The sequence below is a fragment of the Dipodomys merriami genome, unplaced genomic scaffold (genome assembly GCF_024711535.1).
Source record: "Dipodomys merriami isolate MVZ:Mamm:240054 unplaced genomic scaffold, mDipMer1.0.p SCAF_458, whole genome shotgun sequence".
Lineage (NCBI taxonomy): Eukaryota > Metazoa > Chordata > Mammalia > Rodentia > Heteromyidae > Dipodomys > Dipodomys merriami.
The window spans coordinates 534,858-595,805 of NW_027206022.1; the positions used below are offsets into that span (position 1 = coordinate 534,858).

Below are 60,948 nucleotides of genomic sequence, written 5' to 3' on the forward strand. Positions count from 1 at the left end.
CTAATAATTTCTGGTTTGTCCAATTCTTTGCGGTGAATAGTATATCTGTTGAACTAGATTGTATCTGCAGACTTTTGACTTGCAACTACAGACTTTGGATGATGCTTGCCTTAAGATAATGTTCTAGCATAAAACTGGTGTTACCTTCATCCCTAATGGGCAGAGCAAGCCAGAAAAACACAAGAAAAATGGCAAGTCCAGGTATCTCAACTCCCACTAAGGATAATCAGCTGACAGAACAGATAATGAATAATCCAGAGGGGAGTTCCCAAATAGCTCTACAAACACTGCTTGTAAACATTGTAAATGAAAAGATTGAAAACCTGCAATGGACTCTGTGAGCATGATATGGAGAGATAGGAGGCAAACCAAAGGTTAATACAGGAATATCATGAGCGTGAGGAAGCTACTCAAAAATTGATACAGGAATTGCGTGAGCTCCTTGAGAAAACTCAAGGAGAAATAAAGGAATCTATGAGCAGGCTGAGATCAGTCAAGGAGAAAGTGAGGAATGGCTGAGCAGGCTGAGAACACTCAAGGAAAACTACAGGAATTGTATGAACATGAGGAAACTAAGCAAAGAATAATACAGGAATTGAAAGACAAGGATGAGTATACACAAAGATCACTAAAGGCATTCATGGAATCCATTAACAGAGACCTGAAAGAAGTCAGGGACACCACAAAGGGAATGCTGAATGGAACCCAACAGAAGGAATAGTAGCCTATGGAAACCATAGCCAATCACCTAAGTGATTTGCAAATAAACACTGAATACCAAATTAAGGAAGTCAAGTGGTTCATACAAGATCTAAAACAAAGTTCCAACAAAGAATTTAAAGCCATCAAAGCTGACCAATTAGAAGGAAAAGAAGTAAACGAACAAAGTAGAAAAATCTTGACAGTACGTTAGACCATTCAGAAGATCAAATCTTAGGGATTGAAGACAACCTAGATATTACAGAGAAAGAACATACAACCATCCAAGACAAATCCAAGAAATAAGATAGATCGATTCAACACTTGGAAGACACCATCAGAAGGCCCAATCTGAGGATATTAGGTGTAGAGGAGCACGTAGAGACAATAGTTCATGGTCTAGAAAATTTGTTTAACAGGATCCTAGCAGAGAGCTTCCCAAACATAGGCCTATTCAGATACAAGAATCAAACGGCCCCCATAAACAGGCAGGAGTTGCAATCCTAATACCAGGTAAAATAGACATCAAAGTAAAATTTGTGAAAAGAGATAAAGAAGGTCGCTACATACTAATTAAGGGATCTCTCCTTCAGGAGGATATTACAATTCTAAATACCTATTCACCAACCAACGGAGCACCCAAATATATCCAAGAAATACTACTTTCCCTCAAATCCCACATAGATGCAAAGACATTAATAGTTGGGGACTTTAACACACCACTTTCCCCACTGGATAGATCAACTTGGCAAAAACTCAACAGAGAAACCGCAGATTCTAACAAATGCATAGATCAACTAGATTTAACAGACATTTAACAGACCAAATATTTCATGCAGAAGCATCAGAATACACATTTTTCTCAGCAGCACATGGATCATTTTCCAAAATAGACCACATTTTAGGCCACAAAGCAAACTTGTCCAAATTCAGAAACACTGAACTAATACCTTGCATTTTCTCAGACCAGAAGGGAATAAAATCAGAACTCCACACCCAAAGCAACCAAAGAAAGTCCTGTAACACATGGAGCCTGAACAAAACACTGCTGAATCATGAGTGGGTCATGGAAGAGATTAGAAAGGACATTCAAATGTTCATGATATTCAACCAAAATGAACACAAATTACCAGCTCCTCTGGGACACAGCAAAGGCAGTACTCAGGGGCAAGTTTAGAGATCTGAGTTCCTACATCAACAAATTGCAGAGATCTGAAATCAACAATATAATGAGACATCTGAGCCTCCTTGAAAAAGAGCAGCAAGATGAACCCCAATCCAGTAGACAGAAAGAACTAATTAAAATTAAATCAGAATTACATGAATTACAATCCAAACAAACTATAGAAAGAATCAACAAAACAAAGAGTTGGTTCTTCGAAAAAATTTAACAAAATTGACAGACCCTTAGCAAATCTTCTTAGAAAAAGAAGAGAACACACCCAAATAAATAAACTCAGAGATGAGAATGGAAACATCACCACAGAAACAACCAAGATTCAGAACATTACAAAGGAATACTTCATAAACATTTAAGATAATTTTGAGAACTTGGCAGAAATGGACTTTTTCCTAGCAAAGATTGACTTGCAGAAACTAAACCAAGATGAGTTAAACCATCTAAACAGGCCCATAACAAGCATTAAAATAGAAACATCTAAGAAGAGCCCAGGACCAGATGGATTTACAGCAGAATTCTACAAGGCCTTCTAAGCAGAGCTCACACCAATACTCCTCCAACTCTTCAATGAAATTGAAAGAGAAAGTTCACTACCGAACTCATCCTATGAAGCCATCATAACCCTCATCTCAAAACCAGGCAGGGACGCATCAAAGAAAGAGAACTTATAGACCCAGTTCTTTGATGAACATTGATTCAAAACTTCTGAACAAAATTTTGGCCAATCGACTTCAACAATTCATCCAAAAATTCATACAACACGATGAAACAGGATTCCTTTCAGGGTTGCAAAGCTGGTTCAATATATGCAAATCAACTAATATAATTCATCACATCAACAGGAGCAAGAATAAGAACCACATGGTTATCTCAATAGATGCAGCAAAAGCATTTGACAAGATCCAACACCCCTTTATGAACCTTTATGAAGGTTGTGTAAAAATTAGGAATCCAGGGAACATTCCTCAATACAATGAAGGGTGTATATGACAAACCTACAGCCAGCATTATACTTAATGGTGAAAAACTAAAGCCATTTCCTCAACTCAGGAACTAGACAAGGATGTCCACTATCTGCACTTCTCTTCAATCTTGTATTAGAATACCTAGCTACAGCAATAAGACAAGATCCAACCATAAAGGGGATCCAAATAGGGAAAGAAGAAGTAAAACTCTCCCTCTTTGCAGATGACATGATCTTATATTTAACGAATCACACAGACTGCACTCCCAAATTACTCAAGTTGATTCAAAAGTTAGGTGAAGTAGCAGGGTATAAAATTAATTCTCAAAAACCAATGGTTGTTTTGTATGTCAACAATGAGAAAAGTATGGCTGAGTTTAGGAAAGCAACTCCATTAGTAATAGCCTTCCAAAAATAAAATACCTAGGAATTAACTTAACCAAAGAGGTGAAGGACCTTTAATGCTCCTGGATTGGAAAGATCAACATGGTGAAGATGGCAATACTTCCCAAGTTGATCTACAAATTCAATGCGATACCAATCAATATTCCAACCTCATTCTTCAAGGAAATAGAAGAGGCAATCCGAAAATTCAGGTGCAACAATAAAAGACCCCGAATAGCAAAAACGATATTCAACGGAAAGAACACAGCTGGAGGAATAACAATACCAAATTTCAAACTCTTCTACAAAGCTATAGTAATCACAACAGCTTGTTACTGGCACAAGAATAGACTTCAGGGCCAATGGAATAGATTGGAAATCCAGAAATGAACCTACAGAGCTATAGCTATCTAATCTTGGATAAGGGAGCAAAAAAAAAAAAAAAAAAAAAAAGAATGGAAGAAAGATAGCCTCTTCAGTAAATGGTGCTGGCAAAATTGGTAAACTACTTGTAGAAAACTAAAGCTAGCTCCTTATATATCACCCTACACCAGAAACAACTCCAAATGAATCAAAGACCTCAGTGACAAGGCAGACACTCTGGAATAGGAGAAACCCTAGGTCTTCTTGAAACAGGCCAAAATTTAAAAATAGAAATCCAGAAACAAAACAAATCATAGAAAGGTTGGATAAATGGGATTGCATGAAATTTCAGCACAGGGATAGGAAGAAGATCTTCACTAGCCATACAATGGACAAGAGTCTCATATCTAAAATATACCTGGACCTAAAAAAATTAAATCCCCCAACAACAAATCTTCATAGAAACAACTGCCCAATAAGTAAGTGGGCTAAAGACTTAAAGACAAACTTCTCTGAAGAGGAAAGAAGGATGGCCAATAGACACATGAAGAAATGCTCAACTTCTCTAGCTAGAAAAGAAATCCAAATCAAAACAACATTGAGATACCACCTCACCCCAGTTAGAATGCCTAAAATCAAGAACTCTAATAACAACAGATGCTGGAGGGGATGGGGACAGAAGGGAACATTACTGCATTGGTGGTGGGATTGTAAATTTGTTCAACCACTTTGGAAAGCAGTATGGAGGTTCCTCAAAGAACTCCACATAGAGCTCCCCTATGACCCAGCAATCCCACTTTTGGGCATTTACCCAAATGTTCACAAACAAGACCACACTAAAACTACCCTCACGACTATGTTTCTTGCAACCTTATTTACCATAGCAAAGATATGGAACCAAACCCGATGCCCCTCAGTAGATTATGGATCAAGAAAATGTGGTAAACATGGGTGGGGAGAGGATGGAAAGGGATGGGAAGGGGAAACAAAGGAGGAGGCTATAATACTTGATAAGAAATGTACTCATTATTTTGCCCATGTAATTGTAAGCCTTCTGTACAGTATTTTCACACACACCAAAAAAGAATAACATAGGAAAGGTCTCTCACAAACTCTGTTTGGCTCTACATGTAATATTAATAGAGATTTTTAATTTTTTTTTTGATGTACTCATGGTAACCTTCCTTATGTGAACCCAAATAAAGATGTTTAGTTGAAGGAATTCGGGGCACAACTGGCAGTGAGCTTTAGGACCCCTACTTCCTCCCTATCTCTCTGTGCTTTTGTGTTTTTCTAATTTTCTTTAGCTCTGGACTCTTCATAGAAGTACCTCGGCTTACATTTAGCAACAAGTTTCCTTTATAATGGGTAAAAACATGTTAATTCTAAGAGTCATGTCAATAAAGGAAAAGTGATCAGTAAGAAAAAGTAGTTCTAGTAGGGCACTGGTGACTCACGCCTGGAATCCTAGCTACTGAGGAGGCTGAGATCTGAGGATCACGCTTCAAAGCCAGCTCGGACAGAGAAGTCCCTTAGATGCATAGCTCTAATAAACAACCCCAAAACTGGACGAGGCACTGTGACTCAAGTGGTAGAGTACTCGCCTTGAGCTGAAGAGGTGAGAGACAGTACCCAGGTCCAAGAATTCAAGCCCTACAATGGACAAAAAAACAAAGAAAACAGAAATACTAGCTCCCAGATACAGCATTTGAAGCAAAGAAAAAAGCAAGAGACAGATGGACGGTGGAGGGTCTGAGAGAAACAATGAGAAAGAGAGAGAGAAAAACAGATGAAATGAAAGAGAAGAGAGAAAGAAAGCTAGAGAGCAAGAAACAGAATGAATAGACAAAATACAGACAAAAATCTAGTCAGGAGTTCTTTGAGAAACATGGAGGGATTTCTAGAAAGGATATACACTATATAATGAAATATAACCTAAGTTTCAAGTAGAAAAAGCCTATGAAGCAGTCGAAGAACTAGTAATTTAAGTACACATATGTTACTCAGTACACTTCAATAGGTGAAGGTATATGTGACTACAGTTTTCAGAAAGTATAGTAAAAATTTCATTAGGACAGGTTAATGTTATTCATAGGGATGTGATCTCTGACCAGTTGCTTCCATGAGCAGTCACCTCCTCAGTGTCAGTTAATCCCTTAACAAGTTTGACTACTTCTAACAACATCAGAACAACTAGAAACAAACTGAAGTAATCTACTCATTTTAGCCAGAATGTCAGATTAATAATGTGCAAAACCTACAAGCCATCTTTATCTGATTTAGGAGCATGTTCCTCAAGTTGAATCTGTTTTTCTGTTTTTCAATCTTGTCCACTATTAGGTTCAAAAAATGGAATGTAAAACAGAGAAATCAAAAGCAACTTACCACAGATCCTTTCATTCTTTCTTGCTGTTGACAATGGACAGAAGATTCTGGAAGCATGGCTGGGAGAAAAGGCAAATGAGGTAGTCAGGAAAGAACCTGTGTGATTTTGCCCCAGATTTTCCTGCTTAAAACATTACCCATGGGCCAGAAAAGCATAAAGCCTTCTTATGGGAGAACAAATATGGTTAATGTCTGAAGTAGTGCATTAATCAAACACTCCACTAAAGATGAAGCCATAGTTGATTAATTGGTAGATAGATAGTATAAAAGCAATTCATTTCTAGGTTAATATACATTCAAAATTCCTAAAAACTAATATCCCACAAAAATAATTGAAAAATAAAAATATACCACATTTCATTAAAACTAGTGTTTACTGAAATACACTTAGGGATTCATGAACTACTTTTTCTTTTAATGCAAAAGAATAATAGCACTCCACTGGGCATTTGTACTCCACCTCATTCATTTCCAGATTCTCACACCAGGGAAATCATGTATAGTATAGCTCAGCATTTTTCACAAAGGTTATACAGGATACACATATGCAATTCATGTTTCTAGTGCTATAATGTTTCAATAATGGTTGTGAAATGACACATTTCCTTGTATCCAAATACTCAGAGCACCCTTATGCAAGGACTTTCAATTTCCCATTTAAGCTACTTTGGCCAAATGGACATCACTAAAGATCTTATGTCAGTAATGTTCACTTTCCTGAACAGTCATATGAAGAACCTTGGCCATAATGCTGAAGGTACAGAGACTAATAAGATGAACATAAAATACTGGGTCTTAGGAGAGACACAATGCCAATCAACCATCCTCAAGGGAGGAATTAGAAGATTAAAGTCTTATCTATGATTTAAACAATATTAACACAAAATAGCAAGTTGAGGGCTCCCCAAAATGTAGATCCATAAAACTTAAATAGCTATTTGATTTGGCTGGTACTTGTTGGTTGGATTCTTACACAGGAAATGCTGTTATCCACAGATCATTTGTTTCTTTGCACAATTATGTAGAATTGCATTTAAATTATATTATTAGATTATCTATTAACTTAATTTTCTATATTATTAAATGATTTATCAAGTGTTTGGGAATGCATGTTTAGGCAGTCTCTCTCATTTTAAGTAATGTAAAATAGCCTCATTAGTATATGGAGAAATTGCTGTTTCTTAGAAACGAATATAATGGATAGTATCCCTAATATTTTAAAGTTGCAGAAGCCATAGGACGTGAAGAGGATGAAAATAGGATCAATCTGTTTCTATATGATATTTTACAGGACTGTTTATGATTCACTGAGTTCAAATGCCAAAAAGAATTTTACATGTAAAATAATACTTCTTTGAGCAGATTGTGACAAAATGGGTAACACTAGCTAAAACTTCAGGACAGGTTACATCTATGCATCATATATCCTTGAGCAATATACATTACCTCCAACTTTTTTCTATATTTTTTTCATCAGAGTCCAAAGTATCTAGATCAACACTTCCTGAACGGCCAGGAAAAACTTAATATGTTACAAGTAGGGTCAGGAAATCCACTGATGAGACATCTGGATTAAGTCTGAGGGATCCCATACTAGAAATGAGAGTGGGAAGAGGTTGAATCAATCAGTGGGAATAGGATTAGGGATCTAGTACATAGAGAGACACTTTCAGATGTGACATTTATCCCTCCAGCCCAAACCACAGTCTCATGCCCCCTCTGATTACTAGGCTTCGGCTTAATCCTCAGGCCAGATGCGTCCCCTCCTGAAAGAGGGTCTAAACCTTCCAACAGAACCAAGTGATTTGAGAAGAGTTGGCGGAAAGAGTATCACATGAATCTTGTGCTCTGGGAAGGAGATTCCACAAGCTGGATTCCAAACACGTGTGAACTCCAGCCCAGAGTGCTAAGAAGGCTGCCAAGCAGGGGCAGAGCAGAGACACCTCTAGCAGAAACAACACAGAAGCCCAAAAGGCAACTGCCATGGAAGGAGACTCAACCCTGGCACACACACTTCACAAGGTCACGACAACCGTTTACGTGCTCAGCTTACAGCTAGGCAAAGTGAATCAGGTGGCGTGGGTGCCGGCAGCATCTCTCAGTCGTGGCGTTCACACGCACAGCTCCCGGCTCTCCTAGTCTGGGGAGCCACCCAGCTTGCTCTTGGGGTTCCGGGAGCCAGTGTCTGGCTTCTGGAGGCTCGCTGGTCAATAGTAGCACAAGCACCCGAACACCAAACAAATCATCAAGCCCAGACAGGAGGCACACGTGGGGCTGACTCCGGTCCTGCACCCAGCTTGCCGTTCATACCTGAAATCGGATCCGCAGCCTGAGATTCCTTCAAGTTGCAGCTCCCAAGGTCCCCGAAGAGCGGCTGGGCGCCTGCCTAGGGGCTTGGACCACGGGAAAGCAACACCGAACTTCCCAGAACTTCTAGCAGAGGGGGAAAAGGAAACAACCCAGAATTACCAGACGGAAAAATCAACAGTGGGCGGGGAGACGCATGCGCATAAAGAACTTCCCGCCCCCTTCCCCAAACCATCACTTTCCAAGGTCTGTGCCTCAACTAAAACTACAATTCCTACAATGCACGGCGCACGGCGCCCTCTTGACCAGGTTGGGCTTGGCCCTGGGATTCTGACCAGTACCACACCTCAGGTCCCAGAATTGCATGGAGGTCTGCAGATCTTGCTCTCCTGGCAGTGGGAGCAAAGGCGAGTTTCTTCCTGAAAATTATTGTGTGGCTCCTGAAATATTCAACGACTAACCCGAAGATGGAAATGTGTTAGGAGCATTGCATAAGTTGGCTTTTTAATTCTTAGTTCTAATCATGCAATTGAGGTGATGAGACTGGTTTGTTATTTTCAGTTTTGTTCAGCTCTTATGTTCTCCTGAATATAAGTTACATCTCCGTTTTGCCTTCAGTTTTTGAATATCTCTCCTCTCACTTTAAAACGGTATTCGCAGCCCCTAACATTTTCCACTGCTGTAATGTAGACGTTGAAATAAAATAGGTAGATAGGCAGCATAATCCTTTTCTCAATTTAGATTTCTCAAAATCAATTTCCCTGAAACTCCCAAATTCCACCTATGAAAGCTTAAGGAGTTTTTGGTTGTTTGTTTCTGAATTTTGTCTTTCCGCTTAGACATTTTTATTTTCTTTTCCTTTTTTTGCTGTTGGTCCTGTGGCTTGAACTCAGACCTTGGGCACCATCTGTGAGTTTTTTCTTTGCTCCATTTGCCAGTTCTGTAATAATTTCTTCAGCTAATTTGTGACACGTTCCCTCACAGGGCTTTCTGAGACCATGGATCATCACCTCCCGTGCTCTTCAAAGAGATGGTGGTTTGGGGGATCAGGAAGAGTGTGGGTTTGGGTAGAGGAGTGAAGTTTAGGGTAGGTCTGTGTTGATGTGAAGTTTTATCATTTCCCCCATCCAGTCTGTTTTTGTGTTTCAATCTTTGTTTTGAATTCCTATCTCTTCTGTGATCCTAAATGTTCCTTCCTCTCGGTACCTCAAGGCTGCATACCTAGGAAACCTCAGACTGGTCTTCCCAGACCTTATCCATTAGACTGTGGAATACATCTGTTGTCTCCTTCCCTCATATGTGAGATCCTATTCGTGTCTCTTAAAGGTTTACTGTGATATTTGCTGTACCTGTTCATTGGTTCCGGCAAGGTTTAGGGAGGGAAACTTTTGTGCCTACTATTCAGTCCTCCAGTGTGTGGGTTCTCCAGGACTCTTCAGTGGACCTCAGTTATTCCTCATGAAAGTGCAGATCATAGAACATAGATGGGTATATAGACTTCAACGAAGCGCACATATAAAAATATAAAGAAAAACCCAATAAATATATTCTGTAAAAGTCAATAGGTTCAGAGGCAAGGAGATAAGGATCAAGTAAAAACTGGAGTGATTCCAAGACTAGCTTTGTCATGTACTTTTCATTGTTCAAGATTACATTTCTCATCAATTTCTCTTTTATTCTCTTTCTTTTTTTCCTTTATTTTCCTTTACCATTCCTAGGACTTCAACTCAGGGCCTAGGCACTGTCTGTGAGCTGCTTTAGTTCAAGACTAGCACTTTACTATTTTAAGTCATAGCAGTGCTTTCTGCTTTTTCTGTGGATGTGGTACTGAGGAATTGAACCCAGGGCTTCATGCATGCTAAGCAAGCACCCTAACTCTAGCCACAGTCCCAACCCATATATGTATTTTTCATTTCTTTAAAGCAGTATAAATAGTCTTGACTTCCTACATTAAATTAAAATTGTTCATTGCTCACATATATGTCCAATTATTTTTATACAAAAATTATATCCTGTTAGTGCATTGTACTCCACTAGTGACACTAATAACTTTCAGTGTATCCTTGTGATTTTCTAATTAAAAATAATGTCAGCTTTGGGAGTCAGTGGCTGCTACCTGTCATCCTAGCTACTCAGCAGTCTGACTTCAGAGCCTTGGTCTTGGAAGCCAGCCTGGGCATGGAATTATATGGGAGACTTATTGCCAGTTAACCATCAGAAAGCCAGAAGTAGAGCTGCAGCTCTAGTGGTAGAGCTCTAGCATTGAGTGAAAAGGCACAGGGACAGCACACAGTCCCTGAGTTAAAGCCCCAGGATGGCACAAATAGAAAGTGAATGTTACCTGCACATAAAGATAATAACACCCCTCTATGTGAAGTCTTTTGAAGAACCTCCATACTGCTTTCCATAGTGGTTGAACAAGTTTACATTCCCACCAACAATGAAGTAAGGTTCCTTTCTGTCCACATCCCCTCCAGCATCTGTTGTTGTTAGAGTTCTTGATTTTTGCCATTCTAACTGGAGTGAGGTGATATCTCAATGTTGTTTTGATTTGCATTTCTTTTATGGCTAGGGATGTTGAACATTTCTTCATGTGTCTATTGGCCATCCTTCTTTCTTCTTCAGAGAAGTTTCTCTTTAAGTCTTTCGCCCACTTATTTATTGGGCAGTTGTTTCTTTGAGGATTTGTTGTTGGGGGGTTTAATTTTTTGAGTTCCAAGTATATTTTAGATATAAGACCCTTGTCCGTTGTATGGCTAGTAAAGATCTTCTCCCAATCCGTGGGCTTTCTATTGATCTTGCTAGCTATGTCATTTGCCCTGCAGAAGCTCTGCAACTTTATGCAATCCCATTTGTCCAACCTTTCTTTGATTTGTTGTGTTTCCGGGTCTCTATTCAGAAAATTTCGGCCTGAGCCAAGGAGACCTAGGGTTTCTCCTATTCTATCCTGTAATGTTTTCAGAGTTTCTGCTTTGAGTTCAAGGTCTTTGATCCATTTGGAGTTGATTCTGGTGCAGGGTGATATATAAGGATCTAGCTTAAGTTTTCTACATGTAGTTCACCAATTTTGCCAGCACCATTTACTGAAGAGGTTGTCTTTCTTCCATTCTATTGTTTTAGCTCCCTTATCGAAGATTAGATGGCTATAGGTCTGTAGGTTCATTTCTGGGTTTTCAATTCTATTCCATTGGTCCTGAGGTCTGTTCTTATGCCAATACCAAGCTGTTTTGATTACTATGGCTTTATAGTAGAGTTTGAAATTTGGTATTGATATTCCTCCAGCAGTGTTTTTTCCATTGAGGAGCGTTTTTGCTATTTGGGGTCTTTTATTGTTCCATATGAATTTTTGGATTGCCTCTTCTATTTCCTTGAAGAATGAGGTTGGAATTTTGATAGGTATTGCATTGAATTTGTAGATAGCCTTGGGAAGTATTGCCATTTTCACAATGTTAATCTTTCCAATCCAGGAGCATGGGAGTTTTTGCCATTTTTTAAGTTCTGTGTTGACTTCCTTTTTTAAGATTTTAAAGTTTTCATCATAGAGGTCCTTCACTTCTTTAGTTAAGTTAATTCCTAGGTATTTTATTTTTGGTGGGGCTATTACAAATGGAGTTGCTTTCCTAATTTCAGCCACACTTTTCTCATTGTTGGCATACAGAAAAGCCATTGATTTTTGGGGGTTAATTTTATAACCTGCTACTTTGCCAAAGTTTTGAATCAGCTTGAGTAATTTGGGAGTGAAGTCTATGGGATTCTTTAAATACAAGATCATGTCATCTGCAAAGAGGGAGAATTTTATTTCTTCTTTCCCTATTTGGATCCCCTTTATGTCTGCATCTTGTCTTATTGCTGTAGCTAGGCATTCTAATACTAGATTGAAGAGAAGTGGAGAGAATGGGTATTCTTGTCTTTTTCCTGAGTTAAGAGGAAATGGCTTTAGTTTTTCACCATTGAGTATGATGCTGGCTGTAAGTTTGTCATATACAGCCTTTATTGTATTGAGGAATGTCCCATGGATTCCTAATTTTTCCAAAACCTTCATCATAAAGGGGTGTTGGATGTTGTCAAATGCTTTTTCTGCATCTATTGAGATAACCATGTGGTTCTTATTCTTGCTCCTTTTGATGTACTGAATAATATTAATTGATTTGCGTATATTGAACCAGTTTTGCATCCCGGAAATGAATCCTGTTTGATCATGGTGTATGATTTTTTTGGATGATTTTTTTCTTGATGTCGATTGGCCAAAATTTTGTTGAGAAGTTTTGCAACAATATTCATCAAAGAAATCAGTCTATTGTTCTCTTTCTTTGAAGAGTCCCTGCCTGGTTTTGGGATGAGGGTTATGATGGCTTCATAGAATGTGTTGGGTAGTGAGCTTTCTCTTTCAATTTCATTGAAGAGTTGGAGGAGTATTGGTGTGAGCTCTGCTTTGAAGGCCTTGTAAAATTTGTGGAATGATATTTTTGTGTGTGCTTGGCTTACAGTGCTTGGACGCTGTCCTTGAGCTTTTTTTTTTTGGTCAAGACTAGTGCTCTACTCATTAAGTCATAGCTGAACATTCACCTTTTTTGATTGTTTTGTATCCTTTCATAATCAACTGGAGATATGAGACTTTTAGGCTTTTCTAATAGGGATAATTTGGAACTATTATCCTCAGATCCTAGCCTCCGGAGTAGTTAGGATGACCGGCATGAGTCACCAGCAACTGGCTGACTGAACATTTGTAAAAAATATCTTGGATATGTTATTTTACACACACACACACACACACACACACACACACACACACACACACACACACACACACACACACACAAACAGACACAGGTACATATGATAGTGTCCTGAAGGATTGCAGTTACATGAGCAAGGTAATGAGTCCATTTCTTAATGAGCATTTGTTACCCCCTCATTTGTTTTTCTCCTACCATCCCTTTACTCCTCATCTCCCCAAGGCTTCCTGCCCACCAAAATTGTAAAGTTCCTTTTCAACATAGTTCCTTGTACATGAGATTGTTACAATGTGTCATCCTGTATTCCTATTTCAGCATTTTGTTACTTCCCTTCCCCTCCTCAATTAGAAAAAGCTATATACAAGATGCAAGACACCGGAATCCAAGAGAGTGACAACAAGGTTTATGCTATGGCAGAAGAATATACAAAGAAACAAAAAATATCATATAATACATTAGAAGCCCATCAAAAACAACAGCAAGAAAAATAAAATTTCTTCTTTCCCTTCTTGGGCTTCATTTCGCTTAGCATCAGCTTATATGTCCATGTCCTAGACATGGACTAGTTATTGCAGATAAGGGAAACTATTTTTTCCCTTACATTTAATTAGTGTATATTTGTTGAACAGAGGAGGTTCATTGTGTATTTCCATTATGTATGTGAATGGACACTCATTCTATTCCTTTAACAACCAGTGGGGTGGGAAGGCCACACCCCCTGGTGATGCCATTGCCCAAGGTTCTGGGCCACTGAAAGGGGCAGGGTGTCCATCATGGTTGTGAGTGGGTGGTTTGGGGGAGGAGGGTGAGTGGCAGATGAAAGTGTTGGAGGCCGGAAGGGGACAGTGCCTATATATAGCCTGCATATTCCCATGAGGAGGGGTGGAGATTGAGATGGCATAGAAAACTACAGTAAGAGGAGCCTATTGCAGCAGATCAGGGCCTGATCAGGCAGCAGATCTGAGGCTCCAGGCCTCTGGAGAGGCCAGTGGCAAGGGATAAGACCTGCAAAGAGGCCTGAGTTGAGTGGAGAGGCCTGCAGAGTAGGAAGAAGGAAGCAAAAGGAAAAGGCTTCCCCTTTGGAGCTTGGCAGCTTTGGAGCATTGGAGCTTTGGAGATTTTCAGACTGACTAATAGGAGGTTTGCAGTCCAACTAGTAAAGGTAGGACCTGCCCATTGGAGGCTTGGAGGTTGAGGCTGCTCTTGGTTCTGGGTACCCAGCCATGCACAAGATAGTCGCAGGCCTCCTTTCTGGTGTAAGTAGTGTAAATAACGTTCCTTTGTCACCTTTAACTGTGCTTGGATAGATTGTCATGACATTCCCTTCATCATCCCCTTTCTGAAAACAATATGAACACATTCCATTGTTACATTTGCACAAACATATATAAGGATTGTTTCATCATTCGGGCCTCTTTATCCTATCTTCCCTGCTCCTACTGCTACTCCTATCCTCATCAGAAACTATTATGTTAGTGTTACTTGTTTATTGTTTTTAATTTTTACTATAATGGTGATGTACAAACGCATCACAGTTCAATAGTCATGCATTGAGAACATTACTTTTTGAACTGTGTAATTTTTTGTTTTTTATGTTTTTGTTAGTTGCGCAAATTTGTTTCACCTAGGGACAGAGCCCACCCCAACAAAGTTGTTAATAAAGAAGCAACATGATTGAGAATATTCCTACACTGACCAGTCAGGGCCGCAGCACAGTCTTGCGAGCTGAAACTGGGACCTGGAGCAGCCAGATTCTTTGTTTTTAAAGGCAAAATCCATGAGGTCGAACCTGGTCACTTGCAGGTGACCAATGGGATTGTAACACACGAAGGATTGTACAGTCCTACCAGACCACAAACAGGTGGCCAACAGCCGGAGTTTACCATAAGCATGTGCAAAACACAGGGTTACCTGAAGCACCTGGTGTCAGTAGTTGGAGCCAGATTACAATGTATCTGTCTCAAGGGTGAGACTTTAAGTCAACAATCAATGGTCGGTTAGGTTGTTAAAGGGAGGGGTACCAGATGCATTTTTTTAATTCTGGGAACTAGGTCCATCAAGGCTAAAATCCCTAAAACAAAGGCAAAGCTCAAAATGGAATCATACCAGCTGGGGCCTCATCTCAGGGTTCACTTCAATATTACAATTTTGGTTTAAGAATGTGATTGTACAATATGCATATGCATATCCCTTAGGACCCCATTCCATTCCTTTATAGAAGACAAAAAACATAATATTTACCTGTATTAACCTAATTTATATTTAATAACATGTCGCTATATAGTTACATTCTTTTAGCAGTAAATGCCGTATTATCTCGTTTGTAGCTGAATAAGGGCCCAATGAATATGCATATTACATTTTCTTTTTATTTATTCTGAAGGCGTTTATGTTGCTGTTTATCCAGCGATAACTAGGAATACAAATCTGGTAGGCAGAAAGAGGGCTACACCATGTGGGCATACACAAAGCTTATTGAAATAGCACATGCTTGTATACAGTATACAGGCAGGAAAGTAAATCTTCACACAAGGGCAAGAAAGTCAATCTTAAACAGTTTAAGCAGAATACAGATGATGAGAATTTACTTTAAGTCAGTTAGCAGAAAGAATTAATCCTTGACAACAAAGGTGAGGTAACTCTAGTTATCAAAGATTACTGAGAGTAAGCAAGGCACAGATGAGCAACGTTAGACACACAAAGGGAGTCTAGAGGCCTTGTTCTATGGGATGAATAGGAGGGGCAAGAATGGCACTTCCGGCACACCTTCACTTCAGACTTGTTGCTTGGCGTGGGACTTTTGCCCTGACTTGGAAGGGGCGTTCCCTTTTTCTGTGCCCAAGGGAATGCATGCGGGCATATTGCATCCTCATGGCACCCAGGACCTCAGATGGGGTCACAAACGTTCATGCTTTCAAGAGTTGTTAATACAATATCTCTTGATCAATGTCACTCAGGTCGACATACTCATTCATCCCTCCCCTACTTATCCTTTGGCTTTTCTTAATTTTGTAAGGTATACATTGGATTTCAGACTGCATTTTCCTCTTCTTTTATTGTCTTTCTCTTTAACCCAACCGCATGCTTTTCAAGTACCCACTTCCTGGTACAAATTTTGCAAATCTGATTCCCACCACCTTTTGTACCTACTCTACTTAATTTTTGTCAGTTAGTCCTTCTGCCTACTAAGAGGAGAAGTATCATAATACCCTAATACAAAGATGGAAGTTGAGTTGTAGTTCTTTGCATTATAGTGATTGATACAAGCTGAGATATCTTATTTTTTTTTTTTTTTTTGGGTCCGGTCATGGGGCCTGAACTCTGGGCCTGGGCGCTGTCCCTCAGCTCTTCAGCTCAAGGCTAGCGCTCTACCACTTGAGCCACAGCGCCACTTCCAGCTTTTTTCTTTTTGCTTATGTAGTGCTGAGGAATCGAACCCAGTGCCTCAGGCATGCAAGGCAAGCACTCTAACACTGAGCCACCTTCCCAGCCCTAAGCTGAGATATCTTAATCCTTAATTATGTAATTTTTAAAACTGTGGTACAGAGGTCAGGCACATATTCCTGAATTCAAGAAATAAGAACCCACTCATTTAATCATGGAAAAAACAGACCCCTGTTACTTGGGATTTCATGAAATATTCCAGAGTTTCAATCATTTCCACATTCTTTAACATCTTCACAGACTACCCTGTCTTTCGCTGACCGTGTAGATTACAGTTTACTGAGGCAAGTTGACTGTTTTTGCAATTCACTAACACTGAGACTCAGGCATAGTTAAATAACCCTTTGGACCTCTCATATCCCTTCTATACAATGGCAGAAATAAATCCCTGCCTCTGTAATGTGGAGATTGATAGTTCTGACATGATAGCATTGTTAGCAGAAGGGAAGGATATCATATAGAAACTGCCTAGATCTTGGTATATGTAAGCCACATTTTCTATGTCTATTCATCAACGGTAGTTCTTCCAGACTGCTTCCAGATAGGCTCTTGGGTAAAGGAGTACAATTAAGATGGGTGTAAATATGACCCTGTTCTCTCCTGACAAATTCCTTCAGCGTTCCAGAAGGGTGGTGGAGGAGAAGCTGGGGGCTAATCAAGCTCTCCTATAGAATGCAGTTTCAATGTTCCAGCGAACAGTCCTAAGTCTTTTTTTGTACCTTGAAGAAAATTTTTTTCTAAATCATTTTTTAATTTTTCATTTTCAACTTTAGAAAAATTGTTTTCTATTAACTTTTTTTCTTCCCCTTATAATTTTTATTTTAGGGGTACATGTGTGTGAGCTTTTATCTTTTTCGTTTTTTTCAGTTTTTTTGTTTAGCTCTAGTGAACTTTTGATCTTTTTTTGTCTTTCTCATTCATTTCACCTTTTCTTTTCTTTTGTTCTTCTTTGCGTGACTTAATTGCTGTTCTGCTCGTCCTCAAATACACCCAGAGTCCATTATTAGATCTTATTCCCCATTGTGTACACACTTAATCCAGAAATTTATTACTCAATTCAAACCTTCTTAGACTTAAATTCCTGAATAGCAATACTACCTCTTTATACCTATATAACATTTTAAGCATTTTAATTTTTAAGTTTTTCACGTCTCCTTTATATCATTCCCCTTCTCTCATTCTATCCACATTCTTCTCTGAATATTTCGTTTTCAAATTTGCATAACTTTTAAGTGTTGCAATTTTTAATTTCTAATGTTTGCTTTTCTATTTTTTCTTGTCTTTTTTTTCTTTCCCTTTCTTTTTATCTCTGTCTACTTTCATTCTATTCAACCTATTTCCTGCTTTGAGATTAGGAGTTAGTTAACTCTCCCTCTGCCTTTCCACATCCCTCAATTCCTATTTTATCCACATCTCTCCTTAAACGTAATAATTTCTGATTTGCCAAATTCTTTTTTCGGGTTTGTAGCCCACTAATACATAATTGTTTAATGTTGAATAGATATATCTGATGAACTAGATTGTATCTGCAGACTATTGACTGTGCAACTACAGTCTTTGGTTGATGCTTGCCTTAAGATAGTGTTCTAGCATAAAACTTGTTACTTTCATCCCTAATGGGCAGAGCAAGCTGGAAAAACAAAGAATAATGGCAAGTCAAGGTACCTCAACTCCCACTCATGATAATCAGGGGACAGATCAGATAATGAATAATCCAGAGGAGAGTTCCCAAATAGCTCTACAAACACCACTGGTAAACATGGAAATGAAAAGATTGAAAACTTGCAAAGGACTCTCTATGATCATGATAGGAAGAGAGAGGAGGCAAACCAAAGTTTCATATAGGAAAAAATTTGATACAGCATTTGCGTGAGCAGCTTCAGAACACTCAAAGAGAAAGAAAGAAATTTGGTGAGAAAGCTGATCAGTCAAAGAGAAAGTCAGTAATGGAGTGAGCAGACTGAGAACACTCAAAGAGAGCTACAGGAATTGCATGAACATGAGGAAGCTAATCAAAGAGAAATAGAGGAATTGAGAGAGCAGGATGAGAATACACAAAGATCACTAAAGGCATTCATGGAATCCATTAACAGAGAGCTGAAAGAAGTCAGGGACACCACAAAGGGAATGCTGAATGTAACCCAACAGTAGGATTGGGAGTCCAAGGAAACCATAACCAATCAACTAAGTGATTTCAGAATAAACACTGAACACCAAATTAAGGAAGTAAAGAAGTTCATACAACATTTAAAACAAAGCTCCAACAAAGAATTTGAAGCCATCAAAGCTGACCAATTAGAAGGAAAATAAATAAAAAAGAAAGTAGAAAGTCTTGACAGTAGGTTACACCATGCAGAAGATCGAATCTCGGGGATTGAAAACAGCCTAGATATTATAGAGAAAGAACATACAACCATCCAAGACAAATCCAAGAAATATGATAGATCTATTCAACACTTGGAATACACCATCAGAAGGCCTAATCTGAGGAAAATGTGTGTAGAAGAGCACTTAGAAACAGAAGTTAATGGTCTAGGAAAATTGTTTCACAGGATCCTAGGAGAGGACTTCTCAAACACGCAAAAAGATGGGCCTATTCAGTTATAAGAAGCTTTTAGAAGTTAAAATAGGCCAGATCAGAATAGAACATCCCACCATCACATTATATTTCTCACAGAATCAATTCAGACCAAGGAAAAGATCCTTAAAGCTATCAAGGAGAAAAGATCAATCACCTATAAAGGGATACAAATTAGAATCACCTCAGATTTCTCAGCAGAGACAATTAAGCAAGAAGAACCTGGAATGATGTATGCCATGTCCTAAAGACAAACAACTATCAGCCAAGAATACAGTACCCATCTAAGCTCTCCTTCATCACCGAAGGTCAAATTAAAACCTTCCATACGAAAGAAAAATTGAAACAATATATCTTCACCAAATGAGCCCTACAAAAGATTCTTAAAGATTTCCTACACATAGAAAACCAGCAAGAACACAATAAAGGCCAAGAAACCGCACCCAAACTGAGAATCCAAGAACCATAGGAAGAACCCAGTTGCTGCAGCCTGCAAGAAGGTGGATTAAATGGCAGGAACTCCCAAATACCTTTCAGTCCTCTCTCTCTACATAAACGGACTTAACTCTCCAATTAATGGACCTAGACTGTCTAGTTGGATTAAAAAGCAAGATCCTTCTATATGCTTCCTTCAGGAGTCATATCTTGCCCATAAAAACAAACACATTTTCGATGTGAAAGGCTGGAATAAAATCTATCAAACACATGGCCCCCATAAACAGGTGGAGTTGTAATCCTAATATGAGATAAAATAGACTTCAAATTAAAATTCGTGACATGAGATAAAGAAAGTCGCTATATACTAATTAAGGGATCTCTCCTTCCGGAGGATATTACAATTCCAAGTATATATTTGTCAAACAACGATGCACCCAAATTTATCCAAAAAACACTACTTTCCCTCAAATCCCACATAGATACAAAGGCATTATTTGTTGTGAACTTTAACACAACACTTTCCCCACTAGACAGATCAACTCAGCAACAACTCAACAGAAATCACAGATCTAAACAACTGCCTAGATCAACTAGATTTAACAGACATCTACCGAATATTTCACTCACCAGCATCAGAATACACGCTTTTCTCAGCAGCACATGGATCATTTTCCAAAATAGACCACATGTTAGGCCAGAAAGCAAACTTGTCCAAATTCAGAAACATTGAATTTATACCTTGCATTCTCTCAGACCACAAGGGAATAAAATTAGAACTCAACACCAAAAGCCACCAAAGAAAGTCCTGTAACACATGGAGGCTGAACAACACACTGCTGAATCACCAGCGGGTCATGGAAGATATTAGAAAGAAATTCAAATGTTCATAATATTCAACAAAAAGGAACAAACAAATTACCAGCTCCTCTAGGAAACAGTAAAGGCAGTTCTTAGATGCAAGTTTGTAGATCTGAGTTCCTACATCAACAAATTGGAGAGATCTGAAACCAGCAATTTAATGAGACATCTGATCCTACTTGAAAAAGAGCAGAAAGATAAACCCCGATGAAGGAGATATAAAGAAATAATTAAAATTAGATCCGAATTAAATGAATTAGAATCCAAAAAGAAGTATAGAACGAATCAACAAAACAAAGAGTTGGTTCTTTGAAAAAATTAACAAAATTGATAGACCCTTAGCAAATCTTCTCAGAAAAAGAAGAGAACACATCTAAATAAATAAACTCAGAGATGATAATAGGAACATCACCAAAGAATAAACCAAGATTCAGAACATTGTGAGGGAATACTCCTCGCAAATACCTACATGCTGAAACTAAACTAAGATGAGTTATACCATCTTAACAGGCCCATATCAAGCATTGAAAAAGAAATAGAAATAAGTGTCCTCTCATCTAACAAAAGGCCAGGACCAGATGGTTTTACAGCAGAATTCTACAAGGTCTTTAAAGGAGATCTTACAACAATACTCCTCCAACTCTTCAATGAAATTGAAAGAGAAAGTTCACTACCGAACTCATTCTATGAAGTCGTCATAACCCTCATCCCAAAACCAGGCAGGGACTCATCAAAGAAAGAGAACTATAGACCCTTTTCTTTGATGAACATTGATGGAATATATCTCAAAAAATTTTGGCCAATCGACTTCAAAAATTCATCCAAAATATCATACAACACTTGAAAAAGGAAAACAAAACACAGCTTAGAAAGTGGCAAACACTCCCATGTTCTCGGATTGGAAAGACCAAGATTGGGAAAATGGCAATACTTCCTAAGGCTATCTACAAATTCAACGTGATACCTATCAAAATTCCAGCCTCATTCTTCAAGGAAATAGGAGAGTGAATCCAGAAATTCATATGGAACAATAAAAGACTCTGAATTGCAAAAATGATCCTCAACAGAAAGAACAGTGATGGAGGAATTTGGTATTGACCAAATTTCAAACACTACAATAAAGCCATAGTAATCACAACAGCTTGTTACTAGCACAAGAACAGACCTCAGGACCAATGGAATAGAATTGAAAACCCAGAAATGAACTACAGACTTATGGCCATCTAATCTTCAATAAGGGAGTGAAAAAATTAGAACTGAAGAAAGACAGCCTCTTCAGTAAATAGTGCTGGCAAAATTGGTTAACTACTTGTAGAAAACTAATGCTAGATTCATATATATCACCCTGCAGCAGAATCAACTCCAAATGGATCAAAGACCTCGGCGTCAAAGCAGACACTGTGAAAACATTACAGGATGGAATAGGAGAAACCCTAGGTCTCCTTGGCACAGGCCCAAATTTTATTGAGACCCAGAAACAGAACAAATCAAAGAAAGATTAGACAAATGGGATTGCATAGAATTGCAGCATTTGTGCATGGCAAAGGACATAGCTAGCAAGATCAATAGAAAGCCTAAAGATTGTGAGAAGACCTTCACTAGCCAAACAATGCACAAGGGTCTCTTATGTAATATATACCTGGAACTCAAAAAATTAAATCCCCCAACAACAAATCTTCAAAGAAACAACTGCCCAATAAATAAGTTGGCTGAAGATTTAAAGAGAAACTTCTCTGAAGAGGAAAGAAGGATGGCCAATAGACACATGAAGAAATGCTGGGAAGGTGGCTCAGTGTTAGAATGCTTGCCTTGCAAGGCTGAGGCCCTGGGTTCAATTCCTCAGCACCACATAAGCAAAAAGAATGAACCCTTAGATATGTATTTTAATGTTTTTTTCTTTCATGCATGTTTTTCTAACGCATTTATAAGATTATCTCTTTGTTGCTTTGTATGTCCCTCCCCCACAGTATAACCCCTGCTTTCACTATATTTGATGTCAGTATAACTTGTGGAGGAGATGGGGAAAAACCAGTTGTTTAAGGATACAGGTGGACCTGTTGCAACAATGAGAAGTACAAGTTGTCATGTCCAAAACGAGCTTTACAACGTCGGTGCGGGGGGGGGGAAGGGGGGAAAGAGACGGATTGGGATTGGGGGGAGGGGGGAGGCTGGGAAGGGATGTGAAGGGTAAACAAAGGAGGAGGCTGTAATGCTTGGTAAGAAATGTACACATTATCCTGCCCATGTAATTGTAACCCCTCTGTATTGTATGTTCACAAATTAAATTAAATTAAATTTAAAAAAAACTAAAGTACTTTATGTTTATATGTATGCACGTATTTTTGTATATGAATATATAAACATATATACACACATGCATATATATACACAGTTGCACACTCATGTATATATTATATGGTATATATTAATATATTATATATTGCATGTATTTGTTGCTCTCAAGGAAGAAAATCCTTTCTTCCTTTATTTGGTTTTGAATTATAAGCCTACCGAAACACACCTAGCTTACTAACTTTATTTCAGATGAATACACTGCTGTGCTCAAATCAAATGAGTTTCTCATTATTAAGGATGGATAATCTTTAGAGGAACTAATAATGAACTAACTTCACAGCCTTATCATATTAACTTATTCTTCTCTTTCTAAGAGGATTCCTTAAAAGTGTGCATAATTACAAAATGAAGTTCAATTACCACAATGGTATTGATTTCTGTACATCAGTCAAACATGCAAAAGTTAGCATTTGATCCCATTGCCTAGGTGCTATTCCTGAGTTTCTTTGCTTAAGGCTAGTCCTCTAGCACTTGAGCCACATATCTATTACTTATGACCTTTATGGTGGTTAATTGGAGATAAGACTCTGCTGTTCATTTTGCCCAGGCAAGCCTCAAAGTTTGGTCTTCATATTTCAGAATTGCAGGTATGAGTGGCCTGAGCCCAGGATCTTTACATATTGTTATTTACATGCCTTCAGTTATTTCTGGTGCTGAATAAGGTTTGTTTGCTTTTTTTGCTGGTCCTGGGTCTTGAACTCAGGGCCGAGGTGCTGTCCCTGAACTTTTTTGCTCAAGACTAGTATCACTTGAGCCACATGTTCACTTCATGCCTTTGGGTGGTGAATTGGAAATAGTAATTTCAATGACTCCTGTAGCTGGGCTGGTTTTGAACTATGATCCTAAGATCTCAGCCTCCTCAGTAGACAGGAGTAGAAATGTAAACCACATGTGCCCAGCTGCTTCATAAGTGTTCTGAATCAGTGTTTCTGAATACTTTACACTGATCAACAGTTTTCATCAGGTGGGTTTCAGACACTTTTCAGGGTGAAAGGGAGAAAAAAGCTGTGAGGGGGAACTAAGAATATTGCTCAGGTGCTAATGTAGCAGAGAAACTATTCTTGGTGAGATGAATTGTGCTTTTATTTACAATCAATGAAATTCCTTCACTTTTAGTCTCCTTCTTTGTAAGAATCTTCACCTCTTGGGTTTTCAATTCCAAACAATTTGAATAAGCTTACTGCTATCACTTCTTTTTTTTAATTTAATTTTATTTTATTTGTGAACATACTGTACAGAGGAGTTACAATTACATGGGCAGGATAATGCATATATTTCTTACCAAGCATTGCAGCCTCCTCCTTTGTTTACCCTTCACATCCCTTCCCAGCCTCCCCCCTCCCCCCATCCCAATCCTATTCCTTCCCCCCCCCTGCACCAATGATTGTGGAAAAGGTCTGATAAATTGCAAGGTGCTTTGGAGGATTATGGGTGGATGCCAGTGAGTGGATGAATTTGTACATATCTATATCTATATCTATCTATATACATACATACATACATAGATACACACACATATCTCTCTCTCTGTCTATATATATATATATATATATATATATATATATATATATATATATATATATATACATCACTGATTTAATATTCCCAATAATTGGAATGTAATCTTATTCTAGCTGAAAATGAATTATATATGTGAAAGCTCAGTATCTTATATACATTAAGCATATATAGACATATATATGTATATGTTTGCATACATGTATATATGTGTATATATATATATCTTTCTCAGAAAGAACTTCAAGTATGTATTTTGTCAATTCTGTTGTGATAGAGTATATGAATATATGACAAATCCTACCACCCCGCCCCCCAGACTTGCCTTGAAACCCCTTGTGTGGCCAATGCTATTCTTACCAAAGTAATCCTGTTAACATAACCTTTACAGAGGAGGGGAAAAGGATAACAAACTGGGAGGTGGGTCTGCCATTAAAACAAAAAGGGGGAATCTGTGAGGCACATTACCAGCAAAGATGACCCTGAGAGGAAGTTGAGTGTGCAGAGCCCAATTTGTTTAAGTTCAGGGCATAAACAGCTCATGGAATCTTAGGTGCATGATAGGGTGTGCCCTTTACAGTGATTGGTTGGTTCCTTTTTCTTCCCTCCCACGAGGTCTTTTGCTTTACAAAGTGCTTGTTGCATGGTAATAAACGACTTCCTGCTTGACTTGATTCCCCACTGCTTCTGATTGCCTCCAAGGCTAACGGAGGCTGGGGAACAGGCGAGAGGTGCATGTACATTTCCTCAGACCCAGTCCATCTTTCATGGGACGGATGAATACTTGACAATTGTTAAGCATGAATCACTATTATGTGTACATATTGATAAGCCTACATTCTTTTCTTACAATATTTGTAGTAGCAAATTTGAAACCCTGGGCCTCACACATGTAGAGTACAGGCTCCAACCCAAGCCACCATACTCAGCTGTTTCGTAGTACACAGCTATTTTTGTCATATGTTGAATGATGTTTAGTGTGTGCTTGGCCTACAGCTTTAATTCAGGGCTTGAGAGCTGTCCCTGAGCTTTATTTTATTTTTTGCTCAATGCTAGTGCTCTATTCCTTAAGCCACAGCTCAAGATTTAGTTTTTTTGCTTGTCTTGCATCCTTTCATAATCAATTTTAGATATGAGTCTTCTAGTCTTTTCTAACAGGGATAATTTGGAACTATGATCCTCAGATCTCTGCCTCCTGAGTTGTTAGGATCACAGGCCTGAGTCACCAGCACCTAGCAGTCTGAACATTTTATAAAATACCTTGGATATGTTATTTTCCTTACACACACACACACACACACACACACACACACACACACACACACACACACACACACACACATTTTAATAGATAGTTTCCAGGGGCTGGGAATGTGGCTGAGTGGTAGAGCCCTTACCTTGCATGCATAAGGCCCTGAGTCCAATTCCTCAGCAGCACATAAGCAAAAAGAAAAAAGCCAGAAGTGGCACTGTGGCTCAAGGTGTAGAGCGCTAGCCTTGAGCTGAAGAGCTGAGGGACAGCCACCAGGGCAGCAGTTCAGGCCCCATGACCAGAACAACAACAAAAAAAGATAGTTTCCAGAGGGATTCCAGTTACATGAGCAAGGTAATGAGTCCATTTCCTATTAAGCATTTGTTTCCCCCTCCTTTGTTTTTCCCCTACCATCCCTTTCCTCCCCACCTTCCTGTCTTCCTGCCCCGCCCTCCAACTTTGTAAAGTACGTTTTCAACAGAGTGTCTTGGACACCTCATTGTTACAATAGTTCATCCTCTATCCTTATTTCAGCATTTTGGTGTTTCCCCTCAATTAGAAAAATATATATAAAATTTGCAAGACACTGGAATCAAGTACAGTGACAACAGGGGTTATACCATGGCAGAAGAACATACAAAGAAACAAAAAATATCATATAGTATATTATCAGCACATCAAAAAGAACAGCAAGAAAAATAAAATCTGTTGTGGCCCTATCTTGGGCTTCATTTCACATAGCATCAGCTTTTATGGTCATATATACATAGCTCTTAACCTCTTCTGCTTGTCCTAGACATAGACTAGTTAATGCAGATAAGGGAAACTGATTTCCCTTACATGTAATTAGTGTATATTAGTTGAACAAACGAGATTCATTGTGCTATTTCCATTATGTATGTTAATGCACCCTCATTCTCTTCCTTTAATAACCAGTGCGGTGGGAAGGCCCACTTCCGTGGTGATGTCATTACCCAAGGGTCTGGGCTGCAGGAAGGGGCAGGGTTTGGCTTGAGGGAGGAGCGTGAGTTGCAGCTGAAACTCCTGGAGAGGGGAGGAGGTGCAGCCTATGTACAGGCTGCAGGTTCCAAGTAGCGAGAGTGGAGATTGAGATGATGCAGAGAAAGACAGTCAGAGGGCCTGTGGAGAATCCTGAAGGCTCAGGAGAGGTCTCTGGAAAAGAAAGTGGCAAGGCATGAGGCCTGCAAAGAGGCCCATGTGGAGTGGAAAGGCCTGCAGAGAAGGAGGAAGGAAGCAAAAGGAAAAGCCTTCCCCTTTGGAGCTTGGGAAATTTGCAAACTGACTAATAGGTTTGCAATTCAACTAGTAACAGTCGGGGCTGCCCATTGGAGGCTTGGAGTTTGAGGCTGCTCTTGGTTCTGAGTAGCCAGCCAGCACAAGGCAGTCACAGGTCCCCTTTCTGGTGTAAGTAGTGTAAATAAAGTTCCTTTGTCACCTTTAAGGGTGTCTTGATGGATTGTCATAACATTCCCTTCCTCATTCCTTTTCTCAAAACAATAAGAAGACATTCCATTTTTATATTTGCACAAACATACCTAAGGTTTTTTTTTTTCCAATTATATGCCTTCCTTATCTTATCTTTCCTGCTCCTACTGGTACTCATATCCTCCACAGAATCTGTTTTATGCTCCTGTTACTTGTTTTTTCTTTTTAATTTTTACCATAAAGGTGATGTACAGAGGGGTCATAGTTCCATAGTTATGCATTGAGTGTATTTCTTTTTAAACGGTGCTATTATTAGTTTTTGTATTTTTGTCAGTTGTGCAACTTGGTTTCACCTAGGGATTTCAAAATACATATATTTACTTTAATCCGATGACCTTATTCCAGGGTCCTCTCTTTACTTGTCCATTTGTATTATTCAACTACTTTCAGTCAGTTCCTGTATTCAGTCGTCATAGTACATATCTTCTATATCAGTATTATTCAGTGTTTCTCAATCGTGTTCTCTCTAGTACTTCTCCTTGGAATCCCCAAATAGACCACATATTGTAGTAGGAAGACAACTACTCAGGCAGGCAAGCCCACCTAGCTGTCCAGAGTGACAGAGCCCACCGCAACAAAGTTGTTCACAAAGAAGCAACTTTATTGAGAAGGTTACTACACTGACCGGTCAGGGCCACAGCACAGGCTGGGGAGCTGATACTGCGACCTCTAGCAGCCTCCATTCTTTGGTTGTTAAAGGCAAACTCCATGAGGTCCAGCCTGGTGACGTGCAGGTGACCAATGGGTCACAAAGGATTGTACAGTCATAACAGACCACACACAGGTGGCCAATAGGCCGAGTTTACCGTACGCATGTGCAAAAGCAAAGATTTACCATAAGCACAGTGGTGTCACCAGTTGGAGTCAGATTATAATCTCTCTATTTTATGGGTCAGTCTTTAACAAAAGGGGGAGTTTGGTTGTTAAGGGGAGGGGGCCAGATGCATTTTGTTTCATTCTGGGAACTAGGCCCATCAAGTCTAAATGACCTAAAACAAAAGCAAAGGTCAAAATTGAATCATACCAGCTGTGGCTTATCTTAGGGTCCATTTCAATATCACAAATTTTGTTTAAGGATGTGATTATACACATATGTACACACAGGTATGCATATGTATATCTCTTAGGACCCCATTCCATTCCATTTTATAAGACAAAAAACATAACATTTGCCTCTATTAATCTAATTTAGTTCAAATAACAAGTCGCTATACAGTTCCATCCTTTTACCAGTGAATGCCCTATTACGCCGTTTGTAGCTGAATAAAGGTCCCTTGATTATGCATGCATCATTTTCTTTTTGTTTATCTTGAAGGAGTTGTAGGTTGCTGTTCACCCAACGAGACCTAGGAATACAAATCTGGTAGGCAGAAAGTGGACTACACCATGTGGACATACACAAAGTGGATTGAAATATCAAATGCTTATATACAGCATACAGGCAGGAAAGTAAATCTTCTGTCAGGGGGAAGAAAGTCAGTCTTAAAGAGTTTAAGGGGAATACAGATGATGAGAATTAACTTTAAGTCAGTTAGCAGGAAGAATTAATCCCTGACAACAAAGGTGAGGTAGTTGTAGTGATGAAAGATTACTGAGTAAGCAAGGCACAGGTCAGCTACCTGAGACACACAAAAGGAGTCTGGAGTCCTTGTTCTATGGGATGAATAGGACAGGACAAGAATGGCATGTCCTGACATGTGCCTGGGCGTGGGACTTTTGCCCTGAGGTGGAAAGGTGTTTCCCTTTTCATTGTCCAAGCAAATGCATGCCCTCATATTGCATCCTCATGGCACACAGGACCTTAGATGGGGTCACAGGCATCCATGCTTTCATGTACAAAGGACTTTCTCTTTATCCAAGCAATTATAAATATAATATGTCTTGATCAATGTCACTCAGTTCATCATTCTCACTCATCCTTCCCCTACCTATCCTTCCTCTACCTATCCTTCCTCTTTTCTTAATTTTGTAAGGTATACATTGGATTCCAGACTGTATTTTCCTCTTTTTCTCTTGTCTTTCCCCTTAACCCCACCTCAGGCTTTTCAAGTACCCACTTCCTGGTAAAAAATTTTGCAAATCTAATTCCCACCACCTTTTGAACCCCCTCTACTTATTTGTGTCTGTTATTCCTTCTGCCTACGAAAAGTAGAAGTGTCTTAATGCCCTAATACCAAGATGGAAGTTGAGTTGTAGTTCTTAGCATTACAATGACTGATGCAAGCTGAGATATCCTAATCCATAAAGGTGTAACTCTTTAAACTGTGGGACAGAGGTCAGGCACATATTCCTGAATTCAAGAAAGAAGAACCCATTCATTCAATCATGGAACAAACACACCACTGATTGCTTGGGATTTCATGAAATATTCTAGAGTTCTCAATCATTTCCACATTCTTTAACATCTTCACAGACTACCCTGTCTTTAGCTGACTGTGTAGATTACAGTTTACTGAGGCAAGTTGAATGTTATTGTAACTCACTAACACTGAGGCTCAGACATAGTTAAAAAACCCTTTGGACCTCTCATTTCCCTTAGATACAATGGCAGAAATAAATCCATGCCTCTGTAATGTGGAGATTGATAGTTCTGACAGGATAGCATTGTTAGCAGAAGGGAAGGATATCATATAGAAACTGCCTAGATCTTGGTATATGTAAGCCACATTTTCTTTGTCTAGGCATCAACTGTAGTGCTTCCAGACTGCTTCCAGTTTGGCTCTTGGGGATAAGGGTACAATTGAGATGAGTGTAAACATGACCCTGTTCTCTCCTGACAAATTCCTTCAGATGTAGTCCCATGAGTAATATTGCTAACCCTATGATACTTCTACTTTTAGCTTTTTGAGAGACATCTATACCACTTTCCCTAGTTCATCCACTAATTTAAACTCACACAAACGGGGCTGGGAAGGTGGCTCAGTGGAAGAGCGCTTGCCTTGCATGCATGAGGCCCTGGGTTCGATTCCTCAGCACCATATAAGCAAAAAGAAAAAAGCCAGAAGTGGCCCTGTGGCTCAAGTGGTAGAGCATTAGCCTTGAGCTGATGAGATGAGGGACAGTGCTCAGGCCCAGAGTTCACGCCCCACGACCGGACCCAAATATAAATAAATAAACTCATACATACATCCTCACCATCAGTTATTCCTTTATATGCACTTGCTGATTTCCACTCTGATGGAAATGAGATGAAACTTTTATGACATTTCAAATTGCATTTCCGTTCTGGCCAAGTATGCTAAGCATTGCTTCATCTACAGATGTTCTCAGTTGTATATCTTGGGAGTTAAGTACACTCATTTGTCCTGCCAGTTCATTTATTCATTATATATTTATTAATTGGATTATTGGTTCTTTGGGAGTTTAGAAATTTGAGTGCTCTCTGTGTCTTGGTCAATAGTCTGTTTTCAGATGTATTGCTGGCAAATATGTTTTCCCATGCTTCAGTCTATTATGCAGTGTTTTAGTTCTACTTATCAAAATCTGTGATGTGTTGAGAATGAGGCTCCGTGGTAGAGTGCTTGCCAAGCATGCATGAAAACCATGGTTTGATTCCTCCGTACCACATAAACAGAAAAAGCTGGAAATGGCACTGTGGCTCAAGTGGTAGAGTGCTAGTCTTTTTTTTTTTTTTTTTGGGGTCCGGTCGTGGGGCCTGAACTCTGGGCCTGGGCGCTGTCCCTCAGCTCTTCAGCTCAAAGCTAGCGTTCTACCACTTGAGCCATAGCGCCACTTCCGGCTTTTTTCATTTTGCTTATGTGGTGCTGAGGAATCGAACCCAGGGCCTCAGGCATGCAAGGCAAGCGCTCTACCACTGAGCCACCTTCCCAGCCCATAGTCTTAAGCAAAAGAACTTCATGTACAATGCCAAGGCCCTGAGTTCAAACCTCAGGACTGGCAAAATAAATAGAATCTGTCATAAAATTATTCAAATACCTAAAGGCCTTACACTGTTATTTCATACATATCTGCTATGATCCTAAGAACAATATACTCCCTGTTCTCCAGATAGCTGATTTATATTTTAAATTGGCTCATGCCTATTTGCTTATTTTTGCCAGTACATGAGCTAGAACTCAGGTTTTGTGCTTGTTCACTTTCCTCTCTCCTAGGTCAAGGATATGTGAGCCATGCCTCCCATTCAGCTTTTTTGCTGGTTAATTGAAGCAAATGTCTTGTAGGCTTCTGGGTCTGTGCTTGCTCTATTCCTTGATCCTCATATCTCAGCCTCCTGACTATGGGGGCTTACAGGCAAATTCCATCAATCCCTTGCAGGCACAAGCCAACAGTGCCTACATGGTTTTTTCCTTTTATCTCTTTTGCCATACAAAATAAGATGAATATTCAAATGCCATAAAGCATGTCCCAATCTGTTTGGACCATACTCTCTCTCTATATATATACATATACATATACTCCGTTTTAGTTGGGGAAACTCAGGCATTCACACACACACATATATGAGAAAACAACACACTGTCTGTGGTTTGACATCATCAGCAGAGAAACCATGACCATTAATATTCCTTACAAATAACAAATTTCTTTATATGTATGCACCTATGTTTGTATATAAATATATAAACATATACACACATGCATATATATACACACTTGCACACTCATATATATATAATATGGTATATATTAACATATATTTTGTATATACAAATGAAGCAGAGTCTTGCTATGTAGCCTATGTTGCTCTCAAAGAGGTGAAAATCCTGTCTTCCTTCACTATGTTTTGAATTATAAACCGGCTAAAACATACCTAGCTTACTCTATTTATTTCAGATGAATACACTACTGTGCTCAAATCAAATGAGTTCCTAATTATTAAGGAAGGGAAATGTTTAGAGGAACTACTAAATGAACTAGCTTCACAACCCTATCAAAGAAACTTATCTTTCTGTTTTAAGAGGATTCCTAAAAAGTGTGCATTATTACAAAATGAAGTTCAATTACTACAATGGTATTGATTCCTGTACATCAGTCAAACATGCAAATGTTAGTACTTGATCTCATTTCCTAGGTGCTGTTCTTGATCTTCTTTGCTTAAGGCTAGTCCTCTACCACTTGAGCCACATATCTTTTACTTATGACCTTTATGGTGGTTAATTGGGGAGAAGAGTCCCCTGTTCATTTTGCCCAGGTAAGCTTCAAAGATTGATCTTCAGCTTTCAGAATTGCAAGCATGAGCGGCCTAAGCCCAGCAGCTTTACATATTGGTATTTACATGCCTTGAATTATTGCTGGTACTGAATAAGGGCTTCGATGTTTGTTTGCTTTTTTGCTGGTCCTGGGGCTTGAACTCAGGGCCTAGGTGCTGTCCCTACACTTGATTGCTCATGACTAGTACTGTATCACTTGAGCCACATGTTCCCTTCAAGCCATTGGGTGAATTGGAAATAGTAATTTCAATGACTTCTGCAGCTGGGCTGGTTTTGAAATATGATCCTCAGATCTCAGCCTTCTGAGTAGATAGGAGTACATGTGTGAACCACAGGTGCCCAGCTGCTTCACAAGTGTTCTGAGACCTCTTAAAATCAGCCAAATACTTTACACTGACCCAACAGTTTTCATCAGGTGAGTTTCAGACACTCCTCAGGGTGAAAGGGAGAAAAAAGCTGAGTTGGGAACTAGGAATATTCTCAGGTGCTAATGTGTCAGAGAAACTATTCATGGGAGATGAATGTGTTTTTCTTTTATTAAGGAGGTGCCATGGACTGGCTCTGTCGGGACGACGGAGGACACCTAGTGGAGGTAACTGGAATAGGTGGGGAGATGGCCAACAGACAATTCACACAAGAGGAGTGACTGCTGAATGCGATTTACTGCAGAGGATAACAAGCTTTTATAGAAAAAGTCTCCATGAGAAAGGGCAAAAGGTTACACAATCTTGCTGCAAGGCTTCGTTCTTGGGTGGTCATCAGCTGCTCGCCTGATCTTGTTTTTTGCATGATGAGCTATGACGATAGGCACTTGTTTTTGGCTTTACCTCTATTTTTAAGAAATACAATTGTTTCAAGATGTTTATCACCTATTAACCATTAACCAGAGCATATGGGCAAGGTGCTGGACAGAAAGGCATGAACTCTAGTACTTTATTGTTACTTTTGTTTAGTTTTGTACTTTATGCGTTTCAAATCTTTTCTAAGCAAATATTCTTCTTTGCCATTTTTTAGAGGGTCCCCAATTTGTGGCCAAAAATCATGATATTCAGTATACTTAGTTAAATCTGGCCATGTATCTAATTCAAGCTCATAGTGTCTTCTCTGTAACCCTTTCACATAATCGTTTTCTCCTCTCCATAGAGGCCTTGACTGTCTCATAAGATCATTCTTGTTCCTTTTTTGATAGTAAGCACCAAGGAGGCCTAGATCTAGCAAGTCTCTCAGTAAATGCAAGAGAGTAATAGGAAGTTCTTTCTCCTAAGTAGTTTTCCCAACCGTTGCCATCCTTATCATACACACCTGCAAAAGGTTATGGATCTGGGTAAGTCTGGGGGTCCTCTTGAAAATGGAGGATCCCAATATTTTCCTCTGACCCATTGCCACCTTCCATCTACCAACCTTTTAGGAATCTTATTAAGCTTTTGGTCTAAATATTCCTCTACTTCTTTCTTATCTACAGGATATCTATATGAGTCTATTGTCTATGCTCCAGGATTAAAGGGAAGTCTCCAATAGCCATACAGTCTTTGTGCTCTAGCCATTCCTACAGCTTCTTGTAAATTTCTTACAAACAATTCCTTTTGCTGAAGTGACGTCATGAAACCTCCCAATACTTTTATATTTGCTTATGACTTGTCTAATAGCCTCCATAAGAGGGGCTTTCAGGGTAGCACTTAACTCTGGTGAGTTAGTCATGTTCTCAGGACACTCATCAGATGTTGGAGTCATCAACACTTCCAAGAAAGAGCCCTGAATAAGGGAAAGTTGAGCATGAGTAAGTAGAACAAGCAACAGGAGCAGTAAAAGATTAATAGGCACTCCTATACAGCGAAAAAAAGAAAAACAGGAACATATCTTTCCCAGGGGCTTGCCAGCCTTTTTAGGAGATAGGCCTCTTTGAAGCCCCATTCTCTGAGGTTAGACTCCTGTGAAGTCCCATTCTCTGAGGTAGGCTCCTGTGAAGTCCCATTCTCAGAGGTAGGCTTCTGTGAAACCCATTGTCTGAAGTAGACTTTTGTGAAATCCCAATCTCAGAGGTAGGCTTCTGCTTAGTAGCGCCAATGATTGTGGAAAAGATCTACCAAAATGAATGGTGATATGGAGGGTTATGGATGGATTCAAGTGACTGGTTGAATTTGTACTGATATATATGTATATTTACATACATAGATATGCACACACACACACAATGTAATCACACCGGTGACCTGCTGATGCATGCCTTTCCTTGTAATTTGTCGCTCAAAGCCAAGAGGTTCACATTCATGAACCATTGGGACATTCTCAAGTATGTCTCTAAAGTCCTCATAAGCTGTTGCTATGGAGACATGTTCATGTGGGGCTTCAGAATGCTGTTTTTACACATGGGATTGTGGAATGTTAAGTGTATATTATGTTTTGTATTTTTTAGCTCCAGGACTGGGACTCAAAGCCAGTACATGATACTTTTGCTCACTTGCTAATGCTCTAACAACTATGCCATACCTATATTCCTTAAAGTATGTATTTTGTCTATTCTGTTGTGAAAGACAATATGAATATATGACAAATTCTACCAGCTCTATAAAAATTATAGAACTGTTCATTTCCGGGGGGGGGGGAAGACACTGTTATAGAAGGTATTCTAGGTTTACAGAAAAATTTGAAAATTGCTTTCCACATAAAATCTGAATGGACTCTATGTCACTTTAATTGAATTTCACCACATAAAATAAGTATTTACTAAATCAACTTTATTACTCATCTTTAATCCTCAAATATTTCTCATTTTTAAGTGTTACAAATTCCTTAAATCAATTTCTTTATAGATTCTATAAACTACTTATTTTCCTAATTTATAACATTTCAGTTTTACTTTCGTAAGTTTTGTAAACACCTTTGAAGAAAGTAGACTGCTTCCCAATGATAGGACTCATGATACTAAATACAACAACCTCAAAATTAGAGATGTGGCACAAAGGGTAGAGTGCTAAGCTTGAGAATAAAAGCCAAAGGGAACTAAAGGGCTATGAGTTCAAATGAAACTAACAGCAAAATAAAAGGAAAAAGGTAAATATCATCCTAGAATTTGGGAGATCTACAAGAAGATGATCTCCCAATAGAGAATGTTAGAAATGGAACTTGAGATATTTTAGAAGATGGACATTCAGGGAAGAATGACTGAGAGTTTACTTAGAACGTTTTTGAAAAAATTTCTACATGTTTTACATTGCCATGATTTCTCTTGTGTGTGTGTGTGTGTGTGTGTGTGTGTGTTCAATGATGAACCCTGAGCTGTGCCTACTGGTTGAAGAACTCCACATTTGCTACCTTGAGAAGGTTTGTATCCTGTGTTGGTTCTCTATTGCAAACTGACTTTTCTTCTAGATGAAAGACTTTCCCTACTTGTTACATTCTAGAGATTTCTCATTTGGGTGAATTTTCTTATATGCTAGGCTGTGGCCTCCTGTTGACGGTTCTTTCCACATTTGTTGCATTCATAAGGCTTCTCTCCTGTGTTGTGCTCTCTGATGAAAAATAAGGGTTGATTTCTGTGTGAAACTCTTTCCATAGCTGTTACATTCCTAAAGTTTTACTCCTGTGTGTTCTCCAATGGACAGTAAGGTTTCCCCTGTGGCTGAATGACTTTCCACACAGATTACATTCATAAGGTTTCTCTCCTGTGTGTTTTGTCAGATGGACAGTAAGGTGTGTCTTCTGGCTGAAAGACTTTCCACACACATTACATTCATAAGGTTTCTCTCCTGTGTGTGTTAGCTGATGGACAGTAAGCTGTGCCTTCTGAGTGAAAGACTTTCCACACAGGTTACATTCAAAAGGTTTCTTTCCTATGTGTGTTGTCTGATGGACATTAAGGGTTGTCTTCTGGGTGAAAGACTTCCCACATTTCTTACATTCATAAGGTTTCTCTCCTGTGTGTGTTCTCTGATGGACAGGAAGATATGCCTTCACGTGAAAAGATTTTCCACACTTGTTACATTCATAAAGGGTCTTTCTTGTGTGAATATTCTGATGAAAAGTAAGGTTTCCCTTCCGGGTGAAAGACTTTCCACACACGTTACATTCATAAGGTTTCTCTCCTGTGTGTGTTTTCTGATGGACAGTAAGGTGTGCCTTCTGGATGAAAGACTTTCCACACACATTACATTCATAAGGTTTCTCGCCTATGTGTATCCTGTGGTGATATGTAAGTTTTGACTTCCGCATGAAAGACTTTCCACACAGGTTACATTCATAAGGTTTCTCACCTGTGTGTGTTCTCTCGTGGGCAGTAAGGATTGCCTTCTGGGTGAAAGACTTCCCACACTGGATACATTCATAAGGCTTCTCTCCTGTGTGTGTTCTCTGATGGACAGTGAGGTATGACTTCTTGCTGAAAGACTTTCCACAAAGCTTACATTCATAAGGTTTCTCTCCTGTGTGTGTTGTCAGATGGACAGTGAGGTGTGCCTTCTGGCTGAAAGACTTTCCACACACATTACATTCATAAGGTTTCTCTCCTGTGTGTGTTAGCTGATGGACAGTAAGGTGTGCCTTCTGGCTGAAAGACTTTCCACACAGGTTACATTCATAAGGTTTCTCTCCTGTGTGTGTTGTCAGATGGACAGTAAGGTGTGACTTCTGGCTGAAAGACTTTCCACACACATTACATTCATGAGGTTTCTCTCCTGTGTGTGTTAGCTGATGGACAGTAAGATTTGCCTTCAAGTGAAAAGATTTTCCACATTTGTTACATTCATAAAGTGTCTTTCTTGTGTGAATTTTCTGATGAAAAGTAAGGTTTCCTTGCCGGATGAAAGACTTTCCACACACGTTACATTTATAAGGTTTCTCTCCTGTGTGTATTCTCTGATGGACAGTAAGATTTGCCTTCAAGTGAAAAGATTTTCCACATTTGTTACATTCATAAAGTGTCTTTCTTGTGTGAATTTTCTGATGAAAAGTAAGGTTTCCCTTCCGGATGAAAGACTTTCCACACACGTTACATTCATAGGGTTTCTCTCTTGTGTGTGTTGTCTGATGGACAGTAAGGTGTGCCTTCTGGCTGAAAGATTTTCCACACACATTACATTCATAAGGTTTCTCTCCTGTGTGTGTTCTCTGATGGACAGTAAGGTGTGTCTTCCGGGTGAAAGACTGTCCACATTGGTTAGATTCTTTAACTACAGGAGATACTCCAGGACTATAAGCAGCACACATCCCATTAGACTCGCCATGGAGAAGCATGTTCTGACACTGCCTGAAGTCCTCTGTCCTTATCCCTAAGGAGTTCCTATTATTCCTAATCAGCTCTGACTTAGGTTTGGATCTCAAATTAAAAGTTGTTATTAATTTCACATTTTTCTCCCCTGTGTTAGTATTCATGACTCCGACTTCAGACAGACAATCATAGGGACTCCTCTGAGAGGTCTTAGTCCTGTACTCCTTTTCTTGGACATCTACAATGAGATATAGAAAGACAGATAAAAACAGAAATGAGACCTCAAGATTCCTTAATGTAACAGTAAAGGCATTTCCGTACATCCTAACTGTTACCAGATTTTAAAAGATCAAAGCAGGAACTCTTTGATGCAGAATATAAGCTTTTCTCTGTAATGTATTAGTTAACAAAGTAGTACTGACATTTTACAATGGTAAATAATGTTTTTCTGTTTGTTTTTTTTTCAGTTTTTCTCAAGGAATTAATTACGCAAATGATTCAGCTACACACTATTAGTTATAAACTGAGTACTAAACATTTGCCTTTAATACCCTCGAGGTTTGGTCCTAAGGGAATAGCTATTATTTTTCTTTTAATTTGTGGAAATAATTTATCCATTTTGCTGCTTTGCTTCTCAACCACTAGGTGAGGAACAGAAATACTGTCTAGATTTAGGGACCATTAGGGTGTTTGATACATCCCTTGGCCTTTCCGCTAAGCATGGAAGGTTCCTGAGAGTAAGGATTTATACCTCCATCTCTTCAGTTCTAACTTCTCACTAAGAATTACTTTAGGGATTGGTGGCATTTTTAAAATTGGTTTCCCTCACCCTTAGTCAAATTCTCATCAAATTTCCTTTTCTAACACTCCTGCTCCTTCACAACCATTCAAGACCAAAGATACTGCAGCTCACCACCCAGGTAGTCATCCCCTATGAACCAAAAGCTTTGCTTCTGAATCTCACTCACTTCCACCATCACCAAGAAGCAATTTTCCTCTTCACAGGATAGCAGTCCTGGCATACTCCTTATTTCCTCATACCTGCATAGCCCTTGTTTCAATGAAAATGAGACCTCATTTTCTACATTTCTCATTTTCTTTTTCTGTTTAAGAATGACTTCTACAAAGTAAAAGAAAATTGCTCACTTTAACTATACTGGGACAGCCAAATCAGTTTGTTTCCATGTAAATTCTTGATTGTCATGTCCTTAAGACAAAGGATCACCTAGTTCTCTGCCACACATGACTCAGGGAACTAGGAACATTATTGCTCAGTACAGCTCATTAAACTTACCAAGTGGACTCTGGCTACAAAACCACCATGCAAGATGCTTTATCTCACCTGTGAGATTCTTGTCTGAGGCTTCTCTTATCCATGCTTCTGCACCTTGCTCTAGCTTGGCAATCAATTTAGGTTTAGGAACACAGTGTCCTGTTATTAACAAGTGGAGAAGAACTATTGGTAGGCTGGGTCATCATTACTGTAAGGTCTTAGACATCATGTTCACAAACTTGCTCCTAAACCTTGTTTCTCATTTCTTACCAACTTCCTGGTTGATATTCCCCAGCTTTCAACTTATTTTGCCAATTGGGTGGCTTGAACTCAGCTCTTTTGCTCAAAGCTAGCATTCTGCTAGTTTTAGTCCCAGCTACATTTGTAGATTGTGAGGGGATTTGGAGATAAAAGCCTCATGGTCACTTTTCTGTAGTTGCTGGCTTCAAACCAAAATCCTCACATTTCTGCCTCCAGAGAAGCTAAGATTACAGGTGTTAGCCACTGCACCCAGGATCAGGGTTGATTAAAAATAACCACTTTCAACTAGTGATTTTCAGATCATACTTCAAATAGTGATGTACTTTCTATTCTAGAGTATATTTGCACCTACAAAAATCACCCCAAGTTTAGGAAGACAGTCTTCTTTCTATTAGTGGAATGCAGTTTAGATTTTGGGTCCAAGTGCTGATTGGGTTTCTTGATGAATGGGAATAAAATTGTCTCCAATTACATAATGAAGTGGAAAAAATGGACAGGAATTTTATATTCCCACGGACTGGAATCGTCTACCGAAACAACATAAATATTTATATATCTACTTAAAAAAGAAAACAGCCTTTGATCTCGCATGTTCAAATGACTTTTGCTCACCTAAAGACAAGAGGTTGCTGTAGGTCTCCAGCATTACATCTTTATGCAGGGTCCTCTGAGCATGATCCAGGTCTTGCCACTCCTCCCAGCTGAAGTCCACAGCCACATCATCAAATGATACCAGCTTCTGTAATGGCACATTTGAATCAAGTAATTAGCCCAAGTCAGGAAGGTCTGTGGGACTCATCCCCAATTAGTCACCAGGAGAAAAGCAGAACTGGTGCTATGGCTCATGTGGTAGAGCACTAGCCTTGAGGGGAAGAATTCAGGTACAGTGCTCAGGTCCAGAAATCAAACCTCACAACCAACCAATACACACACACACACACACACACACACACACACACACACACACACACACACACACACACACACACACACACACACACACGGTATCTCATAAGCAATCACAACACATTTAGGACATCACATGGAATACATAGCACATTACTGATTCATGAAAAGTAAGTGTCCACATAAATGTTAAAGGCAGTAACAGTACTTAAGAACGTAGCTAATGATGGATTGGCCCTTATAAGATCTGATTTACTTCCCATATATAAATATCCTATGTTAACTGTATTGTAGTTTAAGTGCTAAATACTGAAGTATGGTCATAGATACCCTGATATTTCTTTCCTATGTATAAAAGAACTGCTAGAAGGAAGTTTTGTGAACTTGGCCTATCTTCTACAATCCACAATATAGTTGTGAGGGGCATACCATGTTCCCTGAATACATTTTCATTTAAATATGCCTTCATGGAAGGATGGAGGATGGATAGAGGCTCAAGGAACATTCAAGATGACAAAAAATGAAAAATAGGACCACGACAAGCAAGACAGAGAAAAATTAGAAGAGGCATGTAATCTAAAGATACAGAATACAAATTTACAAGTTGGAAGGAAATAAGAGTGCTAATTTGCCTGCAGAGGCTAAGAGGAGAGGTTTTGAACTCCCACACTGAACCCTATTACAAATGATGAATGGCCAAGCCAGCCATGCTTGGCAATAGCAGAGGTGAATGCTGACTAAGACACCAAAGGGAAATATATATGTGAAGAATTGAAAGAAAATAACATTCAATTCACAATCCATTGGGCAGAGGAACTCTACTAAAAATGTAGATTGAAGATATGGTCAGGGAAAGAGAGTTGATTAATTACACATCTGCATTTTACGAGTGTTACAAGAGAAGTGCTTCAAGAGAAGAGCAAAATGAGTGCACATATATATACAGGTAGGACAAAAAAACTAAAATGGTAAATGTGTAGGTAAGTATAAAGGAATATATTGGTCATATATTTTATGTAATATTTCTGCAATAGTTTGTTGAAATAAAACTTATAGTACCATATTCATGATTCACAATGCATGAAGATCCAATATATAAACTCATCACTTTTTTAAAAGAAATGTATGTAGAATACTCATATGCATAAATAAATATTGCAATTACAAGGCAAATCGGAAGGCCTCAGTTCAAAGAATTAATTGTACCAAAAAACAGGGTACTAGATTTAGGGCTGGGAATGTGGCTTACTCCAGAGCGCTAGTCTAGAATGCACGGGTTCAATTATTCAATGCCATGTGAACAGAAAAACTAGAAATGGGGAAATCGATTGAAGACACTCTAAAAGAAATCTACAAATAATTCCTTGAAATATACAAAGCTCAGTATCAATAGTCAGGAGAAGAATTCTAATCAAAATTCTATAGAAATAACTACTTTATATATGTTACTATGGACAGTTTTAAATAAAAACAACAAATATCCTTCCAAAGTCTAACAAAGGCTGGGAAGGATGTGAATTCAATTTGAACCTTGGTGCATGTCTGGCAGGAATGTAAAACAATCAAAGATGGTATCGACAGAGCTAAAAAGAACTAAATAGAGAATTACATAGGAATATGGTCCAGCACTTCTATTTCTAGATTTGTACCCAGCAGAAGAGAAAGCAGGGACGAGAAGTAGTATTAGAGAATTACTTCAGAGCAAATACTGACAAGAACCAAAAGACAGACACAGGTAAAAGAATAGATAAAGACATTGAAAAGGAAGACAAGTTTGCTACATTTTATAGCAGGGTTGATCTTTGAATACATTAAGCTAAGTAAAATACACCAGTCATAAAAGCACAGCCATGGTATGATTTCCCTGACTGAGCTTTCAAGGATCAACAAAGTCATAGAGCCAAAAAGTAAGATGGTTCCAGAGACTGGGGTAGAGAGGAAAAGGAGCTGCCTATTAATGATTATACAGCTTCATACATGGAAAATGAAACATGCTGTACATGGATGGAAGAGATGGCTGCACAACAACGCAGCCATATGAACGGTCAGTGAACTCTGAATTGAAAATGGATAATGTAGCCACACAGGATGGAACATACCTATACACCCTGACCTTGGGAAATTCAAAAAGGATGACCAGCCAGGCTAGCTTCCATAACAATTTCAAGAGCATGCTGGACTACATATCAAGACCTGTCTTCAAAAGGAATAGGGAATGATTTGTATTGACAAAGCTCATAAAATTCACAAACTTTATAGACCATGACAATGACAATTTGCCTTGAAGGTGAAAATGTGTTTTTGACTTCAACTAAGCATCTCTGTTCCACAATACTGTGACATATGTGAAATTTAAATAATCACTTTCTCTCAATGTAAACAACAAAAAAAGAAAATTCAGAGAAGGGGTGGTTTAGGAGCAATGGGTGACAGACATCTTCTATTCACATATTGTTTTGTAGAATGGCAACTTCTTTGTACAACTACTTAAACCTAATAATAAAATAAATTGTTTGAAAAAAGGAATATGGAAAAATCAAATTTTAGACTCTCTGAATAGGATCAGAGATATAGGTGCTATGTGTGTCTATTTTCCAGTTAAAATAACAAATTAAAATTTAAGAACAAACGTTAAGCCACATTTTAGCTGGAAACATACAGCTACAAATAGCATTAGTAACAAACACACATAGACCAAAAATGCAAAGTATTCCTTTTTTTTTTTTTTTTAATCGGTTGTGTGGCTTGAACTCTAGGCTTGGGCACTCTCCCTCAGGTCTTCAACTAAAGCCTAATGCTCCACCACTTGATCCACTGTGCCACTTCCGGTGTTCTGAGTGATTTATTGGAGATAAGTGTCTCATGGACTTTCCTGTCCAGGCTGGCTTTGAACCAGGATCCTCAGCTCTCAACCTCCTGAGTAGCTAGGATGACAGGTGTGGGCCACCGGAACCTGAACAAAAATGCAAATTACTCTAATCTGTGCATCTTAATTTTAGTTTTTGTATATCTTTTCACTGACTATTTTTCAAGTGTATCTCATATTGCTGAATCAGTTCTCTAGGAAGCTTCCCAAGGATATTTCTTGCTGTTCTTTTTGATGGGCTTATAATGTACTATATGATTTTTTTTTTTGTTTCTTTGTATGTTCTTCTGCCATGGCATAAACCTTGTTGTCACTCTCTTTGATTCTGGTGTCTTGCATATTGTATATACATTTTTCTAATTGAGGAGGGGAACAGAAATTATAAAATGCTGAAATAAGAATACAGGATGGCCCATTGTAACAATGACTTGTACAAGGAACTATGTTGAAAAGGAACCTAACCTGACCTGCTAGGCTCAGCTCCACACAAAGGGAAGTCTCCCAGCCAGGGCTCCAGCCCCAGGAGTGGCTTTCTTCACTGAGAAGAAAGAGGCTGCCCCTCCCTATAAGAGCCTTGACAATCAATTGAAATTCAGTAAACATAAACCCTGAGAATGGCTTCAGGCTGGGCTCTGTGAGTCTCTCAGAAGCTAGTCCCTCAGGGAAAAGCTACTGTTTGCTGAAAGGCCTCAACTCTATCCAGAACCTAGCCTCTTCACAGCATCTCCACACTAGAGGAAACAGCCAACTCCATCTTTTGTGATACTCAGAACAGATCTCCCTCCCATTAAATTGCCCTGGGAGAAGGATCACAAACTCCTGTGTAAAGCAGAGCAGTTTTCTGCCTGCTCAAACAAATTGACCTAAGAAACCAACCAAGCCACAGGAAAATCAAATACTGCAAGCGGATCAGAGACTGTAACAAGAGACTGGTTAAGGACACAAGGGATCTTCCCATAACCTTCCCCCACAAAAAAATCAAATAGTCTTTTTTTGTACCTTTCATAAAAGTTTTTTTCTAAAACTTTAATTTCATGTTTTTATTGTGAAAATACTGCACAGATGGGTTACAATTACATGGGCAAGATAATGAATACATTTCTTATCAAGCATTGTAGCCTCCTCCTTTGTTTCCCCTTCCCATCCCTTCCCAGCCTGTCCTGGCGCCCCCACACAATCCTCCCCTGCACCAAATTTGAAAAGTTTGTCTAAAACTTTCTTTAATTTTTAACTTAAAAAATTGTTTTGTATTAACTTTTTTTTCCCCTCCTCTTATAATTTTTATTTTAGGGGTATAAGTTTGTGTGCTTTTTTTTCTTTAAAAAAATTTTTTTTGTTTAGCTCTACTGACCTTTTGATCCTTTTTTTCTTTCATTCCCATTCTTTTCACCTTTTCTTCTCTTTCATTTTTTTTGCGTGACAATTGCTCTTCTGCTTATCCTGATATACCCTTAGTCGATTACTAGACCTAATACCCCATTGTGTACAACTTAATCCAGAAATTTATTACTGAATTCAAAACCTCTTAGACTTCAATTCATTAATAGCAGTACTCTTTATACCTATATAATATTTTAAGCATTTTAAAAACATTTTTTCTTGTCTCTTTAGCCCTCCACTTCTATCATTCTATCCACCTTCTTCTTGGAAATTATGTTTTTAAATTTGAAGTCAGTGTTTCACTGTTTAATTTTTAATTTTTATTTTCCTATTTTTTCTTGTCTCTTTGTTTCTTTCTCTTTCTCCTTTTTTAAGCTCTCTTACTTTCATTCTATCCAATCTATTTCCCACTTTGAGATTAGGACTTAGTTAATTCTCCCTCTGCCTTTCCACATCCCTCTATTCCTATTTTTACCCACATCTCTCAATAAACCTAATAATTTCTGGTTTGTCAAATTCTTCTTTGCGCTTCTTAGCCCATGAATACACAGTTGTTTGATGTTGAATAGTATATCTGTTGAACTAGATTGTATCTGCAGACTTTTGACTGTGCAACTACAGACTTTGGATGATGTTGGCCTTAAGATAGTGTTCTAGCATAAAAGTGGTGTTACTTTCATCTCTAATGGGCAGAGCAAGCCGGAAAAACACAAGAAAAATGGCAAGTCCAGGCATCTCAACTCCCACTAAGGATAATCAGCTGACAGACCAGATAATGAATAATCCAGAGGGGAGTTCCCAAATAGCTCTACAAACACTGCTTGTAAACATTGTAAATGAAAAGACTGAAAACCTGCAAAGGACTCTGTGAGCATGATACGGAGAGAGAGGAGACAAACCAAAGGTTAATACAGGAATATCATGAACGTGAGGAAGCTACTCAAAAATTGATACAGGAATTGGTTGAACACCTTGAGAACACTCAAAGAGAAATCAAGGAATCCATGAGCTGGCAGAGATCAGTCAAAGGGAAAGAGGAATGGCGTGAGCAGGCTGAGAACACTCAAGGAGAACTACAGGAATTGGATGAACTTGAGGAAGCTAAGCAAAGAGTAATACAGGAATTGAGAGATAAGGATGAGCATACACAAAGATCACTAAATGCATTCATGGAATCCATTAATAGAGAACTGAAAGAAGTAAAGGAGACCACAACGGGAAAGCTGAATGGAACCAAACAGAAGGAATGATAGCCCACAGAAACCATAACCAATCACCTAAGTGATTTGTGAATAAACAATACCAAATTAAGGAAGTCCAGTGCTTCATACACGATCTAAAACAAAGTTCCAACAAAGAATTTGAAGCCATCAAAGCTGACCAATTAGAAGGAAAAGAAATAAAAAAACAAAGTAGAAAAATCTTGACAGTAGGTTAGACCATTCAGAAGATCAAATCTTAGGGACTGAAGACAACCTAGATATTACAGAGAAAGAACATATAACCATCCAAGACAAATCTAAGAAATATGATAGATCTATTCAACACTTGGAAGACACCATCAGAAGGCCCAATTGGAGGAGAATAGGTGTAGAGGAGAACCTAGAGACAGTAGTTAATGGTCTAGAAAATTTGTTTAACAGGATCCTAGCAGAGAACTCCCAAACATGCAAAAAGATAGGCCTATTCAGATACAAGAAGCAAACGGCCCCCATAAACAGGCTGCAGTTGCAATCCTAATACCAGGTAAAATAGACTTCAAAGTAAAGTTAGTGAGAAGAGATAACGAAGGTTGCTACATACTAATTAAGGGATCTGTCCTTCAGGAGGATATTACAATTCTAAATATCTATTCACCAAACAACGGAGCACCCAAATTTATCCAAGAAACACTACTTTCCCTCAAATCCCACATAGATTCAAAGACAGTAATTGTTGGGCACTTTAACACACCACTCTCCCCACTGGATAGATCAACTCGGCAAAAACTCAACAGGGAAACCTAACAGATCCTAACAACTGCATAGATCAACTAGATTTAACAGACATCTACCAAATATTTCACGCAACAGCATCAGAATACATGTTTTCCTCAGAAGCACATAGAACATTTTCCAAAATAGACCACATTTTAGACCACAAAGCAAACTTGTCCAAATTCAGAAACATTGAAGTAATACCTTGCATTCTCTTAGACCAGAAGGGAATAAAATCAGAACTCCACACCAAAAGCAACCAAAGAAAGTCCTGTAATACATGGAGGCTGAACAACACACTGCTGAATCACGAGTGGGTCACGGAAGAGATTAGAAAGAACATTCAAATATTCATGATATTCAACCAAAATGAACACACAAATTACCAGCTCCTCTGGGACACAGCAAAGGCAGTACTCAGGGGCAAGTTTAGAGATCTGAGTTCCTACATCAACAAATTGCAGAGATCTGAAATCAACAATTTAATGAGACATCTGAGTCTCCTTGTAAAAGAGCAGCAAGATAAACCCCAATCCAGTAGACAGAAAGAAATAATAAAAATTAAATCAGAATTACATGAATTACAATCCAAATAAAGTATAGAAAGAATCAACAAAACAAAGAGTTGGTTCTTCGAAAAAATTAACAATATTAACAGACCCTTAGCAAATCTTCTTAGAAAAAGAAGAGAACACACCCAAATAAATAAACTCAGAGATGAGAATGGAAACCACCACAGAAACAACCAAGATTCAGAACATTACAAAGGAATACTTCTGAAACATTTATGATAAGTTTGAGTACTTGGCAGAAATGGACCTTTTCCTAGCAAATATTGACTTGTCGAAACTAAACCAAGATGAGTTAAACCATCTAAACAGGCCCATAACAAGCATTAAAATAGAAACATCTAAGAAAAGTCCAGGACCAGATGGTTTTACAGCGGAATTCTACAAGGCCTTCTAAGCAGAGCTCACACCAATACTCCTCCAACTCTTCAATGAAATTCAAAGAGAAAGTTCACTACCGAACTCATCCAATGAAGCCCTCATAACCCTCATCTCAAAACGAGGCAGGGACTCATCAAAGAAAGAGAACTTATAGACCCATTTCTTTGATGAACATTGATTCAAAACTTCTGAACAAAATTTTGGCCAACTGACTTCAACAATTCATCCAAAAAATCATACAACACAATGAAATAGGATTCCTTTCAGGGTTGCAAAGCTGGTTCAATATATGCAAATCAACTAATATAATTCATCACATCAACCGGAGCAAGAATAAGAACCACATGGTTATCTAAATAGATGCAGAAAAAGCATTGGACAAGATCCAACACCCCTTTATGATGAAGGTTGTGTAAAAATTAGGAATCCATGGAACATTCCTCAATACAATAAGGCTGTATATGACAAACCTACAGCCAGCATTATACTCAATGGTGAAAAACGAAAGCCATTTCCTCAACTCAGGAACGAGACAAGGATGTCCACTATTTGCACTTATCTTCAATCTAGTATTAGAATGCCTAGCTACTGCAATAAGACAAGATGCAAACATAAAGGGGATTCAAATAGGGAAAGAAGAAATAAAACTCTCCCTCTTTGCAGATGACATGATCTTATATTTAAAGAATCCCACAAACTGCACTCCCAAATTACTCAAGTTGATTCAAAAGTTAGGTGAAGTATCAGGGTATAAAATTAACCCTCAAAAACCAATGGCTTTTTTGTATGCCAACAATGAGAAAAGTGTGGCTGAATTTAGGAAAGCAACTCTATTCGTAATAGCCCCCCAAAAATAAAATACCTAGGAATTAACTTAACCAAAGAAGTGAAGGGCCTCTATGATGAAAACTGAAAAACTTGAAAAAGGAAATCAAAACAGAACTTAGAAAGTGGCAAAAACTCCCATGCTCCTGGATTGGAAAGATCAACATGGTGAAAATGGCAATACTTCCCAAGGCAATCTACAAATTCAATGCGATACCAATAAATATTTCAACTTCCTTCTTCAAGGAAATAGAAGAGGCAATCCAAAAATCCGTATTCAACAATAAAAGACCCCGATAGCAAAAACGATCCTCAATGGAAAGAACACAGCTGGAGGAATAACAATACCAAATTTCAAACTCTTCTACAATGCTATAGTAATCACAACATCTTCTTACTGGCACAAGAACAGACTTCAGGACCAATGGAATAGATTGAAAATCCAGAAATGAACCTACAGACCTATAGCCATTTAATCTTGGATAAGGGAGCAAAAAAAGAAAAAAAAAGAATGGAAGAAAGACAGCCTCTTCAGTAAATGGTGCTGGCAAAATTGGTTAAATACTTGTAGAAAACTAAAGCTGGATCCTTATATATCACCCTGCACCAGAAGCAATTCCAAATGAATCAAAGCCTGCAGTGTCAAGGCAGACACTCTATAAACCATACAGGATGGAATAGGAGAAACCATAAGTCTCCATGGCATAGGCCAAAATTTAAAAATAGAAATCCAGAAACAAAAAAATCATAGAAAGGTTGGATAAATGGGATTGCATGAAATTGCAGCACTTCTGCATGGCAAAGGCCATAGCTAGCAAGATCAATATAAAGCACAGGGATAGGAAGAAGATCTTCACTAGCCATACAATGGATAAGAATCTCATATCTAAAATATACCTGGAGCTCAAAAAATTAAATCCTCCAACAACAAATCTTCATAGAAACAACTGCCCAATAAATAAGTGGGCTAAAACTTAAAGAGAAACTTCTCTGAAGAGGAAAGAAGGATGGCCAATAGACACATGAAGAAATGCTCAACTTCTCTAGACATAAAAGAAATGCAAATCAGGGGCTGGCAACATAGCTCAGTGGTAAAGTGCTTGCCTTGCATGCCTGATGACCTGGGTTCAATTCTTCAGCACCACATAAGCAAAAGAAAAAAGTCAGAAGTGGTGCTGTGGCCCAAGTGGTAGAACGCTAGCCTTAAGCTGAAGAGCTGAGGGACAGTTCAGGCCCCACGACCTGACCGCAGAAAAAAAAAAAAAAGAAATGTAAATGAAAACAACATTGAGATACTACCTCACCCCAGTTAGAATGGCAAAAATCAAAAACTCTAATTAAACAACATATGCTGGAGGGGATGGGGACAGAAGGGAACATTACTGCATTAGTGGTGGGAGTGTAAAATTGTTCAACCACTTTGGAAAGCAGTATGGAGGTTCCTGAAAGAACTCCACATAGAGCTCCCCTATGACCCAACAATCCCACTTTGGGGCATTTACCCAAATGTTCACAAACAAGACCACACTAAAACTACCCTCACGACTATGTTTCTTGCAGCCTTATTTACCATAGCTAGGATATGGAACCAACCCAGATGCCCCTCAGTAGATTATGGATCAAGAAAATGTGGTAAACATGGGTGAGGAGAGGATGGAAAGGGATGAGAAGGAGAAACAAAGGAGAAGGCTATAATGCTTGATAAGAAATGTACCCATTATCTTGCCCATGTAATTGTAACCCCTCTGTACAGTATTTTCACACACACCAAAAAAGAATAACATAGGAAAGGTCTCTCACAAACTCTGTTTGGCTCTAAATGTAATATTAATCGAGATTTTTAATTTTTTTTTTTTGATGTACTCATGGTAACCTTCCTTGTGTGAACCCAAATGAAGATGCTTAGTTGAAGGAATTCGGGGCACAACTGGCAGTGAGCTTTAGGACCCCTACTTCCTCCCTATCTCTCTGTCTGTGCTTTTGTGTTTTTCTAATTTTCTTTAGCTCTGGACTCTTCATAGAAGTACCTCGGCTTACATTTAGCAACATGTTTCCTTCATAATGGGTAAAAACATGTTAATTCTAAGAGTCATGTCAATAAAGGAAAAGTGATCAGTAAGAAAAACTAGTTCTAGTAGGGCACTGGTGACTCACGCCTGGAATCCTAGCTACTGAGGAGGCTGAGATCTGAGGATCACGCTTTAAAGCCAGCTCAGACAGAGAAGTCCCTTAGACGCATAGCTCTAATAAACAACCACAAAACTGGACGAGGGACTGTGACTCAAGTGGTAGAGTACTCGCCTTGAGCTGAAGAAGTGAGAGACAGTACCCAGGTCCAAGAATTCAAGCCCTACAATGGACAAAAAAAAAAAGAAAACAGAAATACTAGCTCCCAGATACAGCATTTGAAGCAAAGAAAAAAGCAAGAGACAGATGGAGGGAGGAGGGTCTGAGAGAAACAATGAGAAAGAGAGAGAGAAAAACAGATGAAATCAAAGAGAAGAGAGAAAGAAAGCTAGAGAGCAAGAAACAGAGAATGAATAGACAAAATACAGACAAAAATCTAGTCAGGAGTTCTTTGAGAAACATGGAGGGATTTCTAGAAAGGATATACACTATATAATGAAATATAGCCTAAGTTTCAAGTAGAAAAAGCCTATGAAGCAGTCGAAGAACTAGTAATTTAAGTACACATATGTTACTCAGTACACTTCAATAGTTGAAGGTATATGTGACTACAGTTTTCAGAAAGTATAGTAAAAATTTCATTAGGACAGTTTAATGTTATTCATAGGGATGTGATCTCTGACCAGTTGCTTCCATGAGCAGTCACCTCCTCGGTGTCAGTGAATCCCTTAACAATTTTGACTACTTCTAACAACATCAGAACAACTAGAAACAAACTGAAGTAATCTACTCATTTTAGCCAGAATGTCAGATTAATAATGTGCAAAATCTACAAGCCATCTTTATCTGATTTAGGAGCATGTTCCTCAAGTTGAATCTGTTTTTCTGTTTTTCAATCTTGTCCACTATTAGGTTCAAAAAATGGAATGTAAAACAGAGAAATCAAAAGCAACTTACCACAGATCCTTTCATTCTTTCTTGCTGTTGACAATGGACAGAAGATTCTGGAAGCATGGCTGGGAGAAAAGGCAAATGAGGTAGTCAGGAAAGAGTCTGTGTGATTTTGCCCCAGGTTTTCCTGCTTATAACATTATCCATGGGCCGGAAAAGCATAAAGCCTTCTTATGGGAGAACAAGTATGGTTTATGTCTGAAGTAGTGCATTAATCAAACATTCCAGTAAAGATGAAGCCATAGTTGATTAATTGGTAGATAGATAGAATAAAAGCAATTCATTTCTAGGTTAAGATACATTCCGTATTCCTAAAAACTAATACCCCACAAAAATAATTGAAAAATAAAAACATACCACATTTCATTAAAACTAGTTTTTACTGAAATATACTTAGGGATGCAAGAACTATTTTTTCCTTTAACGCAAAGGGATCCTAGCACTCCACTGGGCATTTGTACTCCACCTCATTCATTTCCAGATTCTCATACCAGGGAAATCATGTATAGTATAGCTCAGTATTTTTCACAAAGGGTATACAGGAAGGACATATGCAATGCATGTTTCTAGTGCTATAATGTTGGAAATGGCACATTTCCTTATATCCAAATACTCAGAGCACCCTTATGCAAGGACTTTCAATTTCCCATTTAAGCTACTTTGGCCAAATGGACATCACTGAAGATCTTATGTCAGTAATGCTCACTTTCCTGAACAGTCATATGAAGAACCTTGGCCATAATGCTGAAGGTACAGGGCCTAATAAGATGAACATAAAATACTGGGTCATAGGAGAGACACAATTCCAATCAACCATCCTCAGGGAAGGATTTAGAAGATTAAAGTCTTATCTGTGATTTAAACAATATTAACACAAAATAGCAAGTTGAGGGCACCCCAAAATGTAGATCCATAAAAGTTAAATCGGTATGGGAATTGTTTGGTACTTGTTGGTTGGTTTCTTACACAGGAAATGCTGTTATCCACAGATCATTTGTTTCTTTGCACAATTATGTAGAATTGCGTTTAAATTATATTATTAGATTATATTTAACTTAATTTTCTATATTATTAAATGATTTATCAAGTGTTTGGGAATGCATGTTGAGGCAGTCTCTCTCATTTTAAGTAATGTAAAATAGCCTCATTAGCATATGGAGAAGTTGCTGTTTCTCAGAAACAAATATAGTGCAGAATATCCCTAACATTTTAAAGTTGCAGAAGCCATAGGATATGAAGAGGATAAAAATAGGATCAATATGTATCTATACGATATTTTAAAGGACTGTTTATGATTCACTGACTTCAAATACCAAAAAGAATTTTCTATGTAAAATAATACTTCTTTGAGCAGATTTTAACACAACGGATAACACAAGCTAAATCTTCAGGACAGGTTATATCTATGCATCATATATCCTTGAGCAATATACATTACCTCCAACTTTTTTCTATATATTTTTCATAGAAGTCCAAGTTTCTAGATCAACACTTCCTGAACGGCCAGGAAAAACTTAACATGTTACAAGTAGCTTCAGGAAATCCACTGATGAGACATCTGGATTAAGTCTGAGGGATCCCATACTAGAAATGAGAGTGGGAAGAGGTTGAATCAATCAGTGGGAATAGGATTAGGGATCTAGTACATAGAGAGACACTTTCAGATGTGACATTTATCCCTCCAGCCCAAACCACAGTCTCATGCCCCCTCTGATTACTAGGCTTCGGCTTAATCCTCAGGCCAGATGCGTCCCTCCTGAAAGAGGGTCTAAACCTTCCAACAGAACCAAGTGATTTGAGAAGAGTTGGCGGGAAGAGTATCACGTCAATCTTGTGCTCTGGGAAGGAGATTCCACAAGCTGGATCCAAACCCGTGTGAACTCCAGCCCAGAGTGCTAAGAAGGCTGCCAAGCAGGGGCAGAGCAGAGACACCTCTAGCAGAAACAACACAGAAGCCCAAAAGGCAACTGCCATGGAAGGAGACTCAACCCTGGCACACACACTTCACAAGTTCACGACAACCGTTTCCGTGCTCAGCTTACAGCTGGGCAAAGTGAATCAGGTGGCGTGGGTGCCGGCAGCATCTCTCAGTCATGGCGTTCACACGCACAGCTCCCGGCTCTCCTAGTCTGGAGAGCCACCCAGCTTGCTCTTGGGGTTCCGGGAGCCAGTGTCCGGTTTCTGGAGGCTCGCGGGCCAATGGCAGCACAAGCACTTGAACCCCAAACAAATCACCAAGCCCAGACAGGAGGCACACGTGGGGCTGACTCCGGTCCTGCACCCAGCTTGCCGTTCATACCTGAAATCGGATCCGCAGCCTTAGATTCCTTCAAGTTACAGCTCCCAAGGTCCCCTGAAGAGCGGCTGGGCGCCTGCCTCGGGGCTTGGACCTCGGGAAAGCAACACCGAACTTCCCAGAACTTCTAGCAGAGGGGGAAAAGGAAAGAACCCGGAATTACCGGACAGAAAAAAAATCAACAGTGGGTGGGGAGACGCATGCGCAGAAAGAACTTCCCGCCCCTTGCCCCAAATCATCTGTTTCCAAGGTCTGTGCCTCAACTAAGACTACAATTCCCACAATGCACGGCGCACAGAGCCACCTGGACCTGGTTGGGATTGGCCCTGGGATTCTGACCAGTACCACACCTCAGGTCCCAGAATTGCATGGAGGTCTGCAGATCTTGCTCTCTTGGCAGTGGGAGCAAAGGCGAGTTTCTTCCTGAAAATTATTGTGTGGCTCCTGAAATATTCAACGACTAACCCGAAGATGGAAATGTGTTAGGAGCATTGCATAAGTTGGCTTTTTAATTCTTAGTTCTAATCATGCAATTGAGGTGATGAGACTGCATTGTTATTTTCAGTTTTGTTCAGCTCTTATGTTCTCCTGAATATAAATTACATCTCCGTTTTGCCTTCAGTTTTTTAATATCTCTCGTCTCACTTTAAAACGGTATTCGCAGCCCCTAACATTTTCCACTGCTGTAATGTAGACGTTGAAATAAAATAGGTAGATAGGCAGCATAATCCTTTTCTCCATTTCGATTTCTCAAAATCGATTTCCCTGAAACTCCCAAATTCCACCTATGAAAGCATAAGGAGTTTTTGGTTGTTTGTTTCTGAATTTTGTCTTTCCGCTTAGACATTTTTATTTTCTTTTCCTTTTTTTGCTGTTGGTCCTGTGGCTTGAACTCAGACCTTGGGCACCATGTGTGAGTTTTTTTCTGTGCTCCATTTACCAGTTCTTTAATAGTTTCTTCAGCTAATTTGTGACACGTTCCCTCACAGGGCTTTCTTAGACCATGGATCATCACCTCCCTTGCTCTTCAAAGAGATGGTGTTTTGGGGGATCTGGAAGAGTGTGGGTTTGGGTAGAAGAGTGAAGTTTAGGGTAGGTCTGTTTTGATGTGAAGTTTGATCATTTCCCCCATCCAGTCTGTTTTTGTGTTTCAATCTTTGTTTTGAATTCCTATCTCTTCTGTGATCCTAAATGTTCCTTCCTCTCGGTAACTCAATGCTGCATACCTAGGAAACCTCAGACTGGTCTTCCCAGACCTTATCCATTAAACTGTGGAATACATCTGTTGTCTCCTTCCCTCATATGTGAGATCCTATTCGTGTCTCTTAAAGGTTTACTGTGATATTTGCTGAACCTGTTCATTGGTTCCTGCAAGGTTTAGGGAGGGAAACTTTCGTGCCTACTATTCAGTCCTCCAGTGTGTGGGTTCTCCAGGACTCTTCAGTGGACCTCAGTTATTCCTTATGAAAGTGGAGATCATAGAACATAGATGGGTATATAGACTTCAACGAAGTGCACATATAAAAATATACAGAAAAACCCAATAAATATATTCTGTAAAAGTCAATAGGTTCAGAGGCAAGGAGAAAAGGATCAAGTAAAAACTGGAGTGATTCCAAGACTACGTTTGACATGTACTTTTCATTGTTCAAGATTACATTTCTCATCAATTTCTCTTTTATTCTCTTTCTTTATTTCCTTTATTTTCCTTTACCATTCCTAGGACTTCAACTCAGGGCCTAGGCACTGTCTGTGAGCTGCTTTAGTTCAAGACTAGCACCTTACTATTTTAAGTCATAGCAGTGCTTTCTGCTTTTTCTGTGGATGTGGTACTGAGGAATTGAACCCAGGGCTTCATGCATGCTAAGCAAGCACCCTAACTCTAGCCACAGTCCCAACCCATATATGTATTTTTCATTTCTTTAAAGCAGTATAAATAGTCTTGACTTCCTACATTAAATTAAAATTGTTCATTGCTCACATATATGTCCAATTATATTTATACAAAAATTATATCCTGTTAGTGCAGTGTATTCCACTAGTGACTCTAATAACTTTCAGTGTATCCTTGTGATTTTCTAATTAAAAATAATGTCAGCTTTGGGAGTCAGTGGCTGCTACCTGTCATCCTAGCTACTCAGCAGTCTGACTTCAGAGCCTTGGTCTTGGAAGACAGCCTGGGCATGGAAGTATATGGGAGCCTTATTGCCAGTTAACCATCAGAAAGCCAGAAGTAGAGCTGCAGCTCTAGTGGTAGAGCTCTAGCATTGAGTGAAAACGCACAGAGACAGCACATAGTCCCTGAGTTAAAGCCCCAGGATGGCACAAATAGAAAGTTAATGTTACCTGCACATAAAGATAATAACACCCCTTCTATGTGAAGTCTTTTGAGGAACCTCCATACTGCTTTCCAAAGTGGTTGAACAAGTTTACATTCCCACCAACAATGAAGTAAGGTTCCTTTCTGTCCACATCCCCTCCAGCATCTGTTGTTGTTAGAGTTCTTGATTTTTGCCGTTCTAACTGGAGTGAGGTGATATCTCAATGTTGTTTTGATTTGCATTTCTTTTATGGCTAGGGATGTTGAACATTTCTTCATTTGTCTATTGGCCATCCTTCTTTCTTCTTCAGAGAAGTTTCTCTTTAAGTCTTTCGCCCACTTATTTATTAGGCAGTTGTTTCTTTGAGGATTTGTTGTTGGATGGTTTAATTTTTTGAGTTCCAAGTATATTTTAGATATGATACCCTTGTCCCTTGTATGGCTAGTAAAGATCTTCTCCCAATCCGTGGGCTTTCTATTGGTCTTGCTAGCTATGTCATTTGCCCTGCAGAAGCTCTGCAACTTTATGCAATCCCATTTGTCCAACCTTTCTTTGATTTGTTGTGTTTCCGGGTCTCTATTCAGAAAATTTTGGCCTGAGCCACGGAGACCTAGGGTTTCTCCTATTCTATCCTGTAATGTTTTCAGAGTGTCTGCTTTGAGTTCAAGGTCTTTGATCCATTTGGAGTTGATTCTGGTGCAGGGTGATATATAAGGATCTAGCTTAAGTTTTCTACATGTAGTTAACCAATTTTGCCAGCACCATTTACTGAAGAGGTTGTCTTTCTTCCATTCTATTGTTTTAGCTCCCTAATCAAAGATTAGATGGCTATAGTTCTGTACGTTCATTTCTGGGTTTTCAATTCTATTCCATTGGTCCTGAGGTCTGTTCTTATGCCAATACCAAGCTGTTTTGATTACTATGGCTTTATAGTAGAGTTTGAAATTTGGTATTGATATTCCTCCAGCAGTGTTTTTTCCATTGAGGAGCGTTTTTGCTATTTGGGGGTCTTTTATTGTTCCATATGAATTTTTGGATTGCCTCTTCTATTTCCTTGAAGAATGAGGTTGGAATTTTGATAGGTATTGCATTGAATTTGTAGATAGCCTTGGGAAGTATTGCCATTTTCACAATGTTAATCTTTCCAATCCAGGAGCATGGGAGTTTTTGCCATTTTTTAAGTTCTGTGTTGACTTCCTTTTTTAAGATTTTAAAGTTTTCATCATAGAGGTCCTTCACTTCTTTAGTTAAGTTAATTCCTAGGTATTTTATTTTTTGTGGGGCTATTACAAATGGAGTTGCTTTCCAAATTTCAGCCACACTTTTCTCATTGTTGGCATACAGAAAATCCATTGATTTTTGGGGGTTAATTTTATAACCTGCTACTTTGCCAAAGTTTTGAATAAGCTTGAGTAATTTGGGAGTGAAGTCTATGGGATTCTTTAAATACAAGATCATGTCATCTGCAAAGAGGGAGAGTTTTATTTCTTCTTTCCCTATTTGGATCCCCTTTATGTCTGCATCTTGTCGTATTGCTGTAGCTAGGCATTCTAATACTAGATTGAAGAGAAGTGGAGAGAGTGTGTATCCTTGTCTTGTTCCTGAGTTAAGAGGAAATGGCTTTAGTTTTTCACCATTGAGTATAATGCTGGCTGTAGGTTTGTCATATACAGCCTTTATTGTATTGAGGAATGTCTCATGGATTCCTAATTTTTCCAAAACCTTCATCATAAAGGGGTGTTGGATCTTGTCGAATGCTTTTTCTGCATCTATTGAGATAACCATGTGGTTCTTATTCTTGCTCCTTTTGATGTACTGAATAATATTAATTGATTTGCGTATATTGAACCAGTTTTACATCCCTGAAATGAATCCTGTTTGATTGTGGTGTGTGACTTTTTTGGATGTTTTTTTTGTTGATGTCGATTGGCCAAAATTTTGTTGAGAAGTTTTGCAACAATATTCATCAAAGAAATCAGTCTATAGTTCTCTTTCTTTGAAGAGTCCCTGCCTGGTTTTGGGATGAGGGTTATGATGGCTTCATAGAATGTGTTGGGTAGTGAGCTTTCTCTTTCAATTTCATTGAAGAGTTGGAGGAGTATTGGTGTGAGCTCTGCTTTGAAGGCCTTGTAAAATTTGTGGAATGATATTTTAGTGTATGCTTGGCTTACAGTTCTTGGACGCTGTCCTTGAGCTTTTTTTTTGGTCAAGACTAGTGCTCTACTCGTTAAGTCATAGCTCAACATTCACCTTTTTTGATTGTTTTGTATCCTTTCATAATCACCTGGAGATATAAGTGTTCTAGGCTTTTCTAATAGGGATAATTTGGAACTATTATCCTCAGATCCCAGCCTCCGGAGTAGTTAGGATTACCGGCAAGAGTCACCAGCACCTGGCTGACTGAACATTTGTAAAAAATATCTTGGATATATTATTTTACACACACACACACACACACACACACACACACACACACACACACACACACACACACACACACACACACACACACAAACAGACACAGGTACATATGATAGTGTCCTGAAGGATTGCAGTTACATGAGCAAGGTAATGAGTCCATTTCTTAATGAGCATTTGTTACCCCCTCATTTGTTTTTCCCCTACCATCCCTTTACTCCTCACCTCCCCAAGGCTTCCTGCCCACCAAAATTGTAAAGTTCCTTTTCAACATAGTTCCTTGTACATGAGATTGTTACAATGTGTCATCCTGTATCCTTATTTCAGCATTTTGTTACTTCCCTTCCCCTCCTCAATTAGAAAAAGCTATATACAAGATGCAAGACACCGGAATCCAAGAGAGTGACAACAAGGTTTATGCCATGGCAGAAGAACATACAAAGAAACAAAAAATATCATATAATACATTATAAGCCTATCAAAAACAACAGCAAGAAAAATAAAATCTCTTCTTTCCCTTCTTGGGCTTCATTTCGCTTAGCATCAGCTTATATGGTCATATGTACACAGCTTTTGGCCACTTCTGCTTGTCCTAGACATGGACTAGTTATTGCAGATAAGGGAAACTACTTTTTCCCTTACATTTAATTAGTGTATATTTGTTGAACAAAGGAGGTTCATTGTGTATTTCCATTATGTATGTGAATGGACACTCATTCTATTCCTTTAATAACCAGTGGGGTGGGAAGGATACACCCCGTGGTGATGTCATTGCCCAAGGGTCTGGGCCACTGAAAGGGGCACAGGGTGTCCATCATGGTTGTGAGTGGGTGGTTTGGGGGAGGAGGGTGAGTGGCAGATGAAAGTGTTGGAGGCGGGAAGGGGACACTGCCTATATATAGCCTGCATATTCCCATGATGAGGGGTGGAGATTGAGATGGCATAGAAAAGGACAGTAAGAGGAGCCTATTGCAGCAGATCAGGGCCTGATCAGGCAGCAGATCTGAGGCTCCAGGCCTCTGGAGAGGCCAGTGGCAAGGCATAAGACCTGCAAAGAGGCCTGAGTTGAGTGGAGAGGCCTGCAGAGAAGGAAGAAGGAAGCAAAAGGAAAAGCCTTCCCCTTTGGAGCTTGGCAGCTTTGGAGCATTGGAGCTTTGGAGATTTTCAGACTGACTAATAGGAGGTTTGCAGTCCAACTAGTAAAGGTAGGAGCTGCCCATTGGAGGCTTGGAGGTTGAGGCTGCTCTTGGTTCTGGGTACGCAGGCATGCACAAGGTAGTCGCAGGCCCTCTTTCTGGTGTAAGTAGTGTAAATAACGTTCCTTTGTCACCTTTAACTGTGCTTTGATAGATTGTCATGACATTCCCTTCCTCATCCCCTTTCTGAAAACAATATGAACACATTCCATTGTTACATTTGCACAAATATATATAAGGATTGTTTCATCATTCAGGCCTCTTTATCCTATCTTCCCTGCTCCTACTGGTACTCCTATCCTCATCAGAAACTATTAGTGTTACTTGTTTATTCTTTTTAATTTTTACTATAATGGTGATGTACAAACAGATCACAGTTCAATAGTCATGCATTGAGAACATTACTTTTTGAACTGTGTTATTTTTTGTTTTTTATATTTTTGTTAGTTGCGCAAATTTGTTTCACCTAGGGACAGAGCCCACCCCAACAAAGTTGTTAATAAAGAAGCAACATGATTGAGAATATTCCTACACTGACCAGTCAGAGCCGCAGCACAGTCTTGTGAGCTGAAACTGGGACCTGGAGCAGCCAGATTCTTTGTTTTTAAAGGCAAAATCCATGAGGTCGAACCTGGTCACTTGCAGGTGACCAATGGGATAGTAACACACGAAGGATTGTACAGTCCTACCAGACCACAAACAGGTGGCCAACAGCCGGAGTTTACCATAAGCATGTGCAAAACACAGGGTTACCGGAAGCACCTGGTGTCAGTAGTTGGAGCCAGATTACAATGTATCTGTCTCAAGGGTGAGACTTTAAGTCAACAATCAATGGTCGGTTAGGTTGTTAAAGGGAGGGGTACCAGATGCATTTTTTTAATTCTGGGAATTAGGTCCATCAAGGCTAAAATCCCTAAAACAAAGGCAAAGCTCAAAATGGAATCATACCAGCTGGGGCCTCATCTCAGGGTCCACTTCAATATTACAATTTTGGTTTAAGAATGTGATTTTACAATATGCATATGCATATCCCTTAAGACCCCATTCCATTCCTTTATAGAAGACAAAAAACATAATATTTACCTGTAATAACCTAATTTATTTCGAATAACAAGTCACTATATAGTTACATTCTTTTAGCAGTAAATGCTGTATTATCTCGTTTGTAGCTGAATAAGGGCCCAATGAATATGCATATTACATTTTCTTTTTATTTATCCTGAAGGTGTTTATGTTGCTGTTTATCCAGCGATAACTAGGAATACAAATCTGGTAGGCAGAAAGAGGGCTACACCATGTGGGCATACACAAAGTTTATTGAAATAGCACATGCTTGCATACAGTATACAGGCAGGAAAGTAAATCTTCACACAAGGGCAAGAAAGTCAATCTTAAACAGTTTAAGCAGAATACAGATGATGAGAATTTACTTTAAGTCAGTTAGCAGAAAGAATTAATCCTTGACAACAAAGGTGAGGTAACTCTAGTGATCAAAGATTACTGAGAGTAAGCAAGGCACAGATGACCTATGTTAGACACACAAAGGGAGTCTAGAGGCCTTGTTCTATGGGATGAATAGGAGGGGCAAAACCTTCACTTTAGACTTGATGCTTGGCGTGGTACTTTTGCACTGACTTGGAAGGGGCGTTCCCCTTTTCTGTGCCCAAGGAAATGCATGCGGGCATATTGCATCCTCATGGCACCCAGGACCTCAGATGGGGTCACAAACGTTCATGCTTTCAAGAGTTGTTAATACAATATCTCTTGATCAATGTCACTCAGGTCGACATACTCATTCATCCCTCCCCTACTTATCCTTTGGCTTTTCTTAATTTTGTAAGGTATACATTGGATTTCAGAC

General features: G+C 39.0%; 1 protein-coding gene across 1 annotated transcript; it reads right to left on the bottom strand.

Moving 5' to 3' along the window:
* Positions 1–34,890: 34,890 nt before the first annotated feature.
* Positions 34,891–53,893, bottom strand: LOC138808589 (zinc finger protein 569-like). The gene is made up of 9 exons (XM_069994883.1): positions 53,798–53,893; positions 53,156–53,279; positions 52,899–53,070; positions 51,563–51,615; positions 50,863–50,921; positions 39,488–39,614; positions 38,684–38,773; positions 38,255–38,461; positions 34,891–37,579 (listed from the first exon to the last, which is right to left on the bottom strand). The coding sequence occupies exons 1-9, from the start codon at positions 53,891–53,893 to the stop codon at positions 35,697–35,699; spliced, it is 2,811 nt and encodes a 936-aa protein (XP_069850984.1). The 3' UTR covers positions 34,891–35,696.
* Positions 53,894–60,948: the final 7,055 nt, after the last annotated feature.

What these genes read in the sequence shown, in the direction of transcription:
- LOC138808589 (XM_069994883.1), bottom strand. Translation starts at nt 53,893, where the DNA reads ATGGAGAAAAGGATTATGCTGCCTATCTACCTATTTTATTTCAACGTC. An exon ending in GCTGCGAATACCGTTTTAAA is followed by an intron (nt 53,280 to 53,797) that starts GTGAGACGAGAG and finishes CCCCTCTGCTAG; the next exon opens with AAGTTCTGGGAAGTTCGGTG. An exon ending in AGGGGATGACTACCTGGGTG is followed by an intron (nt 37,580 to 38,254) that starts GTGAGCTGCAGT and finishes ATCTCATTGTAG; the next exon opens with ATGTCCAAGAAAAGGAGTAC.